This window comes from Varanus komodoensis, unplaced genomic scaffold (genome assembly GCF_004798865.1).
Source record: "Varanus komodoensis strain SLA01 unplaced genomic scaffold, ASM479886v1 scaffold60, whole genome shotgun sequence".
Taxonomy (NCBI): Eukaryota; Metazoa; Chordata; class Lepidosauria; order Squamata; family Varanidae; genus Varanus; species Varanus komodoensis.
In genome coordinates, this window is record NW_025336223.1 from 3,911,460 (window position 1) to 3,981,746 (window position 70,287).

A 70,287-nucleotide genomic window follows, 5' to 3' on the forward strand; every position below is an offset into this window, starting at 1 on the left:
ACCACTGTCAAATGTAACAGATGCCTATTTTGCTGGGCATACATGCCATGGGAACTCACCACCACTTGAGGCTATTTGTGGCAAAATAGACGTGTGCACATTTGTAACAGGTGACAGTGAACACGCCGTTTCTCATGGAAGTGGTATCTGTTTAGAACCCTTGTCGTATGTGCAAGGTCTCTGTATGTCTTTTCTCTCTCCTGCCTCTTGTGCACTGTATGATATATTTTTGTAGGATTCTCCTATCCTTGTGGTGAAATTCTTAAATTCTTGTGGGATGTTTAAGTTTCAACATTTTACGAATAAAACTTTGCAAAATACCAAAGGCAAAAGGCTGGTGTTTAGTGTCCCAGGCTCTACTGTCAGGTCACTGCGACTAGTCTTATTAACGATGGCTTCACCTTAAATCTACGGCAAGAGTTCAAGATAAATAATGTAACATTCACGCTTGCTAGTGGTGACCAGTGGGTCTCTCACTGGCAGCGAAAGGTTAAAAAACAGTTTCTTGACTTAGAGATCTCTCTGGTTGGGAAAGCCACCAGTCGGAGGAAGGTGGCAGCCTTCCTTCTAGTGGGGGAGGCAGGTGTGCAGTGTGCAAACAAATAAGCACCTGTAGGAGAGGCTGAGCAGAGAGTTTGTGGAAAGCTGGAAACACTGGGGGGTGCAAGGTGCCTCTCTCTGGAGCTGGGGGCAAATCTGCTCCCTCTGGTAGGTGCATGTCTGCTGTGTGCTTCCACTGATGCTCTGCCTGTGTATCTGTGAATAAACCAGACATTGTGACAAACCCAGAAGCCTCCCATGCTCTCTCCTTCAAAGGAAGCCCAACGGGGGTAATGCAGCCCACGGAACTGCTCGCCTTTTGGGGCAGGGAGGATTGTTACCATCCATGGTTTCTTCACAGAGAGGCATCTCACAAGGGTTTTAATACATTGCCAAATATGCATTAGTGCTTACCTGGCTTAGGCCACACTGGATGCAGTTTGGATAACATCTAAGTGGACACGTGCAGGAAGTCCTCTTCATGTCTGTTTGCATCTCTTCGCTTTCTCTTCCAGTGCATATGGGCAGTTTGTCACATAGAGCCACATGACTGGCCCAAAACAATTTGGTACCTGGAGTGGAAAATCTAAACCATCTTTTTGCCTGCGGTATGCAAATACTGCAAAACAAACAAACAAATAAATTAATAACAGGAAGCAGCCCTTGGGGAATTTCACAGAAGAACCCCTGGTGGGGGATGCTGCAAAATTTGGAATTGACTGTCTCCTACTCATGATACCTTTATTAGCATCCCACATTTGCCACCTGAAGGACTGCCTGGCTCTGAATCTCCACGCTCACTCTTATAATTGCAGCTTTGCCTGTAACATACAATTTCCCAAGCAAAAACCTTGGATTTTGTAACATTTTAATTTCAGGCTGCAGCAGGGAGGGAGGAGGGAGGACAGAAATAACTGAAAGAAAAGGAAGAGCAAGGCAGGAGCAGAATGCTCGCTTGCTCCATTCTCCACGGCTGCCTCCACACTTTCTATTTCAGGCTCCTCTTCAACTCCTCTTCTGCCCATGCTGTTGCCAGAGTTCCAGGTTTCCTCTGCAGAGGTGCACCCTGTTTGGCTGGAGATGCAGTTTGCTCAAGCTTCATCAGCTCTGAAAGCCAGGGATGGGGAAAGAAGGGAGAGTTTGGATCTGGGGAAAGCACTGGAGTGATGTACTTCAGGCCTCAGCTCTCCAGAGGATTCTGTTGCTGTGGCCGGGGGGGGGGGGGGGGTCAATCAACTCATTTGGGTTGCAATTCAGAGCTCTACCCAAAGACATACAAAAGGCTTTCCAAGCATTTTCACAGATGAGTTATCCCTACCCTGAACAAGCTAGTTCAAAGGGAGGCACTACAGTTCACATTTATTTTCAGATCCAACACTGTCAGGACCCAGCAGAATGCCAATCAGTGGGGTATTTGGTCAATGTTCTCATCATATATAAATGGGGAGGTTCTGCATCTGCTGGGAGAAGGTGGTTAACAAGAACAAGTGAACAGCAAGCTTCATGTACCCCATGGCTGGGTTCAGACATGATAACCCCCACGCAGGGTTTGGATATGGGTGGAGTGTGGATTGTTATTGAACCATGAGTTCTTGTGTAAACAGGGGTCATCAGTTCTTGTTTAAACAGGGGTTATCATGTTGTCTAAACCCAGCTGCAAATACAACCACAAACAATCTTTGAAGAGAAACCATGGTTTATTGTTGGGTTGTGAGCTTTGAATTGCTCATCGTTAACAAACTATGGCTTGTTATTAAGGCTGGGTTCAACAACACAACTCAACCCATAACAACCCACACTTAATCCATCCTTAACCCTTGAGTGTGAGTTACTCTGTTATCTAACCCAGTCAATGACTGGGTTTACTCACCATGACAAGCCATCCTGAGTTGCTACCCATGATGGTTTGTTAGATTGTGCAAACCGAACCTGATTCTTGAGAGTGGTCATAAAGGGAGGCTAATCCAAATGATTGTTTGAGGACAACAATCCAGAACCCATGACTTATTTTAGTGCCTAGTGTTCTCTCAGTGGGTTGTCCCATTGTCTGAACCCAGGTCACCAACTCCCTCCTGGGTGCAGGGAATTGGTTGCTGACTTACTGGGCAAGAACAGCCAAAAATGCTTTTCATGATCCATGTTTTGACAGTGGCCAACTAGTCCTTCAACATTCCCTAAGGGTACCTTAGAGGGTCTATCCATGGTTGTCAAACTCCTTTTTTAATTAGTCCCCCTCTAATATTTGCCATTTTTATTTTTGTTTTGTACTTGCAATTGTGGAACTGCAAAAATTGGAAGGCTCCAGTGGTCAGTATGTGTGTGGGGGGTGCCTGCTGGCAAGATTGAACACATCCCCACACTGAGCATTGTCAGGCAGAGACAAGTTTAGTTTCCCCTGTGGTTCCATTTGACAGCTATCAAAAGGCAAGCTGTCAAATGTACCCAAAGGTGCAAGTGATCCTAGTTAGGAAAAGCTGGCTGATCCCCGTTCATAGCAAGATGCTCATGTTGGGGTTTGGGGTTTTTTGGATGCATGTGTCCCAGAGGCGTCCTCACTTTTGCACTTGTTCTTCAGAGTCTACCACCTCAAAACATGCAAGAGTTCATTTTACAAAAGTAGGTACTTTTGACAGCATTCAAATGTAAGGCTCCTTTTTAAAAATGGGATTTAGAGTTTTTTTTTTAAAAAAGACCAGGACATTATACAAGTGAATAAACTGTATGCATTTGTAGAGCTTCCTAGTGAACTTGTTTTCTCCAAGCCCCTTACCATGTTTATCTGATTGAAAACTTTTCTGGGCAATTGGAAAGGGGGAGAAGGCTTCATTCCAGATATAAGGAAGTAACAAGCCAATCAGCAGTGTGCACAGCCCTTTCTGAGAAAGAATGGTGGTGGAACACCTCCTTACGACCTATGGAAGGGTTAGCCACTCTCAGTGCTGTGCAGATGTCACTTCTGCCAAGAACCAGAACAACAGACATCCCTGGAGCTGGGTCTTCAGGAGAAGACTGCCCATCTGTCCCAAATGTGGTGTGTCCACTTCCACTACAAGCTCATTATAAAACGATATATACAGTCCCCATCTGGCTGGGGTGCAAGCCCACATCAGGGACTGCCCTGCCCCCGCACTGGCTGGGCTATGCTGACTGTGCAGAATGAAACCATACCTGTGTCACATGGATGCTTGTCCCGCCTCTCCTCAGCTCAGGACGCGCCGTTGTTCTCACCTCCTCACAGGCATTCTGACCATGAGAGAAACGTTGCACAGCGCTCTTGCTAAGCACTCCCTCCTCTACTCGCTGGCATCCCTTTCCCTTGGCAGCCTTCCTCTTCCCTGGCTCCCTGTCCCTCCTAGACACCTGGGGTGTGAGATGCTCTCTCTGCAACAGTTCAATCGTCTGATGGGACCTAGCAGAAGGCAGGGAAACACGGGGCAAGCGGGATCTACCTTGCCGATTTACTCAAAGCCTGAGGTCCACTGACCAGGACCAGGTGCAACACAGAGGCGAAGGAAGGGTGTTGGAGGCCTTCTCTTAGAACGAAGAAACAAGGGGCCTCTGGGGACATGCTTAGCCCTGGGAAATTTTTGTTCCAGTAGCTGAATGAAACTCTAGGTAGAAGTGGAGGAAAAACCTTTCTGGTGCCGTAAAAAACCCCTACTTCTTGAGGTAGCTCAGTGCACCCTCCTAGAACATCTGATGAGCCCACACTGGGTTGTGTGACCTGAACAGGCTTGTCACACTGTCTTGTCCCCCACATGCAACCAAAACCATGCACATGCACTCGTTTTTTGCATAGGCTGACCGACCGACCTACCAATGGCACGATACAGGTGTGAGTCTACTTGGGCTACCGAAATGTGAGTTTATCATTGTTAAGAAGATGACTCCAACCACTAAGTAACTTTCTGAGCTGCTGGCTAACTACCAGCGTAAAAGACATAGACTGTCATGTTATTTGATGAGACAGCTATCCCTTGCTGCTAAGGGGATGGCTTTGACTGAGCTGGGACCCCTTAGCTCACTCTTGAGAGCTTTCACAACCAGCATTTAACATCATCTCAGAGCAGGCCAAGATGATCTCTCTCAGACTGTCTTCAATTCCCTTTTTTCCATATGATGAGCATTTGGCTTAGTATTGTAAAAGGGAAATCTCACCTTAGTCTTTCCCACATGAAAGACCAAATTACAAAGCTATTTCTTGTGCTTTTAGAAAATTTTAAAAGGAGTTTGTTCTGTGTTTCTTGGCTTTGGGAAATACAGTCCAGAGCACCTCTCTTTTCTTTTGAAGAAAGACATCCTTAGCAATCGAGCTCATAAATTCCAGAAACAGTTGCATCGACAGATAGCTTCAGGCATGTCAGAAGGTTGGTCCTGAGTGGGGGGTAACTATTAGAAATTATTTTTGCGGAGTAACCATTGTAAAGAAGGGATCTACTGGGAGAAAAGTCATAATCCCTCGCAGTCCAGAATATCAATGGCATTATACATGTGTGAGTCTACTACAAATCATCCAGAGAAGAATGGATCCTCATCTACCTTCTGCCCGTTCCTTTGTTAGAACCTCTTACAGGCTGGGCTCTGGACAGAGGAAATAATACCATTCCCAATTTGTATGTCCCTAAAGACAGGCTACGATTCTAGATGCTGCTCAGGTTGTTTGTTAAAACTGAAGGCATGAATTTATGAAGTTGCATGATGGGCTTTTTAAAAAGTACCGCTAGTTTTGGTTTGTGCTCAAAATACAACCTGGCGTCCACAACGTTCATATAGCAGATGGAATAGAAGCCTAATGGAGCACAGCACCAAAAGTTAATGGTGCCTCAAATGTTCAGTGACCTCCAATTCATCAGAAGGTGGGTTTAAATGTGTCATTGGGGAATATTTGTAATATATGAAGCAGCTTTTTTGTTGTTCCATAGGCTTCAAGTTCAAAAAAACATTGAAAATATTTATAAATTATAATATAGTGAAAGAAGAGTCAAGCCGGAGAAAAGCAGTCCAAGATTTTGATCTATGTTTGTCAACATTTCTCAAAATGTTGTTGTGGGAAATAATGAATAGATTAATTAATCTATGTCACTTTTGATCTCTGTTGGCCTAAATGCTGGTATGTTGCTGTTCTAAAATCCGAACGCCCACACAGAAGAGTGCGTGCTACATTATCCCGTAACCAACTACAGCCTGGAATTTTGCAGCCTTTCTTAATATTAGGATTGTTTCTGGTTCAGAAGGGTTGACGCACATTACCAGGACACGCATACGATTACATTTGGCAGATTCAACAACCATGTTGAGCAGACAAAGGAAGTTGTGGGTGGCTCACAATAGACTGAATTAGCAGCCTTGTAACATACTGTATGCTCTTTGAATCGCAAGGAAGAACAAGCCGATGTAGGAGGACATTGTTCATCTTGGGTTTGCAGATTATCATATAGAAACCAGGGCACTTCACCTACCTGTGAGCGGATTTTTGATTTCTGGATCAAGCATATAAATCTGTCAAGTTCTTCAGTCAGGGCAACAAATGAGTGCTGGGTACTTTTCCCCAAACTTGTTAAAACCCGCACAATTTTGGCGTTGTGTTCCAAGAATTCACTGACACGGGCTGCCTCCCTCTTGGTGCAAAGCTTCCACTAACAATTCATCCAGTGATTGCATCACTGACATTCCCCCCTCCTTGTTGAATCCCACATGCTTAGGCCCATGGGTACGTGTCACTTTTATATTTCTTCTGTTAACGGTGGCACCCCTCTTGAAGCAATGCTTCGGGTATAGTTAAACCACCCCAAATTTATCATCTCTGTCTGGGGATTGAATGACAACTTCAGCACCCGTATCAATCATCCTTGCAGGAGAAGGCTTTTGATAGTTGTGCCTGTGCATACCACAAGTTTCAAGGGATAATTGTTTGGACCTGGTCATCACTTGCTAGCCAGATATTCAGACAGTTTTGCCATTAGTATGCACTTGCGGTTCTTTCAAGGAAAAGTGATGTATTCAATGTTTTCTCCGAAATGCTACAGTGTATTCCTTTCTCTGCACCTCATTTCATCAGCAGCTTTCCCTTCACAGAATATCGAAACAAATGTCAGCCTAATTTCATCGTAAGTTATGCCTTTTGACCTTTTCATTTCATTTATTTATTTATTTTATTGAGAAATATGAAGTTGTTGCAAATTAGTATTTCGGATATTGTTCTACATCAAGGCTTGACATCAGCACTTTGCATGTTACATGTCAGCTTATTCCTTTTGGGTTACATTCCCAATCACATATCCAGCTCAGCAGGTCCATTTGCACGTAATGGCAGCAAATTCTGACTTATATGCTGCATGAAAACCGTTTCCAATTGAATATGTAACTGCTGATCGGCCTGCTGATCGGTTGCTTTGTGACATGTGAACGCTGACACTATGGGTTATTCGTATGTTGAACAACATGCAGTTAACCAAAGTAGTAATCATAGTTTAAGTCTGAGTTGCTTACCCTGTGAACAACCCAAATGATCTGGGGTTGGTCCAGCTGTATGGTGTCACAGCCACCCTACAGCTGGACCATGGGAACTGAATATTCCTACTGGAAGTGGCTTGTGTACAGCATACAATCTGCATGTAAAATGTGGATTAATTAACCCATGATTTGCCACCATCATGTGTGCACTGTGTATGTATAGTCATTTGCTGCCCCCAGTCTGTAATTTTTATGAAGTATGTTCATTTATTCTATTTGTATTTTGTTTGAATATTTTCATGTCTATTGTGCACCATCTTGGAATCCATTGGATAAAGGACAGTTTAGAATACTTTACATAAATTAATAAAAATCAATTGTGCCATGCTTCCCTGTGGCTTCTAATATTTTGTTTATTTGATTTATATTCTGCCTTTCTTTTGAAAGAACTTAAAGCAACTTACACCATTCACCTCCTGCTGCTCTCAATCTTATCCCTACAACAACAGCCCTGTGAGGTAGGTTGGGCTTACAGTCTGTGACTGGCCCAGAGTCACCCATGGCTGAGCAGGGGCTAAAACCCCAATCACCTGAGTCCCAGTCCCATGCTCTTAAGCACTACACCACACTGGTACTTTGGTTTTGCTAAAAGAGCAATGCATAGGAGGCCCATAAAGGCTGAGAAATTATGTCAGGTGTATACCCCCTGGTGCATCCTTTTAGATGACATTCAGAATAGGTTCTTGCTACAAGAATAGTTTCAGCAGTCTTGGGGCACAACCCTAGGGCTAGTAGTCTGGCTGGACCCAGTAAAAGGCAGAATCCCCAACATGACCTCAGAAAAGTCTCGTCCCCTCCCTCTTGCCCCCCTCCCAGTTGGCATAGTGCTTTCTGCGTGGGCTAAGCCGCCAAACAGGAAGGGGGCAAGAGCACTAGTTTTCACCAAACCCAGGAGGTATTCAGTCTCTCCTCCTCCCAGAGAATGGGAAAGCATTAAGATGCCCCAAATTGGCCGTTTAAAGGTTTTCGAGGGTGAGGGGAGTGTGGAAGCAATCCTGGCTTCCGACTTCCTCCTGTCCTTGATTGGATTCCTGAAATTTTCTGCATTTGCATAGATTTGCATCCTTATTCTTATATTATGCAATGATCTCAGTGCCTACAGAGATGGCCCTTTAAGCATTTGCTTGCATGAGTGTCTCCGGCTTCACTCATGTGTTGTGATCTACATATAAACAATCCCTGAAGACATTTTCAAGAAATGCCTGCCACAAGCTAACACAATTTAGAATGTCATTTGTTGCTTTTTCAAGCATTGCTTATTTAGTCAGCAGCACATTGCGTACGTTTGCTGTGGTGTCTGTGTGCCATGTACGACAACAGCATCTTTCGTATTTGCAACATTGCACATGGTCCTTTGGAACATGCTCCCTTGCAGTGTCATTCTATTGACTTCTTGCAGTACTGCAGGTACACTGCATGTTCCTCAGGTCATAGGACTAGGAAGGACAACTCAGGTGCCATTGAAAACGACCCCTCAAGGGTTTTGCCATTCTTTCCCTCCCACAATCTCCCCAAGCATCTTCAGTTTCTAATTTACATCTTCTCTGAAAAACATCAGATGACCACATTGTGAAAAATAGTGTTTCGTTAGCAATAACATTTCAATCCAGAAATTCTTGCCAGACTGTTTGATTTTCTCCCCCTGGGTGCTATACGAAAATCAAATACAATGGCAGCAAGTGAGCACCATTGTGAAGATTGTGTGCAGATAAATACTTCATGACAATATCCGTGCTTGCCAGCTGGGTTTCTATTTTCTCTTATTGTGGAAAGTCTATAGAAGCGTCTCAGCTGTAATGAAGTGATCAGCAGACAGGCCTTTGGGCAAGTCCCCCCCCGCCCCGCACCCGGTGCACTCCTGATTATTGGACAGCAACACATCTGCTTGGAGAGGATTGCAATGGTAGTCCAACACATCTGGGGGGCACCTGCTTGGAAAAGGCCACTGCAGGACACAGGTTGGCCTGGCACACGATGCCGTTTGGTCTAACAAGCCATGCAGTGCAGCCGCTTTGCAGGGGAGTTTGACAGACAGTAGGCTTCCCCTGGGCTTGTAGTTTCCCCATGTAAGGTCTGGGGTGTGGGTGGCAGGCAGCGATGGCTGGGATGCTGCGACTAGGGCACTGGCGCAGGGTGGAGTCCTGCCGTGGGTTTGGAGGGCCAGAGGCAAGGACCCGCTTGTTGAATGGTCCTGAGTCAAAACCAAAAAGACAGCAGAGGCAAGGCTGCACAACCCAAGTCCAAAGGCCACATTCTGGCAAGACAGTCATGCTCTAGAGCAAGGTTAGGCCAGGGAGGATGGGGGCAGATACCTGAGAAGCCAGGGAGACAAGGGTGCAAACCGGAACAGGCTGGAACAGGCAGGAACTGGGCAGGAGACAGGCGAGGCGATGCGGGAGGCCAGGCATCGGGGAGCCCCAGCACAGCTTGTGTTGCTGTGGCAAAGAGCAGCGGTGCAGGGAAGCCTCTGATGCTGCTCTCCAGGGCCTGCAGCTGCACTGAGGAATTGCTCCTCGGCTGTTCCCTGCAAGACTGGCAAGGGCGCTCCTGGTTCTGCAGGCGCTTGCAAGGTCGCTCAGGCCCTGATCCGGACACCCCACTCCCACCCTCAGACCGCCAGCGCATAGCAGCATGTATCCAAACATCACCAGCTTTTCCCTCCTTGGTCTGTTGCAGCGACATTGCTTGCATTTTCCCCATGGCTCCACCCTGCAGCCAGAGCATGTTTATGCTCCCTCCCAGTTTCCCTCCCGCTCACCATTTCCTGCCAGCCAGTCCCTGCAACCCAGGCTCCACATAACCCTCCTTACAAGCAACTGTCTCTCGCTCTGCTCAGTCCTCTCACTCACAGCTTCCGCTCGCTCAGGTGTGGGCTGCAGCCAGGCCCCGCCAAAGCCACTCAGTTCCCTCCCCTGGGCCCTTCCCTTCCCATCTCCACTTCCGCGGAAGCAGTACTCAAGAAGCCCCAGACCTCACTGGAGCAACGGAACGTTTTTGTATTCTTTCTCCGGGCCCTATTGCCCTCCCTTGCAGGCCACCCGCCTGCCCCTCCTTTCCTGTTTGCAGCCTCCTCCCCACCAGCAAAGTGCTGCTCTAAGAAACACACGCTAATGGATCAAAAGAGCCGTCAGACTGCATCTCCCAGGCAGCCTGATTTCAAGGGCATCACTAGGGGTAGGGTGTGGAGGAACAGGCTATCACTGGGAAGGACTACTGTGGGCCTTGGAAATGGTGTGAAAATGCGGCAGCGCCCACACAAGGACGCATGGGAGGAAGGTTCCTATGCGTGGCAAAGGCGGCAGCGTTGCTACTGAGTCCTTGCAGGGAGGGGGGGCTGCAGGCAGTGGGGGAGCCCAGCAAGCTGTCAGGACAACACAGAGCGCGCCCAGTGCTCATTTGCATGGCGGTAGCAGCACAGCACACAGGGCTGCTGCTCAAAAGGGCGCCCCGGCAGGGCTTCAGAGTGGGGGGGGGGGAGATGGAGAGCGATGGACCGGCGGAGGTACAAGGAGAAAGGGGAGGCCAGAGCCGATTAGGGGCACTCCTGCCTTCTCCCTCGAGTTGAGCCCACCCACTGGCAGGTGCTGCACAGGTGGAAGCACACCTTTTGAGCTCTGGCTGGTGACCTGAACGCTCGAACACTCTCCATGTGCTTATTCCATGCCCCTCTTCCCAGAAGTTGGAGCCAGTGCTATCCCCCTCCACACACACATCATCCAGGCATCCCGGGTTGCAGCTGCTTCCTGTTAGCATCCTGGAAAACACACCTGGCAAAGCATCTCCAACTCTAATTTCACTAACAAGGGAAGAGAAACCTTCCAGTAGGGACAGGCAGCAAATGCTGAGAAAAGGTGGGTGGTTCGTTTAGCTTATTTTGATGCCGCCTAATAGCCAGGATAGAGCAGGGCACTTCATCAGCACTGGCACCATTCTCAGCTGAGCTCCCTGGTGGGGGGGGGGGGCTGCAGCAGGCCACACTGGGCACCAGCTGGATCCTTCTCCGGAGTCTGCTGCAGACTAGGCCCTGGCGTGCCAACTGAGTCCTGAAAGTGCAGCTCAAAGCAGAGTGGTCGCATGAGAGGAGGCCCAGTGTGGGTGAAAGGGCAAGTTGGTGCTGCAGTGGCACATGGGCACAGGGCAGGTATGGAAGCATGGCCTGATGCCCATGAAGTGCTGGTTGCAGGGTCAGGCTCAATCTTCCAAGCATGCCTTTCTGCCTGCCAGTGGTGGCGGTGTGGGTATTGTAAGGGAATCCCAATTTCTCAGCTCACAAGAATGTATGCTCGGATCCACTGGGAGATGCACATTTCTAGAACATATACAGAGTGTTTTATAGGTTTCTAGTCACATCTCACAGGAGATCAACCCTGACTGCTCTTTAGAAGGCCAGATCTTGAAGATGAAACTCAAATACTTTGGCCACCTAATGAGAAGGAAGGACTCCCTGGAGAAGAGCCTAATGCTGGGAACAATAGATGGCAAAAGAAGGGGACGGCAGAGGATGAGGTGGCTGGATGGAGTCACTGAAGCAGTTGGTGTGAGCTTAGGTGGACTCCGGGGGATGGTGGAAGACAGGAAGGCCTGGAGGAATGTGGTCCATGGGGTTGCGATGGGTCAGACATGACTTCGTAACTAACAACAACAATATGGTATTTGAATAGAACTGCATTAAAGGGAGTCCCTGATGTAACAACATTCATTTCTGCTTTACCTGGATGGGTCAGACACAACTTCGCAACTAGCAAGCAACCAATCAGTCACACACACAGCAACAGACCAGATGATGAGGAAAGAATAGGTACATACCAACAGATAATAGAAACATAGAAAAAAATCGAGTCAGAAGGGGTCTCCCAGGCCATCTAGTCTGACCCCCCCAGCTCCAGCCAGCTCTACTCACTTAATTTCCAGTATATATGAACACACTGAATATAGAATATATTAGTGAACAAAACAATATGAAGAAACTGCAGAGGAGTCATGACATAATGGTACAGTAAATATCAGTGAATAGAGTATTGATGTGGCAAAGAGAAAGGCATACAAGAGAACTAGCCTGCTGCAGCCCGGCAGGTAACAGAATAAAAGACTTAATGCAGTGAAATGCGGAAGCTAACAATGTAACAAGTTTACCTGTGCCACAACCTTGCTTCCATATCACACAGGAGGAGGTCCGCAGTGACATGCACATTTTATCCGCCTTTGTAACTTGTGCTGTAAGTTAACAACACAATGCAGACAGTACAGAGTTCTTGCAGTTACAGTTAAGCATATACACGCAGAGTATGAGGTTGGTAGGCACCATCTCAGAATTCAGAAATATAGCACCATGTCTGAAAGTTAACTATTTATTTCATTCTCTAAAAAGTACTTTTTTGCTATTCAACCTGAGTGGGACAACTACCATTTAGCAATCCGACCTATATTATTTTGTGGGTGCAATTAAGCCCTTGTTTGAGTTCCTTTCCCAACTGAAGCAAACAGTGCGGCAAAGAACAAGCAGCTGTGGTGTGGCACTTCTTGGGGCATTTTTGGACCCCATTAGGCAGCTGGCAAAACAGTCCTTTCCAGAAGAGTGCTTGCAACCTCGGGTGGGGGGGTATTTCTGTGGGAAGGGGCAAATATATTTCTGTGGCAGGGAAATGAGTCATACAGCAAGGTTCAAATGTCTCTTCTTTATGATTAAATAGCGAAAAACATTTGGGTGTGAATGAGAGTATTTGATAATGTAAGTTGACTTCTTTATACCTCATCATAAATAGGGTTCTTAATAGCACGTTCTTGATGGATATTCACCTATGATTTGAAACATCAACTGCTTTGGCATGAATACAGCAGACCAAAGAGGTTAAGCGACCCACCAGGGGCTGCAGTGTGGTGCAAACCGGGTCGATATCATCCAAATACCTGTCTAGGTGTTCACACTATTAACAACGCAAAGGGACGAGGCGAGACTCGTTGCGAAGGGCCAAAGAGGCAGCGCCTCATCTAACCTGCCCTGCCTAACCTTGCCTGCTGCCCAGACCTTATTTTCTTCTTAGGATGCAGGGCGGCGGCGGCAATACAGCACTCCGTTCTTCGCGCATCTCTGCTTGCGCTAGAGGAAACCTTGCACAGCGGTGAATCTTGCCCCGGGCAACACGTTTCGTTCGGTGCAAACGCGTTCTGGGGAGGCGCCAGACCGGCCCGTCCCTTCCTCCCGCCAAAAGCCTGGGCGCCTCAGGAGCGCCCCCTGGCCGTAGACCAGAAGGCAAAGACACGCCAGGGGCTCTAGCCGCCTTGCTCCAGCTCAGGGCTGCAGGGCGGGGAGGGGGCGCTGCACTCAGCCAGCCAGGGCGCCTCAGTCTCGCCCCGCGGCGCGCCTGGCGCCGGGGCAGTGCGAGGGGAGCGGGACTGCGGCCGGTCGCGGGGAGCAGCGGCTTCTGGGTGGCCTCACGGTGAGAGGAGGAGGAGAGAAGGGTGAAAAAGACGCGCTTGGCGTGGTGATGCCGCAGGTGGCTTCTAGCGTCCACGGCGCTCCCCCAGGCCCCGCTGCGGCGACGCTGGAAGGCCCGTGGCTGCCGCTTCCCTTGGAACCCCTTCCATGGCTCCAGATGTGTCCCCCAGGCGCTCCTGTTGCCTAGAAGGGAGAAATCCTCGCCTGGCCCTTTCTGCGTGCCGCCTCGGTGCTGTTCCGTTGTGGTTGTTGCCACGTGCTCCTGCTGGGCTGGGCGTCTTGCTCTGAAAGGAGCTTAGCAGGGAGGGGAGCAAGTCACTCGCGACCGGATCACAATAAAATGCTGCTTGTGTGAGACGGTGCACAATCTGTTTGCTGGGCACCGCTACCGCTCACCTCAGATTCAAGCACCGCCCAGAATGGTCTTTACGTGTCATTACTTTCCATTCTTCTCCTTTTGTGGCTGCTTCCAGTTGCACCGTGCAATCCCAGACATGTCTACTCAGAAGTAAGCTGCATTGACTTCAGTAGGGCTTACTCCCAGGTATGTAGGTAGAGGGTTGAAGTATTAAAAATGGATACAGGATGGAAGTTAAAATAAGCCATCGTTTCAGGCTTGTAATGCTTCCACATTTTTTTCTGCACTAAAAATGCTGGAAACAAAAATTAATGTTTTTAGTGGGTGTGTTTGATGTGGCATGTAACTGTGTGAAGCATATTCGGTGAGGCACAATTAAATTAAAACAGTTCACTCTTAATTTCAGCATTCTCAGTGGAATACTTAAGAATGTGCTGAAATAGGCATGCTGGGGCTCACCAAGCTTGCTTCTGGTTGCTGTTGCATCTTTTCCCATTTTCGTTTTCTTTATTACAAAGTCTGGAAGCAGCCAGCAGGGCATGTAGATGGTTATAGACACTCGCCTTTCTAAATATTTGTTAAAACTTTTATTTAGTTAGTTAGTTAATGCAGAGTATTTTGATCATACTCCTTAGCCAGAAAGACTCTTAGAACAGCTTATAAGTACTCCATAAAGGAAGACACTCCTTGTCCCCAAGCTTACAATCTAAGCAAACAGAATACACAGGAAAAAGGAGTAGGGGTGGATGAGGAAACAGTTAAAGATGCAGTCTTGGGGTCTGCAAGGGGGAAAAGTTGTGTGCAAACAATGGTTATTCCCCGTGACCTCCCGCTCCACCCAGCTCTGCCTTTGCTGACCTCCTGACTTCCCCACAAGTAGAATTGCCCATGAGCTGCTACGGACTAGTAACTAACCTTGGAAGTGACTGATCAGGGCCCTCAAGCCTGTACTTGGAATTGCCCGTGGTACAAAACGGCAAAGTCTTCATAACACTTCTGGAATGTATGAGGGTACAGGACACAGTGACTTTCTTAATTAACACATTGTTCAAGCCCAGCACTGTTCCAAAGGGGTAGTTTAGCAACCACCTCAGTTGCCCATGGCTTGTTTTAGGGGGTAATTGAACCCCTGTGGGTTGACATGTCATCCAAATCTGGTCAAGCTGAAAACCACGTGCCAGGCGAACCCACAGCCAAGTTAAAAAAAACACATCCCTTGGCCAAAGGAGAAAAACAGTGTTACAGCCACAGAAGGGGGCTCTGCCAGCTCCATCCCTTTCACCCAGGCTCCTGCTGATGCAGAGACCCGCCGGGTTGCACGGCATGCTGCTTCCTTAGGTTCCATGCAGGGTTTCGGGGGTGGGAGCAGCAGAAGAACCAGCCACTTGGGAGTGCTTCTTCTCAGGGAAGTGAGGCCAAGCGGCTGGACCCTGCCTGCAGCCCCCAGCACTGCGGCAGTGGCGGTGGCACAGCGGGAGGAAGGAGGTGGAGCGGTTGGGCATGGGGAATGGGGCCAGAGGTGGGCCCTCCTGACCAGGATTTCAGAAGGGGTGCAAAGCATCAGCAGCCCCTTTGCCCCCAGGTGGTGCAGCACCCACAGGCACCAAGGCCTCTGAGGGCAAAGGGGGTGGGGAACTGGACCACAGCAGTGTGGGCGGGCAGGCCTCCATTCAGGCAGACCTAGCCAAACATGACCCCTGTGACTTGCCAGTTTGTCAGCCGTGGCACATGGGCAAGGGGCACAGGTGGCCTCCGTGCAGCTCAGCTCCGTGCAGCTCAGCTTGAGGCCCTTTCCTTCTTGCTCCCCACTCCAGGTTCACTACCCAGGGCCCCTACTGATGCCAGCAAAGCAGAACTGCTCACGAGTTATCCATATCTGCCAGCACAGGTAGGAGCACTGGTTGGGGGAGCAGATGACATTGGCTGATAATTCCAACTTGGGCTGCTGTTACCCTGCTTTTCCCGGTGGTCCTGCAGTGCCCCCTCGGAGGGTGAAGGATGGGAAGAGGGGGAAAAGAGGAACGCAACCCTCCACTGAGCCTGATCATCTGTCAAGCATGGGGGAAATTTACTCATAGCACATGGGTACAATTCCCAGGGAGGTTAATGTGTTGGGTGAACCCAGCCAGTATTAGAGATGCTAAATACAGCTGCACAGAAATGAAATACGTTAAATAAGCTAATATGGACACACTTCATAATTTGAACAACAGGCTAGCTATGGAAATCAATTTCATTACAAATTGCATTTAAGGGAAAAATTAAAAGACCATCATGCTTAAAGAATATGAAAGCTGTGAAGTCAAACACTCACAGGTTTGCAATTATAACAACTGAAGCTGTTTGTTCAACCTTACTTCTGCCCCATTTGGCACTTGGTAGGCTCTTTAATTATATTATCACCTTCTATTTCTGCAAAGAACCCAACCTCATTTAGAGCTAAAGGTGGAAGGAGCTGAATGAATAGATAGCTCTTCAGTTTTCTCTCCCACACTCTAAATTGTATACTTGGCCCCAGGCCTTATTTATCATACACCATGAAATGAGTGCACTGAATTCAAATAAATCATCGCCTCATATTCTTTTATGTACCAACCTCTGATGTGCTCATGCTTTTCACTGAGGCATCTTAGATCATAACAGTGTTTGGGGAAATGGCCTGGAGGGGGACCCTAATCTTGCTAAAATGTTTTTGTCCTCTCTCAGATCCCCATCATTTTACCATCAGGGGTCATTGAAGGGAGATACTTGTTTCTTCTCATAACCAAGGGGTCTCTCGTGGATTTTGAAGGGCCAAGTCTCTTCAACTGATTCAGAGCTCACTCCCTCTCCCTCCGCCCCAGCATGTATTCATACGTCTAGGTCCCTCAGGGAAAAATTGGTGTGTCTGTTATTAGGAAGTTACTAGTATTTATGTGTCACTGAACTTTGCATACCTAACATTAGACACTGGATCTTGCCAATGAGACAAAAGAGACTGAGAAACTTTAAATGTGGATACTTCGTGCTCCTCAGTAGATCTTGTAAATTGGCACAACGCTTAGGTGCCTACGCAGATTTCCTTTTCTTCCCAGATATGCATCCAGCGTTAAGTTCCTATAAATAATAAGCTATGTAATTCAACCAGCTGCTTCTTGAAATGTATGTTCAAGCTTATTATAAAGGTGGGTCCCACTAATGTTCTGATTTGCTTGCTAAAATAGTAATACCAGAATTAAGGGTATCAAACAATTGCTGTATATTCCCTTAAACAATACCAGAAAACTTGATTTTACGTGAACGTGTTTATGAGTAAGAATGTGGAATTGAGGAACATACTGAAAGTCGGCATGGTGTGATTGGTTTGGGAAACCAGGAGGTCCAGATTCTAGTCCCCACTCAGCTACAAAGCTCACTGGGCCAGTCACTGACTCTCAGCCCAACCTATTTCACAGGGTTGTCGTTGTTTATGGATGCAATGGAGCTATGTGAGCCACCTGGGGTACCTCACAAGAGGAAAAAAGGCGGGATATAAATGCAATATAATAATAATACTTTTCCATAAATATGGAACATTAATATAACTTTACCTTTGGGTTGTCTTCTCTTGATTGCTACATTGGAGGCATGGAAAAATAGGGGTTGCAATTAATACCATATTTTCAGCCTAGTAACTTTTTGGAGTCATTGTTTAATTTTTAATTACGATAAGCATGCACAGTTTTAGGGAGATAAGACACAGGGCTTGTGCACAGTGAAACGTCTGTTCAGTCACTTAGAACCGAAAAGTAGATTTCAGTTAAAAGAACAATTATGGGTAATTAAAACCAGCTGGTTCCAGTTGGCCCAAAATACATATTTTACCTCAGTTCCTGAAGTGACTGTGCAGAATCTATGGCTTCTAACTAAGTCTGAATCCTTCTGATAGTAATTAATCCCAACCCAAGAGGACTGGGCTCACAAATATACAAAGTGTTTACAGAAATATAAACAGTCAGTCCTAGTCAGCATAGCAAATGGCAAGGGTTCACTGGTTCACTTGTGGCTTTTAAGTTATTAAGATATTAAGTTGTCACCCCAATCTAATTAGAGGTCAAAATGGGGAGCCCTGCTTGGGCCATGATCTGCTAAGTGTCTGCAGTCAAAGTGTGAATCAGTTTGTGTTTTTCACTTTGCACTCTTTTGACAGCTGTCAAAAGGGAAGCTGTCAAAAGAAAGCAAAGACACAAGCAATCTTTGCTTGTGAAAGAGGATGGCAAGTACAGTAACCCTTTTCACAACAAGATCCTCTAGTTTGCTTGCTTGTTTTCTTTCAAGTTTGACCTGACTGTTTGAAATGTCCTGCATCTTTTCCATCTTTTCTAGAGAATCTTGTTTGAGCCACTTGACAATAAACCTTGCTTAACTCTGTCCAGAAGCCTATTCTAAGAAGAAGCCTGAACTTTGACAGCTTCTGTCAAAATGGATCGCTCCTTTAAATGAGATAGCTCTCACTTTTTCACCTTTCCAAGCCGCTAGAGTCTCAGGAAAGAATGGAGGAACCTGAGAACAGTCCAGTGCAACTAAAAAGCTAGAGGATCTCATCACAAATCATTCCCTTTAGTGAACAAAGATAATTTGAGTCTTTGCCTTTCCTTTAACAGCTCACTTATTGCACTTACATTTTTTTAAAGGTGTCATAGCAGTGACAGCCCTCTAATGTGCTGTTGAGAACAGTAGGGGGGCTGTCACCTTGGAGATTGAAAAAAGTGATCTTCAAAAAATGTGGGGGGAACCTTAGGAAAAAATGGCTTGCAACTGCAGTTGGGGACACCAAGCATGTTGCTTAGGCACTGGTGAGGCAGCTGTTACTGGCAATGGCCTGGGGAAACCCAAACAGCTTGCTCACCATGTCCCTATATCCATGAAGTGGTCAGTCACTTGGGTTTGAATGATACCAGAACCCATTGTAGAAACAACAATCTCAAGAAAAAGCCATGGTTTGTTCGGGTGGCTTGCCACCCACAAGCAAGCCACTTTGTAAAAAGTGGTCTGGGTTTGCATGACACAACCACCAAGGTTTGTGAGCCATAATGGGTTGTTCTGTCATGTGAATCCAGTCCAAAGGTACAGTTTTAACCAATAAGATCTTGAGGAGCTGGTCATTCAGTGGCCCACCTTTTATATTAAAGAACTTCAGGATAGCTCATATTGCTTCAATGAGAATCTCAGCAGTGAGTCTTCCAAGAGGAAACGGCTTGCAAAAACATCCATGGATTAATAATGATCTAACCTGTTGAATGGACTACTTATATTATGGAAATTTGTGGATATACAGATGAATCAACAGATACAATGTTCATTCAGATTACCAGTCAGAGGTAGCCTTTTTAGAGCAGTCGGGCCATGCAGCATGTCTTTCCTCTGATAGTCCAAAAGTCCTTACTAATTTCTATGGTCAAGTTCAGGGTTAGGGGAAAAAATGTTACCACTGGTAGAAGGACAAATCTAGCAATGCAAAATAATTTTAGGGGGGGGAATCAATTCAGACAGAAGTTACATGGAGGAAGGATCGGTTTTCCCCATAACTCATAAGTGCTTTTAAGGGGAAAAATGGCTCTTTAGTTTGCTTTATCAACACACCAACACCCCAAAATGGTATTTTCAGAAAACAGTTTTGGACTAGCTTGAAGCATTAGTCATGGGCTCACCATAGGCAACCAAATACACAAGACCTGAAGTGACTTCCAGTAGAAGAGAAACCAAAGTTGAATGTTGGAACTTGAACTGAGACAGTCAATTGCAAGTCAAGGTAAGCAAACTAACTGGGAGGTATAGAAATGAAGTTCATTGTTATCACTGGGACAGCAAATACTAGGAAAAACAAGCCCCAAGCTCAGTCACAGGCCAGATTGTCACTGGGGTCACAATCCTAGTAGCAACTGCCATCAAGAAGACAGCCACAGCCTGGGTTAAAGAGAGCCAAATGAACAGACGACTGTGGGAGGGAAGGAGATGGACAGAACACAGGTTGGCAAACTGTCTGAGCTGGTGCCTGTACAGTCAAGCCTAAGGAGGGCTGGGAAAAGGAGGAAAGGGTAAAGGCAAGCCTAAAGACAAGTATCTTTTTTGCTCAGACAAGCAGGGGAATTGCACTTGCTTAGACCAGGACCTTGACTTAACCTTGAATTATATATAGGCAGGCCAAATCAGAGCAGATGGAGCCAAGGAGCTACCTGGGCAGTGCCCTATTGGACACTGGCAGAACAATACTCTTCTTCAAGCAACTATCCCCCAGGGACATCAATGCACATATCACAGGGTACTCAATTTGAATATTCATCCATCCTGACAATACTCAGTGCTGAGGGCCTGCCTTTGATTTCTTCAGTTGCATTCCTTCTTTTCCCATGAAACGCAGATGCAGCCACATAATTAGAAGGAGAGAATGGTCATAAGTCCAGCACTGGAAGAAACCAGAAAGGCTTCAGTCATCCTCTCTGCAGCAGTGGAGTCATCAGATTAGCTTCATACTTGGTTTCTGCTGCCTCTTCTGCTGTGTCCTGATGCTGGAAAAGAAATGTCACCTCCAAGGTTGAGCTATCAAGTACAGGAATAAATTACAGTAGATGAAGAGTGGGAAAGTGATGAGAGGTCATGAATATTCAGAAGGTTATTCAACCAACTCCAATTAACAAGGATATTAATTATTAGAGTGATTGAGGCTGCTAGTTCCTTTTATTTAAATGCATCAACAATTGTGTCCACGTGATCCATTTCACTGGGGGAAGGAGATGATGCAGGAGAAATGAAGTCCCATAACCCCTTGTCTGTGGGAACAGACAGAGGGTGTATAATGACTGCACCAGCTACACAGGGTGAGGTCATCTGCAGCAAATTTGGCCTCGCCGTTAGAGATGCAACAGGTAAATAATTCAATGTGAAACTGTATTTTTGCCACCATGGTGGGGCTTTCTGCCTCAGCATGAGCACGTTTTGGGCTTGCTCTGGTCCGATCTCTCAAGCTATGCTAAGCTGTGTTCTCTCATTAGACCATTTCATGGACGGCCACGCTCTCAAATAGCTACTGGGCGTGTTAACTACATCCTACACAGGATCAAGGCAACATATCCCCAAATACCAGTCTCTGAATCAACAGGAGGAGAGAGCTACCACCCTTGTGTCTTGCTTGAGGGCTTCCCATGGATGTCTGACTGGCCACCGTGGACAGAAGAAAGCTGGCCAAGATAGAGCTCTGGTCCAAACTGGTGCGTGTTTCTTATCATCTTACTTGTCCCACCATGGGACAGGTCACAGATCCACCTAGCGCCAATGAGGTCATCCTTTCAGGGCCATATTAAGGCATTCTCCTCCTAAGCATTTAATGGTATGTCAGGCCATATGATGGGGATGGGGGAATTTATGCCATCTGGATTTTTCATATATCTAGTATTGAATTTTTCAGCTTTCTACGGTTTTAAATTTGGTATATTATTATTTATTAAATTTGTATAAAAGCCACCCCATTAGCATTATTTTCTCTGGGTGGCTATAACAATAAAATCAATAATAACAATAAATTAATACAGTTTAAAGCTAATAAACACAAGGCACAATATATACAATCCACAAAATGTAAATTAATAAAATTAAAACTGAAATCAGTGCTGTCAATAAATGGATATATGATACAGTAGTTTATTATTTGCATTTGTGCTTTGCAACTTTTATGAATTTTTGAGCTTCAGTTAACTACTCAGAACTTCAGTTATTACAGGATACAGAAATGAAACTAATGTGGAGAAGGAAAACTATGTACGGGGTGTAGTGGCGCCTTACAGTTGTTATACAGTTATACAGAGAATTATACTAAATTATAGAGAATTACATCTATAATATATTTGTATCTTTAGTCAACTAGGCTAATTTTATATAAAATTTATTTCCGCCTTTTTTCTTTTCAAGGAAATCAAGGTTTCTTAGATAATTCTCTTCCTCCTCTCAGTCTTAACCTCACAACTACCTAACATGTGAGGTATGTTTGGCTGAGAGTCTGTGACTGCCCAAATTCACCCAGTTGGCTTCATGACTGGGGATTAGATTTCAAGTCACTGGAATCCCATTCCTGCCCTCTTATCCACAAAAACATACTGTTATTTACACAAAATGGAATACAAATATATGCAACATGAAGAGAGATTTAAAATACCAAATTTGAGTTTAATTTTGTATTTTAATTTCTTTAAAGAGAACAAAAAAAGCCAGATTACATAATTAAATGTATAATTCCAGAATTGGCCCAAAATGGAGGATTTCTGGAAAAAACTATTTTGTGTAATTTTTCTTAATCTTTATTATTACTACATTGTATTTTTATCTCCTTAAATCTTTATTGATACTTAATATCAGTTTAGCTGATACTATGTTTCTCCAATTGTATGAAATTGATATTTTGGCCTTTGATTGTAAATTAGTTTGAAATTCAGTATTGGCAAGTATGTCTCTGAATTGCCATGTGAAGGTGGAGGGAAGGAGTCAGGCTTAGTTTACACTGGAAAAATGCTTTTGAGATAACATCACTATGCACGCAAAAATTATGAGAGAAAAGGCCATTGGATTGAAACTTCACTTTGTAAGATCAATCTCTTTTTTCAACAAAAATGTTTGATCTAAAAGTTGAGAACCATTAATGACAGCATCATTTTTAATATTACTACCATCATAGATTGGATACAGATTTAAGGCTGGCTGAAGTGGACTTTCTTCCTTCCAGCATCCTGAAAATGCTAGATAAAAGTTGGTTTGTTATGTGCAGAGAGAAATCCCCCAAACTTTAGGAGGCACCTTTGTGAATGGAGTTACTTTATCTGTTGAAGGCAGATCTTGGATCCAACCCATTAGCAGAAGAGATGAAACAACATTGTGTTTGTATACAAAATGAGGGGGAAATATTGCTTTAGTCAATCGCATTCAGTTTGCCCTCTATTAGGAAAAATAGGAAACGCATTCATTTTTTATTACCTTCCCATTATGAAACACCGGTCAGGCAGCCTAGCCCTTTAGACAGATTCCCAGTATTTGGGACAATTTAGCTTAGGAAAAAATACAACTCTAATAGGATGTGAGTAGGTATAAAACTGTGAATGGTGTGGACATCAGTTTTTTTCATCTTTATAATATTAGATCACAGGCCTATGAAGAAGATGGAACCCCAAGAATGAACATTCCTGAACTGAGTGCTTAAAGTCAGGCCTTTTGGAGAATGAGAGGCCCTCCCTGTATGTTAAATGAAGAAATAGAAAAATGGTTACAAAAATGATTTGTTTTCATTTAAGAAATTAAAGCTTTTAATCCAACATGATACAAAAATTTGTAATGACTATTCCCTTTAACATATGCATTTTTCTGTACTGATCCACTAACTATGCTAACGATAGCCCTGTTTATAGCACTAATATCTGAGAGAAAGGGCGGTGGAACGCAGTAGTGCAGGAAGCGGCTATGGTTGGAACCCTCCTCACCTGGAGGCATCCGAAGGAATTTTGACATCAGTTCCAGCTGCTCATAAACCCCGACTGAAGGGCAAACTTACACCCACAGATAGATTTATTACACCTTCTTCTCCAGTACCACGGCTTAGGAATGGGATGATTCTCCGTATAACATCACACTTCCGTTTCTAGGTTCCTCTGGATGGAGCCACAACAAGATATAAAACAAATTATCAATTTGTAGTGCAGATATGCCCCCAAGTGGTTTTTGTTCAAAAAAGATATAATGAAAGTGACATTGTCCTTGCTTTACACAGATCTTTTCTGAAAGAAGGTCACACAGATGAGTAATGTGACCCATTTTTAAAAGTACAGTCTTCCATGAGAAGAATTTCAAACTTAATCAGCGGGATTAAAATTGTATATTGATCGGTTGTGTCATCTCAGGACGTATATACATGTGTAGGGCAGCTCCATGTCATAAATTTCCATAATCTCATACACAAATGATGAAGAAAGAGAAAACTGCATCAAGATGTCAGCTGTATTGGAGTAGGTTACTGCATAAGATGTGGTTCTATGTGTCACCTATTAGCTTCCATTAGCCAGGCTAGCCCTTTAGGAGTTGGAATTTCTCCTTCCCCTTTGTCTCTGGGTCATGTTCTGCCCTATTTCACCCTGCTGGAGGGTTTTCTTTCAGTCTTCCTCAGCCTGCACTCAGAATATTCCGCTGAGCCTCTCTCCACCTCTGTCTGCTAGTGTGGGCCTGGCTAGCTTCCACCTCTGTGCACCCTAAGGCCTTCTCTCTCCAGCTCCCCCTCTGCTCTCTCAACTCCTCCCCTTCCTCCATTTACTTCCAGATAGACTTTCTCCTTCCCTGGGCTATGCTATTCTTTTTCGGCTTCCGAGTCCACTGGCCCTGCCTCTCTCTTAGACCTTCAGACTCGTCTCTTGCAAGAGTTGCAAGCCAGGGCTGACTCTTCCATGGGGTGGGATGAAGCCCGACATTGCCGCACTCCACCCTCCTCCAATTGCTCTGGAAAACCCTGCCAGCTATTCTCCCACTTTTGCTGCAGTGGAAGAGAATGCCGTCTGCAGGGCTCTCCAGAGTGACAAATCTCTTCAGCAGCATGCATGGCTGCCCTGCGGAACCCCCCACCACCACCCCAATATGGCAAAGGCCGGCCTGCACACCCACAGCACAAGCTCGACAGACCATCTCCTGGGACATTCCATGCCTGGCACTGAGAAAGCCTCAGAGCAGCCATGTTGGCCTGGCTAGCTCTCTGCAGGGCCTGTCTGCCCCCCAGTGTGGGGAAATACAGCACCAGGAAGGGAGAGGGTGCAATGTGGTGCCAGGAAGAGGGTAGGGCACGAGGTGCAGGCACTGGGCTCCAGAAGCAGAACAATTGCTTTCCTACTTCAGGGGGTGGGAAAGCATACGCTGAGTGTTGCTAGCCTCCTACAGCTCTTCCTGTTCCGGGTCATCTTCCTCTCCACAGACTCATTCCCACGTCTCTCACAGGCCTGGTGATACATGAAATTAACAATACAGGTGGAGGCTGCCGTTGCATTTGCTGCTGTTAGTATCCTAATAATTCTCCTAGCACTTCTCCCTCTGCTTTCAATTGTCAGAATCCCGGAATCTCAATTTGAAAAGAGGAAATAAAACTCGGGTTCGTGGGAAAGATCAAGCGTCCAGACCATCTGTGGCTTTATTGCATTACCCAGGTTCCCCGCAGGTCCGTACTCACAATAATGCATTACCGGTCAGGCAGAGGTAAACTCTGCTGCAAAGCTTCAATACCATTACAGGGCATTTATACCTCCCAGGTACAGGGCAATTGATGACAGAATGCAGACATTACAATAAGGTTCTGAGGTCATCACATACAGAACAGATAAAGGAATGTCAGTCAATCATACAGAGACAATGAGATTACAATATTTCTAATTGCAGTGTACTGACACTTTAGTTGAGAAACTTGAACCCATCTCCAGGTCTGCTTACACATGTAAATTCAAGCTACTGAGAAACTATTCATGATAAGCTCAGACCCTTATCTAGACTCTAGACATTCTGAATGACCAGGGCACATGAAGCCCTCTGGGCTAAGAAGATACTTCCTGGTAAACTGACTTCCAATGCCATTTTAAACAGTGACTTAGCCTGGTTTTGAGAAGGAGTACGGGATTTGATCCCACAATGCAAAAGCACAGAGAAGTAATGCTTTTCAGACAGGATTTATCCAAATTTTCCCAACACAGTAGAGGAATCCTATACTCACATTATGCTGAAACTGAAAATACACTACCATTGGGCAAATCCCAACTGGTTCACTTGGGGAAGGTTCTTTTGCTCATTACTAAGAGACTGCTCTGCTTAATTTTGCAAGATCCGCAGCTAACCAGTAACATTTTTCTTTGCTTCTTCTGCTCCTCCATCTCACCCTACAACTAATTAATTTATTCCTCTTCCACTTTCTTCCCCCAGTGCCTCTCTCACTCACCCCCATCCCCATAAATCTCCTCTAGCAGCCCTGATCATAGCAGTCATCCCACTGCTAGTACAAACAAGAGGGTAAAGCTAGCAAGATTTTAATAAGAAGGAGAACCACTGCAGAGACAGAGTGAGTGAATGAGAACTGGAGTGTTGCAGCTGAAGCAATTGCAGCCACCGGTGGCCCTTGAGCCTGGCAGAGAAAAGCACTGCCCTTCACAACTTGGGTCTATGCTGTTTGAAGAAGTGCAGTCTACCATATGAACCTGTTCAGGTTTTAAGTTCTTTGGAGCGCTTCTCTTGCCATCAGAGGTATAACTATCAGGAAAGTGAGCGGTCTTCTCAGTGGTTGCTCCCAGCCAAGTGATGACGAGTTAGCACCATTTTTACTGTCCTTCTGTCAGCAGACAATGGCATTTGTATTCTGACAAGGTTTTGGTTTTTAAACCAATTTGTTTGCTGACATTGGTTTTAACCAGTGTATACCTTTTTTTAATGTTGCTAATATATTTTTACTATGTTGTTGTTTTACAATTAGTATTTTTTGTATTTTACTGTTCTTAGCTGCCCTGAGCAAAATTTAATGGAAAGACAGGATAAAGATTCATTACATAAATAAATAACATATGCATGCATGTGTGTGTTTGTCTAAGGGGAAGTTGAGGTATTCTTCCCCATGTTCAGCATGGAACCATTCAAGAGCAGCACTTAAGAGTACCCAGCAGCAGCAGCAGCAGCAATATCTTTGTTTTATTAAGTCTTGCTGCCTTTTAAACAAATCTTGTTTATTATTATGTATCAATTTCCACTTACAGTCAACCACCTAGGAAGCCTTTAGTCAGGAAAGCAAAACAGGTTAGCTACACAACGCTTAAACCAGGAGTGCACCACTGGCAGGCTGTATGCAGTTCTGGGCCCACAGAAACCCTGCCCACATTTCTCTGCAGAATCGAAAGCTATTTGCCCATGCAGACAGCAACTCCAGAACAGTGATCTCAATCAGGATTGGTGGGCCAGAGAGGAAGCTTCATCCTCCCCCTCCTCATTAACCCCAAAGCAGTTAGATTGCTGCCTTCCTGAAGTTAATGGCAGCAGGGAAGCAGAAACCGCAGCTGGCATTACTGGGGGCGAGAGGAAACTGTAGCCTCATTGAACTTGAAGCAGCCTCTCTCCACTCTAGCAAACTCCTGCAGAGTTTCTGCAGTGCAAGTCAGGTTAAAGCATCCCCAGTAATCCTGAGCGGGATCACTGTGATCAAGGTGAGAAGGATACACAGACATACTTACATATGCCCTGTGGCAAAAATGTCATTTTTTTGTAGAAATGACTAAATGATTTTTGTACGTTAAAATATGCTTATGTTAAATCGGGATGGTTGTCTTTTTTGGCCCAAGGGGCGATAATGCCTTGTGGGTAACCTTCCGGGGACTGAATCCTAGAAATGGGCAGGGCTGCCAGAAAAAGTGTTTGCACGCTCCTAGCAAGAAAAGTTGTGATGAGGAAGTGTGAAACAGCCAGAATGTAGATATAAATGCGAAGAATATTTAATTGCATTCAACACCAGCAACGTCTTTTTAAAGTGTCCTCGAATTGTTACTAGTGGAAGGTAGGATTTCATTTGCTTCTTACTGAGCAACTAGGCAGAAGTGTTACCAGCACGTTTTTCCTCACATCTACGATTGACAGTCGCTAAACTGACAGCAGAACACTCGCGGGAGAGCCTTAAAGGTCTCTGAGAAAGAGAGAGCTCAGTGAAGCCGCTACAGCTGCAGCCCAGCTCTGAGGAAGCATCCCGCAGGACACAACGTTATGAGCAAGGATTTCGTGAAGCAGCTGGAGAGGCCCCGGGAAGAGGCGGCTCTTTCCGTCTGATCCGCCTTTAGGGGCACGGCAGTGTCAGCTGCGCGTCTTCCTCAGTTGTGGCCGCTGCGGCGCGCCGTCAGCGGCCTCTCGTTTCGCGCGCTCAGCTCAGCTCGCTCAGCTTTCGAAATCCTATTTTTGGCCGCCAATCACATCGCTTCCTATCTGAGCACAAGCTCCCTTTCGACTGCCACCAGCCTGGCGCCCCGGAAGTGTTAACTCAAACCCCGCCTCTTGAACCCAGAAGTGACTTCCCGTTCCTTTTTCCGGTGAGGAGGAGGCTGCCGTTACCGCCACTTGGGCCAGAGCCGGGGGGCTGTCTCCGGGGGTCGGGAGGGGCTGGGTAATGGGCAGCGGGCGGGAGAACATGAGTGGCTTTCCCCGACAAGGAGCACTTCCGGGGTTAAGTCACCCGGAAGCGGAAGACAAGGGTTGTCTGCTGTCCGCCTGGCTGTCCGGGGGAGCGGCGGCGGGAGGCGGAGGCGGGAGCAGCAACAGTACCAGCAGCAACAGTACCAGCAGCAACAGTACCAGCAGCAGCAACAGTGGCGGCGGCGGCACTGGCGGCGGCTCTGGGTCTGCTTCATCTCAGCTGGTGGCCCGTGTGCCGCTGGATTCCGCGTCGGTTCGGCCGCTGTTTCCTGCCTCGGCCCGGGCGGGCCGGAGAGTGAGGGGCCGCGGGCGGGGTCAGTGCCAATAAAAGCACGTGGTGTTCCTACGAAGGGGGGGGTGGGTGGAGTTGGGGACCCCTAAGTATGGCCCAGTCAGGAAGCAAGGGATGGCCCTGGCTTCCCTTCCTTCTGATTTTCATGTCTCTGTTAATTTAGATGTGGTTCCTCGAAAGCAGGGCTTGGGGTGTTCAACTTCATAAAACTGGTTGGCAGGTGGTTTAGGATTGAAAAGAAAAAGAAGTCGTTCTTTCCATAAAGCAGGGTTAATTTATAGACTTTACAGTGTGTGGTGGTATACGTTAGTATAGGTGGGTTGAAGAGCACCTTCATGGAGGATAAGACTAGCAGTAACAATTGGCTGTGGCAGGTACATGAAACTTGCCTGTTCTAAGGCAGCACTTCTGGATACTGGAGGAAAACAGAATAGGACTGGTGCCTTCATGATCTTTTTGTGGGGTTCCTTGGAACATCTGGCTAGACTATGTGGAGCCATGCTCTGATACAGTTGAGCTTCTCTGAGTGCTAAATTCTTCGCCCCATAGTATATTCTCCCCTCCACATGCACACTAAATTATACCTGCTTTTAGTATATTGTTTTTATGCTAGGCAGCATTGTGGGCTACATTGGGGATGGTGATCAGACCTTGTTTGACTTTCTTCCTCAAAGCACAAGCTTTGTAACTGATGAGGGCCCATAGATTGGGGTTTGGGGATACATGGAAGGTTGAACATAGCATTCCGGAAAAAGAGAGAATCTTGCAACAGGGAGACCTGTGTAAGTTTTCAGAGATCATCTGCTTCTTATTATCTGAATCACTAGCAGAATGTTTGGTGCATTTCTATCATCAGCTTGACAACTTTATCCTGGCATGTACTTAAAAATACTTTACACCAGGCTTTTTAAGTTTTCTAGGGTTTTGATCCTAGTTCAAAAGCTGTACTCTCATGTATTTAGCTAGTTCTTATTTACTGAAATATGGTTCATGCACTTGATACTGTATCGAATCCAGTTTTGGAAATAAGGTACTGTTCCTTCTTGGTGGGTTGTTGCATTGCCTTGGATACTTCATGTTCAAACCTCAAGCATGCTTTAATATATTTGTGTTTGCGTGAACATATTAGTGCAACTAAGAATGCTTATTTTTTTTAATGGTTACATTACTTTCTATTTATCTTTAGGCAGAAATCAGGTTCCTTGTGAGCTTTATCAAGAGCTAGTGATTAATGAAATTTAAATATGTGACAGTAATTTGTATATTCTCGTTTTTTTCCTTGTGTATTTGGTATTGGATGTAGTTCCTTACTGGCATCCATATTGCATCTAGGTTGAATCAGATTTGTAGCCCCTTGAAATGCAAAATTTGAAATGGGAAATATTCATTATTTGGTACAACTATTTGGTAAGTGCATAGGGGTTGTGGTATGGAAGTTGTTCTTTTTAAAGCTGCAGAAGTTTCTTGATAATTGACCTGATGTGAGAAGAACATTTTTTGGTTTTTCAGTAGAATGTTAAGTGTTCTCAAGATGAAGACATCCCATGCTTGGTATAGTCCTTCCTAACCATGCATGCTTGGAGGTGACTGCTACTGAGCCTACTACCAAGAAAGTATGAATGAAATTACAGCCATTATTTTTTACAAGTTATTGGGAGGCTTGAATTAAAATTTCCATTGTGGAAGTCATGAATGAGAACTAGCACAGCAGTTAGTGTTGGATTGGGACTGAGAAAATCTTAGTTCTGGTCCCCCCCACCCACACCCCCAGCCATGATGCTCACTGTGTGGTATTGGACCGATCATGGATTCTCAGTATAACTTACAGCACAGGGTTGTTGTGAGGATAAAATGGAAAGGAGGAGAACCTTATTAGCTGTCTTGGTTTCCTTGCAAAAGGAAGAAAGGCAAGGTATAAATGTAATATAATGATTTAATACCTCATCTGTTCTCCATGTTTTTTGGGAATATTCTGTAAAGTGGGTTGGCAGAAAGTAGATCTCCAACTGTTTTAGAACTTACTTTCAAGCTTGAAGACCATTGACTATGTAGGCAGGGGCTTCTGGAACTTCAAGTATAAAACATCTGGAAATCTGCCAATGCCTGCTGTAAAACACTGCCCTTTCTTAGCTGTAGTCCCTATTTGGTATGAAGGCCAGCTGGCTTTTCCAGGGAAAATCTTCATTAGCGTGTGTTTTAGTCAGATGATGGTGAATTATTGTAGATGGACATGGTTTTTTGATAGAAATGTTACTGATATTTCTGTTGTGCTTTATAAAGGCTGTAACATGGAACATGAGGTGTTCTCAGCCTTGTAGCATGCTTTCCTACCCAAAAGACTATGGGTTAAAGTAATGTTGCATAAAAATTTTCCCTTGCACCATTGATATTAGAGTTTCTTTGAGTTCTTCTCTGCCAATGGGAAGACATTTTGAGCTTTTCTAAAAAGTTTACTCAGACTGAAAAATAGATACTGCATGGCACTAATCGATACAGGTTTAGAGAGGTATGTGTGGATCTTGACTGAAGGGAGGCTGGATCAGTACTGTGGCAATCTGTTGTCACATTTGGAAGGGGAGAAAGATATATGTCATATTGAGCATAAGGAGGATCAGAACTTAAAGAAGTTTGATTTGGGCTGGACAAGCTTTCAGCAAATCATTTGAGCCATGCATGGTACCACCTCATTGCATCTCATTGAGTTGAAGCAAATGCAAACTCTGTATTCAGCAATCATTAATAGACCAGAATGACTAAATCTAGGGTTCTGGGCTGTTAAAGGATTGCTATGCAGCCACATCAGAAAGTTCTGCACCAATGAAGGTGCAACTCCTTATTTTATTTAAATGGAGATTTAACACTAGTAACTTTGTGCAGTTGCATGCATTTTTGCAAGATCCTCTTCAATATTTTGTTTGGCATTGTTTCAAGAAGAGAGAGAGCATGGGGTTCCTTGTGTTCCTGCTATCTTTGATTTGAATTATGAAGGATTGTTGACTTTCTGTAAATCTCAAAACCCAGTTCTTATATAGCAGCAAATATGGGTTAATTAACCAATAATTTACTGGGCACAAGAAGTTTCTTGGTTTAATACTGAGTTGTTTAACTCCTAAACAATGTGAAGTGCCCTGGTGTGGATGTCACAACAGCAAGCTACAATTGAGATGCTTGCAAGTGGTGTAATGGAAGTGGCAAGCACACCAAAGGCAGCATGCTCACTGGCTCCTGTTTGTGCTTGGCAAATTGTGGTTTACTGGTACATGCAGTGCCTCTCCTTTTCTAGAGAATGGCCAAGAAATTTTGTGACATCTTAGGCTTCTGAAGTTTTGAAACATGTTCAACAGGTTGATGGAATAATAATAATAATATCATCACCATCATCAAAGTAATTTGGTCTGACATCAAGCCTTATCTCTTTGCCCTTCAGCTAGAATGGAAGAATCTCACTTCAACTCCACCCCATATTTCTGGCCAGCAGTGCCCACAGTCTCAGGACAGGTAAGGAATATTTAAGCTATAACATAGTTTATGCAACCCTCTGTCCACAGCTATTTAAAAAATTCTCTTCCGCTTTCCTCCTCTCACTCTAGATTGACAACAGTATGTTCATTAACAAGATGAAGGAGCAACTGTTGCCCTCAGAGAAAGGCTGTACTCTGGCTCCCCCTCACTATCCTACCTTACTGAGTGTACCCACCTCTGTGGCCCTTCCCACCAACATTTCTATGGATTCTGACACCAAGCCAGAGCAGCTGACCCCTCACAGCCAAGCTTCCGTGACACAGAACATCACCGTAGTACCTGTGCAGTCTGCTGGCCTCATGACAACAGGTGAGAAGATGTGGAGTGTGCTGTGGGTGTTGCCCGTGGTGCAGCATAGCTGCTGGAACAGTTCGATCTGTTCTTGGGAAAGGGGTGTGGTTCGTTGTCTTAGATATGGGGAAAAGATTTTAGCCAGATGCCCAGTATTTCCTGAATGCTGCTGCACCATAAAACTACCTACCTTCCTAGTGAGCCGGTTCATGCACAAGTGGGAGTGAGCAAGGGTGCTGCCTCCTGTGTGCTCCTCACTCCTTTTAATCATCAGCCTGCCATTGATGGATTATGAGCATGATGTGGGAACTCAGAGCACTTGTTTGTTTAGGGGTTAAACAGCTTGGCACGTGCTTCATGGTTTATTGTTGAGTAAACACTGGGCAGTTTAGCCCTTAAACAACCTAGTGCTCTGTGTTTGGACCTCATATCCACAACCTATGATCTGGCTGATTATAGGTTGTTGGCTAAAAGAGGAAACAAGGAATGTATGAGGGGTGATGTGCTTGGACAGCAAATGATGGTTAATCACTGTCTAAATTAGAGGTGTGCAGCTTAAGATTTCCTGGATGTTTCATAGTACAACTCTTATCAGCAAGAGAAGGTAAGAGCTGGACCAAAAGATCTAGAGGGCAACAGGTTGCCAATTCCTGATTTAGACAAATATGTCAGATATTTCAGTTTGGTAGATTCAAATGTCTGTATATACTTAGTTATTAGATTTTTATCCAGCCTCATTAGCCATGTGGCTCTTTCATTCTATACTAAGGACTTCAGAGTTGCGTATATGCAGGGATATTAAATTTTTAGTAAGTTTTGCTGTCCAAGCCAAAAACTTGTTGCCAAACTCTCTCACATCATCCTCATTCTCATCATTAACATTGATACCTACATTTCTTGCCTGGTCCTCTTCTCCATTTTATTCTCACAGCTACCCTGTGGAATAGATTAGGCTCAAAGTCACCCAGTGAGTTTCTTGGCTGCGTGGGGACTAGAACCCACATCGCTTGAATTGGAGTGTAATGGTTAGGATCCAATCACTAAAACACACTGCTTCTTGTTCCCCTCAAGGAGGTTTGGAAAGGGAACATGTGTTATGGTGTGCTGTCGTTTAACAGGATCGACTCTGTTTTTAGGCAGCTGCAACTATCATTCCTCCAACCTTGCCCAGGCTGACAAGTACATGTGGAGCATGCACTGTATGCCTTTGCATGGTAGTGTTAAACATATTCACTCCTGCTGTGAAGCAGCAAAGGCCTGCAGGGGTCGGGTCTGTCGGTTTGATCCTTTGTAGCCAAGGCTCTGGACATGCAGCTGCTTGAACACTCCTAAGCCTTCCTCCCAGTTTTAGACTTACTTTGACATGGGCAAAGTATTCTGCCCACCTCTGCTCTGCAACTTGGAGTGGAAGGTTGGCTGCTCATTATGCTCACCAGAGGGTGGCACCACACTTGCCATGCTGGATAATTTTTTTGACATGGCTATTCCTCCCTTCCATTTTATTCTCACAATAATTCTGTGAGATGAGCTAGACTGAGAGATTGGCCCAAAGTGAGGTTCATGCCTGGAGCCTCAAATCTGAGTAAATACTAATTACATGCAATTTAAGGGACAATTTTTCCTTCCTCCTATATCTTGAAAGATAAAGACTCCTTATGGGGTTAATATCTGCCTCTGCTTTTTATTTTCACTGTAGGGCCTGGTCTGGTGATCACATCTCCCTCAGGGTCTCTGGTGACCACAGCATCTTCCGTGCAAACCTTTCCCATCTCGGCACCCATGATTGTCTCGGCACTTCCCCCTGGTTCTCAGGCGGCTCTCCAACTAGTCCCTGACCTCTCCAAAAAGGGGGCTACCACTCTCTCAGACAGTGGAGCTGTCAGTGGTGCTGGAGGTATAGCCCCCAAAGCTCCTCGTGGTCGTAAAAAGAAGAGGCTGCAGGAATCCGGCCTGCCAGAGATGAGTGATCCTTTTGTATTACCAAATGAGGATGACGAAGAACAGCACAAGGATGGCAAGACGTACAGGTGGGAATATAGGATTTGAAACTATATATGCACAGCTACTACTTGCTTTGAATTGCAGGCAAACTGTTTTCTTCCACTGTATGGTATTCTTACTCACTGGCCTTGGATTCTGGTTTAATCGTGATCTGGGCAGGAGGAAGCCTACAGTTGTGTTAGACCTTGGTTAGAGATATTAAAGAGAGCCCCTGGCTGTTTAGGCTTGAGTTTGACATAGCACTGTTGACTCTAGAAGAAGGTGGAGTCAAAGCACTAACTTGTGTAACATTATGATTTCTCACTAAATTGCTAGCATTGCCGGTTGTAGAGTTATGTAACTGCAGCAAAGTTTGCCCCAGCTGTACAGGGTGCATTATTATCCCTTCCAGAAGAATTGGAATTTCTCTAAGCATGGTTCTGTGACCATAACCCTGCAATGCTAGATTGGTCTTCTCTTTGCCAGCCAAGGTGCCAGGACAAGCTTCTCATTTCCTGTTTCCAAGAATTTGTTCTAGTGTTAATTCCTTTTTTGGTGAGTGCATTAGACTTCTGAGAAACTGGTGAAGGGTCATAGATGGTTAAATGCTATACTCTCATGCTGATAATAATTTTGTGTTTGCTGGATGTCGGGTAGATGTACTGGAGATTGGATCATCATACTTTCCATATAGCATGGTGGATTCTAGATCTTTGATGTCCAAAGTTTCAAGATATGCCTTTTTTCTGTAATTTTGAAGAATGTATGTCTTAAATGACAACTCTAGTGGTTCTCTGTGCTGAGCTTGGTAGTATTTGATGTGGCTGAACTGGTTGGACTTGCAAGGGTCCCCTTGCTGCAATATTCTTCTCCACTTTAGCAGAACTATCTCAGCCAAAAGTAGCCTGAAACAGTTTATCCAAATCTATTGTCTTTTCGTGCAAGCCAGTTACTTTACCTTGATCTGGTGATTTTGCACTTATGGTGATAAAATGTCATGATTCATTTGAAATATCCATGTCCTTTCCCTGTGATTAGATTTGAAACAAGTTTTTTTTTCTGCCAGCCCACTTTCCCAGATTGGTTCTGCTTAGTTTAGGTATGGAGTGGTGGTACTGCTTGGATTCTGCATGTGTATTTTTCCTGGTTTGTGAGGTTGTCCCTGTCTCTTATATTGTTGTGTCTCATGCTTTTGCATTTTGGGCTCCGACCCCACCTGCTTTGTATTCAGTTTTTTAGCCAGTTATTTCTTTGAGCTTTGTTAGTTTGCCTTCTGTGAAATGGGTACTGTAGCAGAACACTGTGAGCTCAAGATCAGTTTTATGTTTCAGAGCTCAGACCTCATCCTGGTATAGAATCATAGAATAGTTGATTTGGAAGGGGCCATGAAGGCCATTGGGTCCTTGCTGTTGAAGGACACCAATTTGCACCATCCCACTCGGATGGCTGTCCAGTTTCCCCTTGAATGTCTCTAGTGTGGGAGAGCCCACCACCTCTCTAGGCAGCTGGTTCCACTGTCATTGCTCTGACAGCGAGGAAGCTTTTCCTGATGTCCAGCCTGAATCTGGGTTGTCACAGCTTCATTTGGTTAAAAGTGAATAACTGAATGCATTAAAGTGTCTTTACTCTGCTGCATTTTGTCTCGTCCCCAGCTGTTTGAGATTCATTGGTTGGAGGAAGGAATGGGGTCAAAGTAATTATTCATATTTGTTTGGAACACACTTCCAGGCACCACTGAATGCTGGTATGTGATCTCTATGGGCTCCAATACTATTTAATGAAGGTGACCTAGGCACCTGTTAACATTTTTGGCTATTGGCATTAATGCTACAGTAAGTTTGACATATATGAAGCTGCCTTAACTTGGATTGAACACTGATTCTCTTGACTGGTGTTGACTCTCTAAACTTTTAAGCAGAGATCATTCTCAGCCCTGCTTGTAGTTGAACTTGAGACTTTCTGCATGTAATGCATTTATTTACTTGTGTTAGCATTTTCAGAGGGAGGTGTGTCTTTGAGTGTTTCAGTCCAAATGACCTATGGATTTAACTGACCTATGTTTTAACTTGTATAACACAGATTTATTCCTTGAAGTTTTCAAACCCTGCTGCTCCTCAATTTTGTATGTGCAACCAGGGCATCTAAAGGATTGTTTTATTTATTCACTCATTTTGTATGTATATGCTTCTCTTCAATCCGGTAACTTCCATGACAGTTCATAAACAGATGAAATAAGATGTAGGGATTGGGCCTGCTTCTCCCAAAATTCAGCATTCCTAGTTAGAGATTTCAGACTCTGAATCTGAACTAGAAGAAGAGATGGGGGTGGGGTCAGTGTCCTTAGCTGAAATACCAAGGCCAACATGCTGTGAGATAAGCCAAGTACTTGGTGAGAAATAGACCACCTCTGGTTCAGGGAGGACACTATGGAAAAGGGAGGTCAGAGGAGGAGGGGTGTGACTTTCTCAGGCCTGTGGTTCAATGTCAAGTCTAACAAGTGGACCAATTAAGTAATGTCCAGGCGTTCCTGTCTTCTGGCCCATAAGCTTCACAATCCTCCCTGAGAGTGGAGCCAGCTCCATTTGGTGAGGAAGGGAGGAAGAGAATTCAGTTTGGAATCAACTCCTGTTATCATCAAGGACTAACTGAACAATTGGAGGGTTTTAACTCGGTAGATGCCAATTGCTAAAAATCTATATGTTACTCCCTTTGTATCACAAGTTAGTCCTGACTGGCCAGCTTTAACATAATAAAAACTGTAGTTAGAAGCCTCATCATGATTCACAACAAAGGGGCAAGAGGAGAGAGTGAGAGAGGCCACCCCACAACAGTAAAATCAAGAATGGTTTGAAAATCATGCGATACAAAATTGTAGAAGTTGAATCCTGCCCATCTTGTTTTTGTGGCTGCAAGCTTTAATTGGATACGAAATACCTTTTCCCAATATACATTTGGAGAATGAGTAGGTTTATTGTTGCTATCTTTCTTACATCAAGGAGTTGAAAATGCAGTTAGATACCTGGAAAAGTCTCTCTCTGTCCCTGAGTAACCTGCAAGAAGTCTATGGTGATGCTTCATGCTTTACCTTTCTCTTGCATCAAGCCTTATTGCTGCCACTGAGTTCAACCAGTGTCAGACCAGCCCACTTGAGTGTTCTGAGTACATCTGCACTTTCTATTTTGCTTGCCAGATTGTATGAATAAGGTTCGCAGAGGGGGGTTCAAATGGAGATACATTCATTAAGGAATGTGGGTTGCAGAATATAGAGCTATAGAAGAACATATGAGTTATGTTCAATCAGACCAAGGGCCCATCTATTCCAGCATTCTGTTCCCACAATAGCGAGCCAGATGTGCCAAAGTGAGGCCCACTTTGCATGAGTCGCTATACTTTCTGTACTAGAGTTGAAGCATGTTCCTTAAATCCAAACAAGTGCATGTAGTAATGCATTGGATTACATCTGTAGGATGAAATGCTTTTCTTTTGTTCCTTGATAATTGGCTTCTATACAGCCTGAAGTGCCTGTCCTGCCTAATATTGGAAGTGAAGCAGGGTTGGGCCAGATTGAAGTCTGGATGGGTTTGAGTCCTGCATTGAACAGGCAGTTGGAATTGATGGCCTGCTAGACCCCTTCTAACTGTATGATTTTATTGCCTAATTGCCTAAGAAACACTTTAATTTTATAAGATAACCTTTCCATGACTCTTATAGTGGATCTTTTTTCTTCCAGTTTTAATGTGGATACAGTGACTGGGATTTGTTCACTTCACTTAAGAATCTAGGGTGACAGTTGTTTTCAGAAAACCATTTAGAGAACTGCACAAAGCATTATAAATGGTGAAGGAAGAAAACTGGAGTTTGAAAAATCAGTTTTATTTAGTGAAGTGGTGACTTCAGACAAAATCCCTAGTTCTGGTCTATAAGCTTGTCCACATCTTGAATAATCCCTGTACAAAATTACATCCATACCAGTTTATTTTAGCTGCTCCTTAGGGTTCGAAGAGGGGAAATATGTTTGCAGCTTAGTTACAACAAGAATTCTCCATAGAAAATCCAGTTTTAAAATCTTTGCACTCAAATCTGCATTTCAAATAGTTTTTCATGTGAGTGTAGAGTCTCTCTTGTCTCTCTCCCTCTGCTTAATCAGAACTAGCTCTTGATTTTACTGGATACCACAGAGAGAATGTTTATTCTACATACTCAAACCTAGCTTAGCCTTCTGTGCTGGTGACAGTTGTATTTGGGGCATGGAGGCAATTACAGACATCCTTGTGTGTGTGGGCAGCTCTGCTTTAATTACCCGGGAAGGGCAAAATATGTCAGAAGATGTTAAAGTATTTCAGCTATGTAAAAGACAAGAAGTACATACAGTTGGCAGAGTAAAATAAAGCATTTTATTAATTCCATATGCCCATACTTTGAATACACTGCCATTTCAATTGTATCCTCTTAAATTATCTGGAAGAAGGGTATATTATATATGCCTACTAACTCAATGGTACCATAACATTGTATTTAACACAAGAGAAAATGATTAAATATTTAGACAGGAAATATGCAGCTGGTATGGAAAAATAAACAAAGCTGGGAAATGCATGAAACTTTAAAAATGAATTGTAACCGTGTGTAGTCCATGTTTCAAAAAATCAAGTTCTTCAGTATGAAAATTGTTTTCAGTATAGGCTTGCTTCAGCGTTTTAACACCCCGATTCAGCTACCTCTTTGCTTCTGAAGCTTTAGTTGCTATTGGCCACATACTTCAGAACCGGGGTCCTCAAACTTTTCCACCAGGGGGCCAGGTGAAAGCTGCCGGTGCTGGGTGCGGGCCGGAGAGGTGGTGCTGGCGGTGCACACGGGCTGGGATGGGGTTGCTGTGTGCGGGCACGTGCGCTGAGGCGGGGGTGGAGCGCGTGGCGGGACAAGGTGAGGCGAGGCGCAGGCGGGTGCACGCAGCGGCTTGCTCCTTTGGAGATCGTTTTCTCTGAGCAAGCAACCCGCTGCCTACCTGTGCGCGGGGCGAGGTGGGTGGCGGGCGTGCACATGGGTGTGGGCGTCCGCACGGTGGGTTCAAATGGGCATGGTGGGCTGGATCCGGCCTCCGGGCCATAGTTAGAGGACCCTGCTTCAGAGTATTCTAGGCCAGGGCACTGACAGGGCATTCACAGACACATTAGTTAGAACTTAACTTGGACTGAGAATAGAGGAACACAGGGACCCACTGAGCCGCAAGGATTGATGGTTGGGGTGGAGACTCAAGCACATTTTTTTTCTACAAAGGCAGGTGTTCTCTCCAATCTCTATTTTTAATTTGATGTCACAACAGTATATAGATTCTGATGACCAAAATTTCCTTGATTTGCCTTGTTTTAGCCTTTCTGTTAAGCAGAGCATTTTACTCCTGCATTCACCCCCCCCCACACACACACACACAAACACTGGCTTTGCTATCAGCCTCTCATATCACATGTTCACCTCTTCACATGTTATTAGGCCAGAGAAAAAAGTGTAAAGATGAAATTAGTAAGCAGACTGAAGGACACAGCTTGCTGAGGAGAAATTTTCATAGTTTCCACAAAGGTCTCACTAATCTTTCAGAGTTCCTTGGGAATGTCAATAAACATCTAGGCAGGTGTTACTCAATAGACAGTCCTTACTTGGTCTTTCAAAGGGCTTACTGAGCAAACTTAGCAGTCATGGAATAAGAGGAGAGGTCTCCTATGGATCAGTAACTGGTAAAAGAACAGAAAGCAAGGAATGGGAAAAATGATAAAATCTCTTCATGGAGAGATGTAAACTGTGGAGTATCTGTATTGAGACCATTGCTTTTCCACTTATTCATAAACTGGCATTATGAGCGAATAGTTTGCCAAGTTTTCTGATGTCAGAAATTGTTTATGATAGTTAAAACAAAAAGATGGTGATGACATCCAAAAGGATATTTACAAACTGGGAGAAATGGAATCAACTGGCAAATGTAGTTCAGTGTAAACAAATGTAAAGTAATGCATGTTGGGACAGAAAAATCCCAACTTCAAGTATAAGCTGATTGGATCTGAACTAGCAGTGAAGGACCAAGAAAAGGGATCTTCGTGTGGACAGCTCAGTGAAAATGACAGTCCACTGTGTGACTGCTGTGTACTACAAATTCAGTGTGAGGCATAATTAGGAAAAGAACCGAAAATAAAACTGCCAAGATCACATACTACCCTTATACAAATCTGTACTGCAGCTACATTTAGAATACTCTGTGCAGTTTGGGTCAGCATACTTTAAAGGGATATTGTAGAGTTGGAAGAAGAGCAGAAAAGGGCAATTAAAATGATCAAGGGCCTGCAGCAACTCTCCTACAATGAAGAGTTACAAACTCTGGGAATGTTAGCTTACAAGAAAGGTTAATAAGTGGAGACAGAATTATGAATAATGTGGAAAAAGTGGATAGGAAGCCATATCTCCCTCTCATAATGCTAAAGCATGGCATCATCCTGTGAAACTGATTGATTTGAATTCAGGACAGAAAAAAACTCCACACAGGACATACTTAAAGTATGGAATTCACTTCTTTAAGAACACCAATTTAGTAACAAACCCCAATTTGGGGGGCCTTTAAAAAGGGGTGGGGTACATTCATGGAGGAGAAGCCTGTCAGTGACTACTAGTTCTGTGGGCTACTCTAGTGTGGGGGCAGTATGTCTGTGTGCACCAGTGGCTGGGGAACATGAGCAGGAAGGTGCTGTTGGGATCATATCCTGGTCTTGAGTTTCTTGTGGCCACCTGGTTGGCCACTGTGTGAACAGAATGATGGTCAGGATGGACCCTTGCCTGGTACAGCGTGATTCTTAGGTCCCTCTGCACATTTTAAATGTCTGCATACACAGTAGCCTAGTCAGTTTCAATGAGAAAACGAAAACCAAAGTTAAAGTTTTCTTCTTCCAATGACTAGAAATTGCTTGTTGATCTAGCTTGCATCCATGGTAGGAGCTTCACTCACTGTAACGTGACATGCCTGCATTGTGCTAACAAGGTAGCTTTCTGATAACTTGCAGATGTACTATAATTATACAATAAGACATGTTTAAAAAAATGACACAGGTGCTTCCTACTGGATTTGCAGTCTGATTTAAACAGAAGTTTTAAATAATGGAGTAGAAGGCCAAAACTGTGGATGTTGTTTAATTGGAGTAAAGTGAGTTTTAAAGCATTTTTAAAAGAAAGAGAATCTGATGAAGAGTTCAATACATCAACAGCCATAAAGGAGAAAAATACAAAGTTGAGAAGTATCAAAAAAGAAAGAAAAACTGGGAATGAGAGAAATAAAAGGAGTGTGACCAGGAGAGTGTAATTAATACATTAGGAAGTTGTAATTGTTACTTGTTATCTCCAACTTATGGTGACCTTATGAATGAATGCCCTCCAAATGACCTGTCTTTGACCCTGCTTAACTCTTAGAAACTCAAGGCTGCGGCTTCCTTTATACAATAATCCATGGGTCCTCAACTACGGGCCGGGGGTCGGATCCGGTCCACCATGCCCATTTGGGCCTGCCACGCCCACACACATGCCCGCCACTGCCCGCCTCACCCCGCATGCGGGGAGGCAGCGGTTTGCTCGGTTTGTTTGCTCAGAGAAAACTCTCTCCAAGTGAGCAAGCTGCTGCCTCGTGTGCCCACCTCGCGGCGTGTGCCCGCACGTGCTGCCCCCGCCCCCTTGCCAGCCCACGCATGCCGCCAGCACCACCTTTCCGGCCTCTTCCCAGAACCAGCACCTTTCAACTGACTCCTTGGTTAAAAAGTTGGAGGACCCCTGCAATAATCCATTTCACAGTCGGTCTTTCTCATGTGCTCTCTACTTTCCCTAGTATTACTGCCTGCACAGAGAACCTTGCCTTTTCGTGTTGTGTCCAAAGTATGACAGCCTCTGTGTTGCCATTTTTTTGCTTCTAGGGAAAGTTCTAATTGATTTGATCTAGAACTGACTTGTTTGTCTTTTTGTCAGTCCCGGGTTTTCACAGACCTCTCCTCCAGCATCACGGTTGGAACGCATCGGTTTTCTTTCTGTCAGCTTGCTTCACTGTCTACTTTTCACTTTTATACATAGTGAATGGAAACACAGTTGTGTGGATGATCTTGGCCTCAGTCCCCAGTGTAACATCTTTATACTTGGTGATCTTTTCTAGTTTGTTCATTGTTGCTCCTCCAAGTCTCAGTCCTCTAATTTCTTGGTTGTAAACTGTGTGTGAATTGATGATTGAGCCAAGGTATGCAGAATCTTTTACAATTTCAGTTTCTTCATTGTTGGTGGTATGGTTGTGCAGTGCTTCTATTGCTTTACTCTTTCTGGTTTGTCTTGATTCATATTTCTCTCATTCCATCTTCCAGTTGTATGTGTCGTGCAGCACTGGACTTTCCTTGTGCCTTTGTGCATGTCAATCACGAAACTTCCTTTTAGCTTTGATCAAGTTATATCATTAGCAACAGCACTATCTGTGCACGACCTCTGCTCTTCCCCAGTAGCTGGTTGAGTGACCTAATGTTTCATTTTGGATTGTTGCATCACAGGGCTTTCAAGTTGAGGCGATTCAGAAGTGGCTTACCATTGCCTCCTTCTGTGCAATACTCACCAGAGTTAGTTTGAGTGTCACTGCTGTTGTCTGTGAAGGATCCTCCTCCACCAGTGCCATCTTCAACAACTGCAGCTGCCTTCAGGAGTTTCTCCACCCCTTCACTGTTAGAGATATCCATTTTGTACTGATGATGTGACTGTTACTCCTGAAGAGTAACATCCTAGTCTAGTGTCTCAGCTTTGACCATCTGCCTTGGGTCACCCTGCTAGAGAAGACCAGTGAGAGAATTTGGCTTTCTGGCAGCACTGCTCTTGGCTTCGCTGACATTTTCAAACCCCTTCACCACATTAAGGCATGTACCCAAGAGGGAAGCATATCAAAGTACCAACTGAAAGTTAATGTGAAAAAGTTTCCAATGCTAAATTGCTATAACTCTCAAACTGCTCTAATGTTCACATTCCTGTTTTGTTACCACTGGTAAAGTGTTACAGTAAAAGAAGATCTAGAGTAAGGGTGACCAAAAGGAACTCTCCAGAAGCCCCTTGTAGCATATATAGCAGTCAGGTATACAGCGGTACCTTGGCTCACAAACTTAATCTGTTCTAGGACTCTGGTCATGGCCCAAACTGGTCATGAGACAAGTCAAATTTCCCCATAAGGGTCAATGTAAATTAGGTTAATCTGTTCTGTAACCGTTTTTTTAATCAGAACAATTTGAAGCAAAGTGACAAAGAAAAACAAAGATCGCGGCCATCTCCACCCCCCACCCTGAGCACGGTTGCGGCCATAGACGGGTGCGCTCGCAGGCATGCTGAGAGGGGGAGATGGGTGCAGTCATGCTGGGGGAGGGGGAGATGGCCAAGATCGCGGTTGCGCTCATGCAGGAAAGATGGGCATGATCATGGGTGGGTAAGACGGGTGCGATCTCGGCCATCTCCCCCCCCCCCACACACACACACACAATCGCGATCACCTCTGTCTTTCCTGCACGAGTGCAACCACAATCATGGCCATCTCCCCACTCAAGGTGGGGAGACAGCTGTGATTGCAGTCACCACCCAATGCAGAGTTTGCGACTTGAGTCAAAATTTTTATGAAATTTTTGTTCGTGACCCAATTTGGTCGTGAACTGAGGCATTCGTGAGCCAAGGTACCACTGTACTGGGAACTGTGAAGTCCAAAAATCCGGAGATCTCTTTTATGCCTACCCCTGCTCTACAGGTTCCTATTTAAAAGTGGAACGTTTTATACTAGACCTGAAATCATATATATGATCACTGTCAGATAAGGTGTGCTTGAGATCCCAAATCCACTCTGTTTTTCCTATAGAAAGCAAAATAGGAAGTAAATTCTTGCTTGCACTACTTCACTGCACATGACACATCTGTGAGGAATAGATACTTACAAATAAAGTGTATTTTTGCCTTCTTGTAGTAGCATCCCTTGTTTGACTCTTGCCTTTAGCTCACTGCGTGAATTTAGTTAATCCATTATCTTAGCCTCCAGCCCTTATCTACAGTATTGGGGTTACATTGATTTGCCTTGCAGGTTTTTGTTGCAGTTATCCAGGAGGGTCATTATACTCTGAACACACTTATACACATCACCATATAAATGTGAAGATATGACATGCCTAATTCATGCCTTTGTTCATGCCAGTGTAAACTAGTGAAATTGCTGCAGACGTATATAAGGTTAGAGTACACATAAATCTTACATTATGAATAACAATGAATAGCATGCTTATTGCCTAGTGCTATAGTGTGCTGCTTTTAAAGCAAGCATGGATTCAATCTATGGGGCTCCCATGGCTTCCACGACCTCACGACCTCCTCCCAGATAGTGAAAGGGCCCTTATTTCTTAGCCACAGTTGACTGGAGAGGAGACCTTTCAACCCCATCTTTGCATATTGGGTTTAAACTTTCCCATCCAGTGATGAAGCTGAAAATGACCTCTCTTTAGCTGATCCTACATCAGTTGAGTTTAGGACTAGCTTACATATAGAGCATCATCAGATGTTACAGCTTTTTGTAGGGTGTACAGATTCAGCGTGCAAGTTGGGGTTGTATGCATGATTGAATGCTTCACCACTAAGGAAAAAACCTATAATGTAATGGAGAAGGATCAGGCCTGGCCTTCTCTCTGACACACCATATTTTCATGTATAGGAAGTTTCATTCTGTGACAGTCCAGTCCAATATCACATGCAGTATCAAGTGTCTGATCACATGCTTTCTTCATTAGCTAGCTCTTGATTGAGGTCAGTTGTACACTTCATAAAGACTACCATTATATTCACAACTCCATTTCCCTTAAGCATCTCTGTTATATGGGAGACGCGGTATGGGAAAAAGGATTGTTTCCCCATTTATTCTCTCTGATTTTAATAGTATTAATGCTGGAACTCACAAATACAAATTTCCAGATTCTCTTATTGACAGTACATCTTTCCTCTACCCTTTATCCCTGCAGTTCTAGCTGCTATTAGTAAATGAATGAATTTTTCCTGATCTTGCTTCCTCCATTACAAATCCAAAAAGAATAGATCATGTCAGATTATATGCTATCGTATTCCAGTAACCTTTTCCAAAAGATTTTAATATTTGGACAGTACTAGATGTGTGATAGCTAGCTACATAATCACTTGCAATTTGAGCATATGTCCTTTGTACAATATCTAGGGACCACAGTATTGTTAGGATCTCCAGCACTGTGGCTGGGAAATTGCTCCAGCCTCAGAGCTGGGTATCAATGTTCAGACCTCTTCTTCCCCACTGTTGCAGCTGTCACAGGAAGAACTGTGCCAGCTGTTTCTCCAGGTTTGTGCAATAGCCTCAGAGAAGGAGTTTAATGGGATTTCTGGGTGGTAGGGGGAAAGGAGACAAGCGCCACCAAGGTATGATGTATGCATGGGTCATCTCAGCCTCCTTTCCTCCCATTCTGAATTTCTGCAGTTAGTAGCTGAAATTGCCTGTCTACCTGTTTTGCAGGGTGGGAGAGGCATGCAGGCTTCTATGTTTCTCCCTTCACAAGATTGTTGTGAAGATTGGCAGGTTATGGATATCCCCATAGAATTGTGCCATAAGTCTCTCTTGTTTTTATTCCAATGATGATAAACTTTTCCCAAGGAACTCTGACTTCATTTAGCTGGAATGAATTTCTTGAATTCATAATACTTAGAGGTCCATGCCTGATCTAGAAATAGGTCAGGTAGTAAGATAAGATAGCTTGTAAAATAAGATAGCTTGTATCTCCCCATCACTATAGAAATATTCTGCCTTTATTATTCCATTTTGAACCATATCCTCAGTTCTGTTAATAACTCTGCCTTTCCACATCTCAGTGTTGCTCATAGGTTATCTGTTCTGTATCTCTTTCTTATAAAATATTGCAGTCATTTGTGAGAAGCCTGGTGATCATTTTCTTTTACTGTCTGGTCATATTGTATACAGATTCTGTATAATGGGATTATACTTCTTTTTCTTATTTTTATACTGCTATATCATATTTTGCGATGAGATATTTATTTCCTGTTATTCTAATAGTAGCTCTTTATCCTGCATAGACCAAGCATTCAGATGAGTTAATGTGCCTGCATGATGATAATTTTTTTCATATGGGGAAAGCCCAATCCACTTGTTTGATTGTACTGTATTAGCAGCTTTACATGGTTTTTTCCTGACCATAAAAGACAAGCAGGAACTTCTGCTAGGTACTGAACTTTGTCAAAGAAACAAGCAAAAAGGAATATTTAAGAAAAGAAGGAATTGTAATTTTTTTGGCTAAGTTTTTTTTTAAATTGGGCGATCTCACTAATTCCCTTTTCACAAGATAAGCAGTTATGATTCACTTTTACTAATTTTCACATTGTATTAATAATGTTAATCCCTATTTGATATGACTCCGTTCAAGATAGCAAGTATTTCTTTGATATTTGATCTTTAAACTTTCTTCTATGGCAAAAACCGTTTTTTGTAAGTTCAACAAATGAAGGGAGCAATGCCACAACACCCTGGGCCAGTGGGGCCAGTCTGTGGCATGCATGCCACAGTGGGCATGGAGAGCCCTCTCTGTCGGCACGCGAGCAAAGTCGCCCCAGCAGCCGAGCAACAGATAACAGTGCACATAGGGGCCATGCGCATGCTTGGAAAGGAGTGGTGCCAGGCGATGATGTCACAGGTCGTGACTCATTAGCCACGACTTGTCCAAACTTTCACATGGCCAGTCAGTCCGGCGGGCAGGGGTGTATGTATGCATGCTTGGACTGGCTGTGAAGTGTTTTTTTTCTCCTAATCTCAAACCTCATTTTTCATGTTTTATTGTAGTGTTGGCACTTTGCGATAAATAAGTGGGTTTTGGTTGCAGTTTGGGCACTTGGTCTCTAAAAGGTTCACCATCACTGGGTTTGGGTTCGAAAAACAAGGTGTCCTGGAATGATATTGATGATTAGAATGTGTTTAGAATGGGCAGAAATGTTGAGCTGAGCAGAAAAAGCTGCTCAAGAAAGTCTTTTTCAAAATCACCCTCTTTTCAGTGGAACTTTATCCCTATATAAGGGTTAGGGGTGTGTACCAAGGCAGGGTTAGAGTTTGGAAAACGAGGTGTCCTGGTATGATTTTGATCGTTGGAATGTGTTTAGAATGGGCAGAAATGTTGAGCTGTGCAGAAATAGCTACTCGAGGAAGGCTTTTTCAAAATTGCCCTCTTTTCAGAGAAACATTCGCCCTATATTAGGGTTAGAGGATTGCACCAAGGTATGGTTAGGCCAGTTGTGGCGAGCATATGGCACATGGTCCACAGCGGGCATGCAGGGCCCTCTCTGTCTGCATGTGAGCCAAGTCACCCAGCAGCCAACGCATCAGATAACAGTGCACATAGGGGCCATGCCCATGTTCGGAAAGGAGTCGCGGCACCAGGCAATGATGTCACAGGCTGCGACTCATTAGCCGCGACTCGTCCGACCTTTTACATGGCCTGTCAGTGCGCTGCCAAGGATATAGATACATTTGCTCGGACTGACTTCGAGGCGTTTTGTCTAAACTAAAACCTCAGTTACCAGGTTTTATTGTAGTGTTGGCACTTTGCAATAAATAAGTGGGTTTTGGGTGCAGTTTGGGCACTTGGTCTCTAAAAGGTTCGCCATCGTTGCTCTAGCATCATCTGAGGAGCCATAAGATATTGGGGATTCCCTCCGTGAAGTCCAGCTTCAGAAGGGGGCATCAGAGATCTGGGCCTTGCTCCCTCACAGCCAACATAGACAGAACTTCACCACTGGGTTCAAAAACTGAGCTAAGGGAGAGTGAGAAAAGTAATTCTTGTATGCGGGCAGACCAGAGAAGCCAGGATATGAGCCTCTTCGAACTTCCTACCTTCCCCTCTGAGGTGCTGAGGGGCAAAAACCCATCTAACCCCCCTCCAAAAAAGTGATAGAGGATGGGGGAGACAAAGATCAGTTCTACTCCCTTTTCTTTCCTGCTGGCTTCAGTTCAGTGACTTCTGCGTCAGGAGGGCACAACCTGCAGGACTACCTTAAACTTGTATCCTGGAACTATATCCAATTCTTTTAATATTATTCAGTCTTTTGGACATAAAGCAACACCATTGCTCTATAGGCTGCCATTAACTGGTTGTCTCCTTCCTCAATTATTTTAATTCTATTTTAACTCAATGTTTGTGCAGTTAGTTCAGAAGGCAAAGCAAAAATCAATGGTGTTAAGGACCAACTTTGCGACTGCATAAAATTAAACTGAGTGCCATGTACTGAAATAATTTATGTAGGTTGCTTGAAAATTATCTCTCCAGTTGCAAAGTTATTCTAACATTTTAGGCTTTAGTACTGAAAATAATTCTGCTTACTTATTGTTAACATATATGTGCCCCCTCATCTGCAAAAAAAAAAAAGTGGTGTACAAGAATTTCAAATCATAAAACAAGAATGTTAAAGATGGCAAGAAACATTAAGGTCACAATTCTGTGACGTCTCCCCATTGTCCAGGGAGCATAGAATTTTTCCTTGATGGGACATGGGAGACAGAGCCACCATCCCACTCCACTTTGAGCCAGCATGGAAAGAGCAATACTGGCTGCCTCTCTGGGAATGCAAATGTGCCTTGAAGAGACAGAAAAGGTGTGTGCTGGGGGAAGAGGGGATGAGGAGATTGGGGCTGAGTCTCCACACTCACTTGCATTGGTGCCCCAGGTGCTTTCATTTCCCTTCCCAGGCATTTTGTCTAGACATTGTCATCACCACATTGCTAAAGTAATTGGATGCATACAAACCTCTGAGTTCATCACATTGTGCTCTAACTATACAGTTTAAAAGGCTCAGTTGAAAAGATGTGTCTTATACCCTTTCAACAAGCCAAGAGATTGGGGGCCAATCATAGTTCTTGAGGGAACCTATTCCATAGGTTGGAGCAATAAAAAGAATGCCTGACAGATGAATTTCTGCTGATAATGGCACACCCTAAAGGCCCTCTCTTGCAAATCTTAATACCCAGAGATCATGGAATGGGTAATCCCTTAGACAGTCAGGCCCACCTGACTAGGCTTTGAAGTTTAAAACTAATACAATGAGTTGAGCCCAGAAAGCAATTGGTAACAAGTGCAGGGCTTTCCAGACAGGTGTCAGATGATCCTGATGCCACGCACTAGCTATCACCCTTTCACTCTACTGCTGACACTCTTCAGGGTCACCCCAGGAGAGCACATTGCAATTGCAGTCAGGCTGCGCTAAACCATTGAACACATGTTATATGTTTAAGAATAAGACAGCAGTTAGAATTTTAGTTCTGTTTCTATAATATTATATATGTTCATAGACCGTTTCCTTGATTTAATAAAATAAGATTGGCCTGATGATGCATAATTTCCTGTAATCGATTGGCAATGTGTTTTAAAGATCATCACTTGTGTACATCTCCCTTTTATCTGGGGGTGAGGGAATCTGCAAGCATCTTTCTGTGGTATTGTGCATAATAGCTATCCATTCAGTTTTGTTCACTTTTATTTTAATTGGTTGCTCCACAAATTTAGTCAGTTTTAATTGGCATTTGCTGACACCATCCTGAGAACGAAATAGAGTGGCTGCAAGCAAACATTATCCTTCAACAGAAGGGGAAATTTAGTAATTGTGCAATATGCTAAAACCCGGTACCAGACAAGACTGCCAACTTTTGAAGGTTGCATCTATTCTTTTTCCCAGTATGATTTTGTGCATCATTTGCTCTTGTATATTTGGTACAATTTAATCCAGTTAGCCTGCAAAAGGGCTTCTTGCCTATTGCAAGCGAGGCTTGTCCTCTCCTCTCCTCTCTTCCCTCTGCTCTGTTTTCTTATTAACATAGAGTTGGAGGAGGAGTAAGATTCCTGTGAAATGCAGATTTGTCACACACCACATATATACTGTGCCCTATCTCTTCAGAAACAGCAGCCATCTAGGAACACTGAAGTTCCAAAAGCATTATCTGCATTTAGGCTGCAGTCCTATACATGCTTACCTGGAAGCAAGACCCATTGGAGTGAGTGGCTCTTATTTCTGAGCAGACGTGCATAGGTCACACTATTAAATATTCGTGGCCAAGCACATGGGAGTAGAAAAGGAACAGTTTGCAAAACTGAATTGCAATTTTTCTCTTCGTTTTAAAATTATGACTATTTCCTTCTGAAAAAGAGTGGAGGACTGGGCAGGTGATAGCAGTCTTCAGATACTGATAATCTGAAATGCTTGTACAATGTTGGAAATAGAATACAGAGGAGTTCCTTAGCTGGGAAATAGGTAGATGCCCTTACTTCTTGTAGGCGAGCCTTCCTAAAACAAGTGTTCTCCAAGTATGTTGACCCTTGGGTTGATGGAAAGTGTAGTCCCATGCATATTGGGGAAAGCTGCTTAAGGGTGTCAGGGTTTTTTGCTTATAACCAGTCTACATTGTGGTGGAATTATAGCTGTTCTCGGCCTCTTTTTTGCTGTATGCCTCATCGGAACTTGTGCAGAAAATCGAGGGTGTGAATTCCCTCGATCAGCTGTGGATGATACTGGGAACTTTGGTCGTTTGGCCACTGTTGTGTGATGCTGTCTCTTTCCCCCTCATCCTGGTCTCAGGTGCCGGATGTGTTCCCTGACATTTTACTCCAAGTCGGAGATGCAGATCCACTCCAAGTCCCACACTGAGGCCAAGCCACACAAGTGCCCTCACTGCTCCAAGAGCTTCGCCAACAGCTCCTACCTGGCCCAGCACATACGCATCCATTCGGGGGCCAAGCCCTACACCTGCAGCTATTGCCAGAAGGCCTTCCGCCAGCTCTCCCACCTACAGCAGCACACACGGTAAGGGCCAAGGAGGCTGTGGTGGGGAGGCACCCATGATGCATGCTGCCAGCATCTTAGCATGATGCGAGTGCCCTTGGGGAGTCTGCTCAGGGCGGCGCTGCCATGTACTGCCAGCGGCTCCACATTTTGATCATGCACTAAGCAAAGGTGCCCCTCTGTGTGCGCTATCTGGTCCTCTGCGGAAGGACAATCTGTGATGACGAACTGTTTAGCCACCGGGGATTCGTATTATCTGCGGGAGACTGAAGTCTGTAGATGCAGGACTGATAGCCTCCCTACACTGCCAGAACCTTTGCTGAGCTCTCCCTCTCCACCCCCACCCCTCCATTTCTTCAGCCCTCCGCTTGTCACACACACATACACTTCTGCCCCCGCAAATCCATCTCTCTGGCCTCCTGGTGTAGCTAGTCTTGGTCTTTCACTCCCTCTGGTGGAGTTCAGGGCAAGATTTCCACTTGGTTTTCCTCCACTGTAGCCAGACAGCATGGTGCCATTCCTCATGTTGTCATTGCTAGCCAGCTGACGGTCATGTCCAACTGCTGCCCCTGCTCCTCCTCTTCGGCAGGATCCACTCCAAGCTCCACACGGCGATTGTCAAGCCGCACAAGTGCCCTCACTGCTCCAAGAGCTTCGCCAACACGTCCTACCTGGCCCAGCACCTCCGCATCCATTCGGGGGTCAAACCCTACACGTGCCGTTACTGCCAGAAGGCGTTCCACCAGCTCTCCCACCTACAGCAGCACACACGGTAAGGGCCAAGGAGGCTGGGGGCCCAGCCTGGCCCCCCGTACTGTCAGCATGCACCTTTTTGGAGCACACATGCCCAGCATGTAGGGGGTGGGTTGGGGATGTGACCAGTCATGTTGATTGGAAAACCATGGTCCACCAGAGAGGATGGAGTGGGGGCTGCAGAGGAGACACTGACCGTGCCAGGGTAAAGGTTGGGGGGCATGTTCTGGCCCTGGAGAAATCGTTTTTCACACCCCTTCCCACCCAGGGCTCACACAGAGAACGAGAAAGAGAGGTGGGGGCAGACATAGGCTGGGATCCCAATCTACAGGGAAATAGAAGGGTTGTGAAATTTGGAAATGGAGTGTGTGGAAGTCACCTTTGGTGTTCCAGGGGATATAAAAGTACACAATTTTCTCAAGTAAGTTTGGCTAGGCATTTTGTATGTGTGTGCTTTGAGGAGGGAAGGCAGATTAATGGATCTGTAGAATCATCCTTTGGCACTGCAGAGGGCAGAATAAAGGACCTGTGGACTTCAGTTGGGAGAACAGTCTTGCTCTCTAGTCCTTTGCCCTGGCACTGCCACAGGTGACTGCAGTAACCGTGAGTTTGCCTTTCGCCTGTGAGCTGCTTGTCTCTCTCCTTTTGTTCTTGCATGATCTTGCGCGCTTCCCTTTCTCACTTGCCTAAGTTGGGCTAGAAAGAAGGTGGCAAATAAATTAATAACTATGCCCAGTGGAGGGTGGTGCATGTCTTGGTTTTCTAGAGTGAATCTTCAGACCATCTGGGAGTGGGGCTCTGTTTGATGTTTCTCCTGCTAATCTTTCTTTTGTGCTGTTCCTTTTTGTGGTAGGATCCATACTGGAGACCGGCCCTATAAATGTGCTCATCCTGGGTGCGAGAAGGCTTTCACACAGCTTTCCAACCTGCAGGTAAGGCTGTCCATTTGCCCCACAATGACCTCTGAAATAGGGAAATGATACGTTCCCTCACCTCTTCCCCAGAGCAGATTGATAGAAAAGGGTCATGATTGAAGAGTACCAGCAGCCTAATATTGGTGTTACCACCAGCCTAATATTTAAGGCACAGCTGGTAGCCACTTCTGTTAATTCAGAGTGGCAAAGGTGCCCTGCACAGGCCGCTCTGTCACCTCCAGTTAGGCTAGTGACGTTTTTATTGTTGTTGCCCTGTTTTGTGCAAGCTAGTGATTTTTACAGGCTTGTTTACAAGGCTGTGTTAACAGAGGGTGGCATGCCTTGCTACTCATCACCCAATGCACAAGCAGTATCACTGTGTCCTTTGGATCATAGTTTGGCCTGTTGGCAGGAATAGAATTGAGTTCTGCACATAAATAACCAGAATTGTGTGGAGACACTTGGATGCACAAGGAATTGCAATGAACCTGTTCACACATAGCAGTGGCAGACTGTAGTTAATCCACAGCTTGTGTGGTGTGAGCAACCTGTTTCAGACTTGAATACACAGCTGCCAGTTAGCCTGAACATAGGTTGCCTTGTGACATGTCATCCAACCCAGAGACTGTGGGTTATTCATGGATTAAGTACATCAAATTTAACCTAAAAATAAATCATAGGCCAACTTTCGGTTTGTTTAACGCACAAATAACGCATCATGCCTGGATTCATACATCAAGCTGAACAGGAGATACATACTGAAATCAGAAGCAGCTTACAACCTAGCAGATGCAAGGTAATTCACCCACAGCTTGCCACCGTTACGTGCAAACTGAGTCATTGCGTTAGGATAAGCTGATCAGGGTTTAATGGCTAATTGCATAGTAAAGATCTAACTGTAAGTAAGTTCCGCCCCAAATTATTCCAGTTGCAAATAGTTCAGGTCAGTATTCAATATTAACTGTCTAAAATCTAGAACCAGCAAAGTGGGCCTAAAAAAGCACTTGTTTATTTTTCATAAAATGCTTGAATGAAAATCATATATGAATTGCCTATATCATAAGAAAAGGTGTTCACCATGAAACCTCAAGCTGTCTACTTTGCATCTAATATCTGGTTGCACCAAAATATAGGCAGATGTAGGTGTTCGGTTGATATGATCAATTATACATATGGTGAAAGTCATAAGTGCTAATATGCAAATTGTGACATCTAAGCAACATCAGATACATTTTGTTTTTCACTCTCAACATTATTGTTTAATCCTGTTCTTCATTGCTTAGAATTGTTAATCCATCTTTGCAGTTGCTGCTACTACTGTACTTACAAACCACAGCACAAGCAAGATCATAAAGTCAGCATGCACATCCTCTACTGCAAGTTCTGTCAACTGATTTGGCAAATCAGTTCAGCAAATCAGGTCCAGCAAATTGTCTTCATTAATTTATAGATGCTGGTTCTTTATTTCATGTGGCTGTTGGCTGAAGAGATCCATGTAAACCTTGCCATCACTATTGTTCTGGGAACACATTGTAAGCTCCAAGTGTTTTCCATATAGAGCACTCAAAATTAACCGTGTGCGTATGGCAGTCAGCACCATCAACACTTGCAGGGATCTATGCAATATCAGGTTTTCTAGAAGGAGTTTTTAAACTTACTTCACTACATGCTTCATAGGATTTGTTGACTTTCCATCATCTCCCCCGTTCAATGTCAGCTCTACTTGGGCTTTTGATGATTGCATGAGCATTTGTCCTATGATCGTATCAGTCCATATCCCAGCCCACATCGTGTTTTGGCACCTTAATACGAACCTACTTTTCTGGAATGTCTGTCTATTTCTACACACGAGTTCTGTTGTCTGCAGACTAATTTAAATTAAATTTCAGTAATTTAAAAGCAGCATCAATAATGTGGAATTTCTTGGTCTCTGGATCATCTGGTTTTCCAAGCATAGTATAATTAAACAGGATTTCAGGGACTGATTTTCCAAGCAGATGCATCGGTATGAAGGTGTTCCATGCATCTCCTCTTGTGTGCATTTCTTTGAGTATTTCTCCAGTTTACATGATTCTGACTGTAGTACAGATGCACTCCTCTTTTTTTCTCTTTTGTCCATCAGAACATAATCTCAGACCAATCAGCTGTTCTTTTTAATTAAACCAAGTTACTTCTGAGTATCCCCATGTGCACATGATCATTTTTTCCAAGAAATGTGTGCCATTTTTGTTGGTGTGGGTATATAGCATGCTCTGTGATGTTTCATAAGTCTCTCAAGCATATTGCCACTTCTCTCCTGATGTCTCGCATGCCTCTTTGCTAAATAACCACACAGCTGTAACTATCTGCACATAATACAAACAATGCTCAACATCTATCATTGTCACATTTATTGAAATGAGAAAGCAGAACTGATAGCTACATTAGTTCACAGTCAGCATTTTGTGACTTAAATTAAAACATATATTGCATGTAGAAATAGCAGAATTTATATAAATGCAAAAAAGATAGCATCAGGAGAACAGGAAAGCACTAGATTTGTTTTAATTTTGGTGTTTGCTCAAATAGTGTCGAGAAAGGAAAAGATGTTTGGAGTAGAGTTTTTTGCAGTCAACAACTAAAAGGTTAAATTCCTTGGAACTGGAAAAATGAAACCTTAGGCTAAACATAGACTAACTTTATTTAGTTCTCACTGATTTCAGTGGGGCGGATGTTCAACTGCTAATTTAGTCTGGATCCAGCCTAATATTCTAATTAGCAATAACTCAGCATAAATATTCATTGTTGATAATGTGTTTACTTGATATTGTACTTTACAGAAAATAGATCAGTCTTGTTTCAGGCTTGTTATAGTACAAAATAAGTAGCTTAAAAGACCCACCACAGAAAACTGGAAGTTGGTATAGTTGCTGCAGGACAAAGGAAGAGTGCTTGTTTATGTGGGCGGTGTATAGTTACTAAGGTGTAGCTTCAGTGGTTGTTCACTATTATTACTGCCACTATTACTATTTTATTACAGCTTGTAGGTATCTCTACCTTCTGCAAAGAATAAGAAATAGCCAAATGCCTAGAAAAATTAGTTTGTCTTCATGGGGCATCAAAAAATGGAAGAATGGCTGGTGTGGGACACATATGTTGCCTTTAACTTAGAGTCTGTGTATCTCACAAATGTAAATATAAGCATTGGTTTTACATTGGCTTTGGGTGCCTTCAGTACAAAGGCAATTAAATGTGAGACCTGTCTCTTTGTTACAAAGTCTATTGTCATAAGTCTGTTCACTACCAATTCAGTATGTGAAACCAAGGGCAAAATAGCAAATGTATGTGCTTTTAGACACCTTTCACAGTATGAGAGTAGGGGTTGAAGGGAAATCTTTAGGCCTAAATTGAATTCACTCCCCTTCTTTCTTACCCTTCCACCTCTGTAGTCCCACAGACGGCAGCACAACAAAGACAAACCATTCAAGTGCCACAATTGCCACCGTGCGTACACGGATGCCACCTCGTTAGAGGTTCATCTGGCCACCCATACAGTGAAGCATGCCAAAATCTACAACTGTTCCATGTGCAATCGGGCCTACACCTCGGTAAGCACGAGCCTTGGGTGGGTGAGAGGCAGCCAGAGGGCCAGGTGCACACGGCCAAGTTACTGCAACGCCCCGAAACAGCTTCCTCTGCTCCTGCTCACCCCATTTGCTGGAATACAGACAGCCTGTCTGTCGGTCCCTGTTCTTCTGATTGTATTTTTTCCTCTCTGTTCCACTACAGGAGACCTACCTGATGAAACATATGCGGAAACACAACATCCCTGACTCACAACAGCAGGTGGCCGTTGTCCAGGCTCAAGTGCAAGCCCAAGTCCAGGCTCAAACACAAGCATCACAGCAGCAGCAGCAGCACTTCCAGTCCCAGGGTGGTGGGGCAGCAGGGGGCCCATCCGGAGACAACCCTTCAAACCCCCCACCCCAGTGTTCTTTTGACCTTACACCTTACAAGTCTTCAGAGCATCACAAGGACATCTGTCTCACGGTTAGCACCAGCACGATCCAAGTGGAGCATCTTTCTAGCTCCTAGAGACCTTGAGGAAGGGGAGTGGAAAACTTCTCATGCCTAATCTGTGCCCCAGGGCATTTCTTGTGTGGTGGCCTCTCCTCATGCAGCAGCCTCTGGCCTCTTCTACTACAGCTTCCCTTTGGGGAGGGGAAAGGGGGTTATATCTTTGTAACGGCCACTACTTGGCTTCACCATGCGTGCCTCCGGAGGCACAGCATCATGTTCTAATGGGGAGAAGCGCTCCCTTCTCGTGGGAGGGGCCTCCCCCTTCTGCAAGCACCATTGGTTTACCAAGGGAACGCCCCCATTTCTGTCTCATTTTGTATGGTGCAAGGAACACCCTCTGGTGCCTAGCAAGCCAATGGGAAATGAGGAGATGCTCGTGGGTGACGGGGCTTCAGATCTACAGGGAGCACACAGTGAGGAGGTTTCCCTTTGTGTGGAGGGTGGAGAATTTGCGCTCTCTGCCTCCCTCCCTGATCCTGTGTGTTGGGGAGGAAGAATGGTTGCCCTAACGTTCAGCATCGTACATGCAACCATGGGGTGTTGCTGGGGCTCGACTTGCACCAACCCAATCCAATGTGATAGATGGCTGTGTGAGGGCTTGCTCCTGTTCTGTCAGCCAAACGGCAGGAGGAAGTGGGGAGCAGGCTGGGTGGGGGCTGCAGCTCACAGCCTTTTCAGCGCGTAACCTCCGCCACCACGATCGTGGCCTGCTGCAGGCAGAAATAGGAAGTCTGAACCAAAAAAGCCGCTAGTGGGAAGAGTGCCAAAATAAAAGTGTTCCCCCTCACCCAGAGAGTGGGGCGGAGAAGGCAGTCCTTCCATCTTGCTCACCCTGAAAGCACAGGCGACGACCCCAGATGAAGAGGAGACCTTTTCGAGGGGCCAGTGGGAAAGGGAACTGTCGAGCTGCTGTTCTCTGCACATCATCTGGATGCTCTTTTCACGCTCTTCATTGCCAAGGCAGACTGGAATGAGGTGGCTGTGGTGGTGCTACTTGGAGAGCAAGAATCAGAGGAATCTTCCAGAGGGGGGACAAAGGAGAAGATAGGGTGGAGCCAACCACCCCTGCACAGAGTGACCAATGAGAAGGGAGAAATCCCCAGGAATAGACTCAAGCCACCTCCCCCATTGAATTTATATATAAATATAAATAAATAAATATATATAAATATATATATATACAGATAGATAGATATATCTATTCACAACCCAACCCCCATCCAGCCTGCTCTGTCCTTGCTGTAACTGTTTCTGTGTTTATAAAATGCATTATCCTTGCACACTTCTATTTTCAATCTTTGGTTTTTACCCCTCTTATTCAATTGCATTCTTCATTTTCAAATTATTTCTCCATTTACTTCTTCCCCCTTTCCCTTCTCTCTAATCTTGTGGCTTCCTATGCCTTCATTTCAATGTTCTGGTTGTCACTGGGATCACAGGCAGAAAAGGAGGCACAAAAAACGCTAATTGAGATTTTCGTGATAAAACGATCCCTCGCGGCCATGCAGATTTTTCAGGAAGGTTGGATGGGTGGGGGTTTGCAAGGACTGGCTTTTTAAAATGCTGGTGCATACAAATAAATTGGTTCAGATGCCTTTCTATACAAATGAAAGTACTGGCAGTTATTGGCAGTCGTTCTGTGTCCAGGGCAAGGACATAAGGATTGCATGTTCTTCCCTTGTTCCTGAGAAAGCCATTCCAGGAGGAATATTGCAGGCCACATTGTTTGCTAACACTTCTACTTCCCTAAGTTCGGAAAACAACTGTTGCGTGAAGACAAACTCAAGAGTGGCCTGATAATCCTGCCCACTTGGGACGGATCAGGACTGATGGACATTTCCTTCCTCTCCCCACCCCACCCCCCCCGCCGCTGCCCCTGCACCACACACAGCTCCAGTAAAATCAGATAGAATCTCAAGGTGGTGGTTTGGCTCCAGGGACTGTGGTAAATTTGAGAGCAAGTGTGCTGTTTCTGTGTCAGGCATGAGTATGAACTTCGTGTGTGCATGTGTCCCTGCATTTCATGCATGCCAGTCTGGCAGAATCCTGCACTTCTCTCCCCTCAGGGTGTGAATATTTGGGCCTGGTAATACATGTGTTACACGTGTAATCATTGTTGCAAGTATTGTAAAAACAGGAGTTGTATTTGCCTTTTCTTTGCACCAGGCTGAAATGGAACAATAGAGAGTGACTTTCTTGAGAATTGTGTACCAAGCATCATGTCCCAAACACAATTTTGAGTGTTAACTCAACTTGTCATAATTTTAATGTCAATTTGGCCTGTTGTATATTTCCAGTGCCTCCCACTTGTATACATAGAGCAGCAGGTGCTCATGTCCATGAGAGCCACCAGTTTGGGGTGGGGTGGGAGGCACTTGCCAGATTCAAGACCAAAGACCTCCCTTTCCTGTTGCAAGATGGATCGATTATTTGATGAACCATACAGAATGCAGTGGTGGTGGTCTTTTCCTAGCAGGTTAGTGCAGTCTAAGGTGTGTACAAGTGGTAGCTATGTCATAAACCTGGAAGTGTTTTGTGAGAATACAGCTGATGCCTTTGGTACATAAGGCCCCACTCCTAATTCTGTTGAGCCTGCCTTTTATGCCTTGTGTTTCTTCTGTTTCTGTCTATTTATGGCCTACAGACAAGTTTCTGAATGTGCAGAAGATGTTTGACCACAGAGGGGCAGGAAAGAATATGTACTGGCATTTGGTGTCAGTGGGGCTTGCATTAATGCCTCTCGGGTCTCTGAAGATGTGCTGTTTATGTACTGTTTCAGTATTTCAGTATGGGTGCGCAAGCTGTGGTGTGTGGGCCACATGTGGTCCCCCGGGTCTAATTTTGGCCTCCTATGAGAACAGCAGTCTTCCTGACTCCAAACTCTCTCCCAGCAATTCTGATGTGAATCAAGATTCCATGTGTATGTGTGTGCATGTGTGCCTGGATATCCCATACAACTGTTGTGACTGAGAATGGCACACCCCTGATGCAGAGATTAGTAAAAGTGTACACTGTGACTTGGGGATGGGCAACAGGAGAGTAAGGAGATGTGAGAATGCAAACTCTTATATGTTCTAAGCCTTAAGGAGCTGGGTGGAACTGCGAGCTCCCTGCCTCTCACTGGGATGAAACATAAGCAGCTGCATTGGGTATAAGTTGAGGAATTTGTGCTTCAGGCAGACACATTCAAGTCTGCCATATGTGGCGCAGGCCAGTTGGCTTAGGTGCTGTGGCCTCGTTGTGCTTAACGGGGTTGAGAGCCACCTGTGGCCCTAAACATTGAACCCTGAAGGGAAATACAGGAATTACATCTGCCTGTTAGCACTTGAAGTTGGAATGTAGGAGTGCTACAGTCCATCAGGCTGAACAGGTGTGGAATATAGAAACAATTTGTCTCTGTACAAAGCATCTCCCTTTGCTGACACCTCTTCTGCCATTCCCTGCCTTGCCTGAAATAAGCATCCTTGCCTCTGAGTTACGTTAGAGAGAGGAGAGATTGTGGAAAATGGATTGTGGGAACTGAGGTGAAAGAACGTAAGATTCTTTATGTTGAATGTAGAGCACTTCTCCACAGATGCAGTGCTAAAGTAGCCAATGAAAACACAACAAGCCAGGAAAGCATTAAGGCACTGCTCAGTGTTTGTGCTTTACTTGAATTTTTTCCATCTTCAGTGCAGAGAAGAGCACCAGGTTATTGAATATTAAGAGGACTGTTTCCTATTTGTTCATACCTTTTTAAATTACCACATCAGTTCAGTGTGGGTAACTTTCAGCTAAGAGCCTTTCATATTGCATTTCCCAGAGGGAGAGGGGTATTTTAAATTTCCAACATTAATATTGCATTAGAACTTTTTGTATTTAATTTCATTACTTTTTAAAAAAAAGAATAAATTCCAAAAGCCCTCTTAACCTTCATGGAACTGCGTTTTTGTGTGGTTAAATTTTCTTTGACAACTGAGCATGGCTGGATGGGTGTTACAATCAAAGCATCCTCTTGCTTTAGTACAGACCAAAAGGCACAAGAAGAATCAAGTGCTTTTGAAATTATGCTGTTCAGGTCCACATGTGTTCCTGAACATTAGATTGGCAGGGTGCTCATACATATTCCTGGCCACCTCTAGGTTGTCATACTACTCCATGTCAGATGAACATAGCAGGGCTCCCTCTACCATCTGTCATCTGCATTATGCTGTTGCCATGTATGGATACTTGATAAAAACCAGGTCTTCCAGTCTCTCTCCTGCAAGGGCGTATGTCTTGATGCTTTTCTTCCCTTTTTAATGGAAATCTTTTGCACAGACACCAAAGCAGTAATTATTGGGTCTGTTGCTGGTTTCATAGGGATTTGCATCTTGTTAAGAAGTATTCAAGTTTGTGTGTGTTCCATGTGGTAGGTAGCATTCTATGCCTGGGCAACCTAAACATTGCAGAGAATAGTTCAATTCATTTTTTTAAATATACTTGACTAATTGATTTAGCCCCTTCTGGGATGCACTCCTTAATGTGATGAGGGGGTTTGAGAGTGTTAGATAAGCTGAGGGCAATGCTGCCAGTCGGCCAGACTGTCTCACTGGGCTCATCTAGCGGGGTCACCCAAGGCTGCATGGTCAAGCTGAGGCACCAGGCGGAGAGGCATCCACCCTCTTCAGGGAGAACAGCCGCTTCAGCAGAAGAGAATCGAGATCTCTAATGGTGGTGGGGGCAGCGACTGGGCAGCACTGGTAGCTGAAGGTGGAGGATCCTTCACAGACGGTGGTGGTGATGCTCAGAAGAAGGCAATGGTAGACCACTTCTGAGTCCTTTGGCCTTGAAAACCCTGGGATGAAACAATCCAGATTGGAAGGCACTCAAGAAGCTCCTGGGGAAGAGCAGAGGACAAGTGCGAAGACCACAGTTGCTTGCCACTCGGCTAGATCAAAGCTGAAAGGAAGTCTAGTGGCTGACATGCACCAAGGTGAAAGGAAAGGTCCTTTGCTGCACAACATACACTATTGGAACATGAAACGTATGAACCAAAGCAAATCGGAAGCCATAAAACAGGAAATAGAAAGCTTAAACATTGCAGCACTCCGTGTGATAGAACTGAAGTGAACGTCGGGCGCACACAGCATGCCAGGTTGCATGAGAGCTCAAGCTCGGTGGAGATGAGATTGTTGTGGAATCCCAGCATGTCCAAGCAGTAAACCAAGGTTAGGGTGTTTCTGGGAAGATGTGGGGAGGAATTGACAGTTTGGCCTGATGGGAGTCCAGGTCAATCCACCTATGGGAATGGGGAAATAGGGGAAGAGGAAGAAGGACTGACCGTTCCAGCTGATGGGACCCCCGTTACCAGTCTGTGCAGAAGAGGTAGAGCGTGGGCATGTCTCACAGCAGGGGAGAGGGGATAAAGAGTTCAGTAGTTTGTGGGACACAGAAGTCCCTCCTGAAGAGGTGGTACCAGTTGCCAAGCAACAGCACCAGTGGGTGGTTCAACTGGGTGAGAAATGGGAAGAGCGCAGGGAGCATGATTTCACCGGGCTCTGCCCTCAGGAGCAAGAGGCTGAAGGGGTTATAAAGAAGCAAGGGAATGATGGATTTCAAAGAGGGAACAACATTTTACTCTGGGTGAACTCAAAGGCATGTAACAATAACGTTTATTGGAAAAGGAGTTCTGGAGAAGCATGTTTACTCAGGAGGAAACCATAGCTCATGACAGTGGACTGGAAAATGGGACAATTTCGATCAGACACACACCAAGTGTTTTACTCTGGAAATGACAAACTCAGAAGAAACAGTGGTTCTAATACTAGGACAAGACATAGCACAGGCTTACAAAATCCAACTGAATAATACCACTCAAAATTTGCAGAAAACCTATCAACATATAACCATCATTCAAGTATATGCTGCAACAACAGAGGCTGAAGAAATAAAAAAGTTTACATAGGTGTTACAAGAGTTGCACAAGACATGATGGTGATCCTATTGAAGGGAATGCAAAAGTATGAAACAATCAAATGTAGGGCAATTTGGCCTAAGGGTAAGAGACAAAGCAGGAGAATAATTCGTAGAATTCTATGAAGCCAATAATCTGTTTCTACTAAATGCATACTTCAGTCGGTCAGCTGGACAACTTTATGCATGGATGTCACCAAATGGTCAATACAGTAATAAAATAGACAATGTAAGTGGAAACAGGAGATGGAAAGGCTGTATTCTCACTGCCAAAACAAGGCCAGGACCAGATTGCATTACTGACCATGAACTCTTAATATCAAAAATCATGTTTGATATAAAGTAAAGCTGAAAAAGATCACCAAAAGAAATATAATGCCAAAATACAACTTAAATAAAATTCCTGAGAAATTTAAAGTCCACATAAATAATAGATTTGCATGATTCAGCTTAACTGACCATGTGCAAGAACAGCTGTGAACTGATACCAGAGAGAGTATTAGGAAAGAATGCCAAAATACAATTCCTGTAGCAAAATGAAAGAGAAGGTCTAGATCAGTGATGGCGAACCTTTTAGAGACCGAGTGCCCAGATGGCAACCCAGAACCCATTTATTACAAAGTGTCAACACTGCAATAAAACCTGAATACTGAGGTTTTAGTTTAGAAAAAACTCTTTTTGTCATAAAAGGAAAACACAAAACCAGAAGGAGCCATGTTCACGTTCAGCGCCTCCAAGTCGGGGGACGCTGGACCTGCTTGCCCCTGGGGGCGCGCAATCCCTCCCTTCATCCTTCCTCACCCCCAAACCAGCCACTGGGAATGGCGCAGAAGCTTCAGTGGTGCTTGAAAGTTTACCGAAGGGACGGAATGGGGGGAGAGAGACCTAAACTAAAGGTGAGGAGAAGCTATCGCTGATCCCTTCCATACTTCCACTGGGATCTTCCTTGAGGTGCCCCCACGGCGCTGCCAAGCCTTGGCGAGTGGGGTCGGGTGGGGAGGGGCGTCCCTGCCACGCACCCACTCCTCTCGCTTCGCTGCAGTTCCAGCCTCCACTTTTCCTCGTTTTGGGCTCCTCTCCCCAGGAAGCGCTGTATCTATCCCTGGTGCTTTCTCTCTCCTCCTCCTCGCTCCAGCTGCTGCTGCTGCTGCTCTGCCGCCTCGACTCCGTTGCAGGCAGGCAGGCAGGCAGGCGCTTGGCTGCCTGGCTGCACCTGTGGCGACCGAGTCGGCAGGATTCCACCACTGCACCAGCAGGGCGGCTTGGGCGGCCGCTCACATGCTGCGGACTGCGAGGAGGAGGAGGCAGGAGGAGGGTGCCGCTGCCAGCACTCGGCATGCCCCCTTGCTGCTCGCCTGCTCCCTTCCTGGCACACCCACCGCGGCTGTTGCACCCGCCTCTGGCCACCTGTCTGGCACTGCCTCTTGCGGCGAGTTGCGGCTAATGAGTGGCGTCTTGCCTGGTGCTGTTACTCTTTTCCGAATATGTGCATGGCTGCTGGGGCGACTTGGTTCACGTGCCAACAGAGAGGGCTGTGTGTGCTGGCTGTGGCACACGTGCCATAGGTTTGCCACCACTGGTCTAGATGGATGACATTACACCCGCAATTGCTAAGGACAGGTGGGTAGCAAAAGGTGGCAGAAATTGGGCCAAAATCCTGAATGCAACTTTGCAATGATTATCTTGTAGGAACAAAATGTACTATTAAAATGACCAGTGCAAAGAAATGGAGCTGAACAGCAAAAGAAGAAAAAAATCCATGTAATCAAAGGGAAATTCAAACCTAGACTAAGAATGCTGAAAGACCAACAGAAGTATGTACTATCTGACCAGCAGAAAATAAAGATAAGATTGAAAGAATGTACAGAAGAACAGTACAGAAGAAATGAAAGGAAACAGACTTCTTGAAAGAGGAATTCTATGAAAAGAGCCTGCAATATTAGAAAGAAGAATGAAAGCAAATAAAGGCAGATGTTTCCCTAGAAGCAAAAATGGCAAAACTGTGGCTGTCATACTTGGCGCATATCATGAGAAGGCAAGATGCACAGAAGAAGGCAATTGTGTTATAGAAAGTCAAAGGGAGAGGGAGAAAAGGATCTGATGTGAAATGGATTGAATCCATAATGGAAATCATAGCCATGAACTTAGAAGAGCTGAGCAGGGTTGTCCTGCACGTGACATTTTGGAAGGCTTTCATGCATAGGGTCGCCAAGGTACAAAGTCCTACAACTCCCATCATTGCCCAGCCAGCATATAGGACTGAAATTTGTAGGACTATCTTCTGCCTAAACATGCATAGGATTGCAGCCATATTAAACTTGTATCTCCCCATTTCACACAAAGTGGGGCTCAAGCCAGCTAATAGTAATAATGTACAGATGAAAATAAAATATTGGTTAAAATAACATAAAATCAAATCAATTAAGCACAACAAGGTATGGCAGTAGAATAATCCATAGAATAGACCAAAAGAAATACAGCTGAGCTGATCTAATTCCAAGTCACAAGAATAAGGTTCTCCCCAAGTTACATAGCAATTGGTAACTTCTGATGCTGATTTGCTGCTTCGTCTGAACAGGCAACAGGTTGTGCAACACAAAAGAAAACCCTGAGAGAGAGAGAAGGGAATGCATAAACACAGAAGTCCATGGTGCTTTTTCTCATAATGACAAACTATGGTTTGGTTTTATTTTAATGAACCCATAGATATCATGGAATTCATTGCCACAGTTGATGCAGCCAAAAACCCTCTCCTATACCCTAGCATCCTAACTTCAGTGGGATACTTCTGCATCAAGTACTTCTAAGTTCAGGGACAGTATACCTCTGCATTTAAATTACTGGATGTATACAATGGAGGAGTGCCACGTAAGGTAAGCCTGAGATCAGTGGAGAGTGTTTCAAAGGCAGGTGTCACAACTGAAAAGGGCGTCTCCTTGGTTGCTCTCTGCCTAACCTCAGGAGGTGGGCCCACCTTAATAAAGTCTTCTGAAATGCTATCTGTATACCAGAAAGTTCATACAAGGAAAAATACTTTTTCAGGTCCCAAACCGTCCTAAATGGTGATGTTGACTTGGGAGCTGGTTTCACAGAAAACTGCAAACCCATTATCATCATCGGGTTCCAACAAGCCCCTTTGAACACCCTGCAGCTCCCAAGCAGTCTTCAAAGGCAGCTTGTTGGTGGCATGAGCATGGATGACTCTTACAGTGTGGAGAACTGCTGGAAACCACTTCATGCCACATACAAAGCTCAAGCTTTGTCTCAGGAGGCCCATTAGGATCCCCAAGCTGTGGGCCGGGTTGCTTAAAGCTAGGGTGGGGAATGTGTGGTCTTCCAGATGTAGCTGGATTGCAAATCCTATCAACCTTCTCCACTGGTCATGCTAGCTAGGCTGATGAGACTTGTAGTCCAAGCCTGTTTGGAGGGCCATGTTGCTTGTGGCAGTCTGCAGCCATATTCAGGTTGAGCACATCCCAGGCAGGCTTTTGTCAGAACTGAGCTTCAGTTTATTGACCTCCCTTCCGTCTTTTACCATACACTGATTCAGCACTTCTCCTCCTCCCTTGAATCTGATGAAAAAGAGAGGGCTATCGGTGCAGGGATGGCGTCATGCAAATGATCTCCTTGAAAAGTTTCATATTAGATACTAAGTCATGAGACCCACGGAAATAAGTCCACAGGACACAGTGCTAATCTCCCAAAGAAATGGCAGTTCAGCTCACAGCGGAACCGCTCGACTGCAGTGCCCCAAATTTCTAGCTATTGTGAGCAGTGGCATTGAAAGCTGCCAAGAGCTCCAGGAGAATCAAAGTCATTCTTCTGCTTTGTCAGACCAGCTAATGGAAGCTATTTTAAGGCCACAGCCCGCCCTCCATGTCTTCAGGCAGGGGTTTGGCCAGCCCTCCCTGGAAACACTGGGAACTGGATGTAGGACCTTCTGTGTGCAGAAATAGGTGCTTTTCCATTGAACAGCATCCTAGCCTCCTCAGATAGTGCTTGGGGGCAACAGGCTCAAAAATATTGCCCCCGGAGGGGGAAACCTGCCCCTGGCTGATGATGGCTGTTGTGGGAAGGGTCCTTGAGATGTGGCCTTAGAACTGCCTCTTTCAAGGAGCTGGGACAACATACTCACACAAAACATTGTTTCCTGGGCCTATCCACTTGGGTTTATTTGCAAAAAACCACAGGCCACCCAAAGGGCACAGGTTCATCACATTCAAAGATACATTCTGGGACTAAGGATCCCGTACATTGGACCCTGTTTTATATCATTCATATTTAATCTGTTGGGCTGCAAGAGCAAACACAGAGGCCTAATGTGTAATATTTGACCCTATCACCAAACAGGTGACAGATCCTTTTCCTTAAGGATCAAGAAAGGAGGCGTCTCAAGCTTCTCTTTCAGAAACCTATTTCTAAGGTAACTGGACAGATAACAATGGGACAACATGCATGATGGAGCACAATCTTTCACCTCTTTCTTGGTACCAAAGTATACACGATAGTTTACTGGTGTTCCACATACATGCCCTCAATTCCTCTGAATTTGGGAACCCATTGCTCCCTTGCTCGTCCTGATGACCCATGCCATCATCTTGACCTTCTTTCCCTTCTTTCTCATCCTCTCTTCGTGCATACACTTTCTGAGCCTCTCTCAACAAAACTTCCAACATCCTTGCTTCCCATCCATCTAACTTCTGCCATTTCTGCCTAATATCCTCCCATGCCTTCCCTGCAAACTGATCCTTCAGCAATATCAGATGGCCTGGACTTCCTTAATTCAGATGCCCATTTTTCTGCATCTGCACCTTCAGTCCCTCCACACACTCAGATGGAGCTTCATCTTTCTTTTGATCCAAACACAGTCTTGTGTGCATTAAGAGACGGAGGTACTGCTTCTTTAATTCCCTTGACCATATACTGGCGATACACTCTAATAATTCCTAAATAATTCTGACTAGAGTGTATTTTGGCCATACAAATACACAGGAGTGCACCATTTCCTCCTTTTCCAGTCCCCTCCCCGGGGAAGACTATCCCAGAACCTGAACACTCTCCCCAGAGGAGTCCGATCTGGGATGTCAGGGACTTTCCCTCGCTCCTTGCCTGTAGGGGCATCCGTCCCCCTTTTCAGACCCTCTGTTCCCCATCACTTCCCTTGAGTGTTCGGCTCCAGTCCTAGCCGGTGTTCCTGAGGCGTCACTCTGTGGGAGTTGTGGGTCTCCGATTGCTCCCACCCCTAACAGACAGCCTCCCTCTGGGCCCACCAAAATCGGCAGGGTGCGCACTCCCTCAGTAGGCTGCCGGATGAGTCGACGGCGGATCTGTCACAAGCCCCCGGACAAGCCCCCACGGCTGTTATGCAGAAAAGTGCAAAAGAACTGCCCCCAATTTAAATGACTGAGACTGCCAACAGAGTGGGGTAATCCCTTCGCATATTGGAACAGACGGGGAGAGCCCACTCTATCGGAACCTCTCTGAAGTGCAAGCACACAAAGCAGCTCCTTTTACTCCATCAGCCACCACAGCCCTCCCACTTTCCATCACTGGGTGAGGAACTAGGAAGCTCCCATCTCTCCATCCGCCTACTACATATTTCCCCTCTCATCCCACTCAATAAAACTACATACATTACATGTGCACTATCATTAGCCCATTGTCTATTCAAGGTGTGTGAGTTAATATTCATCAACCTAGCGTGCTTATGCTCATAACCAGAGGTTCACTAGCTCACTCCTCTCTAGCTTCACCTTGCCCTATGACCCCCACCTCCTAAAACTACTGGGAGGGTGAGATAGGTAGTTGCACACCTTCTCTCAAGCCAAGTATCTCTTTCACCCCTCCACATTCCTTCATGACTTGGTTATTGTCTTCTCTGCTTCTCAGGCACTGTGTTGCTTCCTTCGCTAGCAGCCCTCGCTATTCTCCGTTCGTTTCCTGCTTTACTTTCCTGATGCTGTCCCTGCAACTGCTTGCTGCACTCTGTTCAGACTCTTCCTCCATGGCCTGGCTCTGCTTCCACTTCCTGTCCATGGTCTGGTTTTCTTCCGGGCTGCCACGCAATTCTCTGTGGGGCCACGTGGGCTTCCTCTCTTGCCTGCCACGCTCTGAAACGTGCCTGGATGGTCATGCCTGCTGGAGTTCTCTGAATAGCCACAGACCCCCCATTTTGCACACGAGGCGAGGCTGCCGTGAGCCCCCTCTTGGGGCCCACACTTGGCAGGAGCGGCTTGGCAGGCACACTGAGGGCGCTGCCCATCCCAGTCCGCGGGCAGCATGTGGGGCTGCTGCTCCTGGGTCTCCACTCCATGCCCCCAGACGTGCATCAAAGATCCTCTTCTTAGTCACAGCATTCTGGCCGCTTTGCCTTGCAGTGCTCCAAAATGGCCGCCTTGCAGCACACACACCCCTGGTCACTGACCCAGGCAGGCTGCAAAGAGCTTTCTTGTACTGGGGTTGTTCGGCTTTGTTATCCCACCTTCTGAGGATATCTCCTCTTCTGAGGAATGACAATGGCTTACATATTTCCTTGGATCCTAACAACAACCCTGTGAGGTAGGCACAGCCAAGAGTGAGCTGTGGCTGAAAGTCACCCGGTGAGCCGTGAAGGGACATGCGGGAGAGAAAAGGATCCAGCGAGCACAAGGAGGGGAGACTGAAAAGAAAGTGGCAGAAAGAGGAGCCAGAGGGAGGGAGGGAGAAGGAAAGGCAATGAACTGGGGAATTTGTTGTGTGTGTGTGGTGTCTTAAGACTGGAGATCACCACCCTTCCAAATGTTTTAAAGAGCCCTCCTGCTTCCCTTCCCTAGAAGCCATCTTCCCTTCCCATGACAGGCCTGATCCTCTTTCGGGATCTACCATCTAAAGCAAAACCGGCTTCTATAAAACGACATTCCAACGTTTGCCATTCAAATTTTACAACCACTTGTAAAATACATACAACTTTCCAATAAGGTAAGGTAAAGCTTGGGGCCTGTTAAGCAGCCAACAAAGCTCCGCTAAACGAATGCAACGTCCCCTGGTAGGGAAAGGGCCTCAGAGATAGAGGCCGGAGGGACAGAGAGGTTGGCAAGGGGGTCTTGCTGGGGTGCCCATTCCAGGACTGGGGGGCCACCACTGAGCAGGACTTCAGAACGGGGCATGTGCCACCCGAGCGGAATGCAAGGGGGCGCAACCCCTCCAAGTCCTCTGTGGGTTTGCAAAGCACCTCTGGGCCCCACGTTGCCAGGAGCTCCTTGCAGGAAGGCTGAATGGCACTTGTTGCTGTGGCAGCTGCTTGCCCGGGCCAGGTTCTGGCCGGCTAATTGTGGCCACTGGTGCGGGTGCGAGCGGAGGCCGGCTGCCTCTGCTCGAGGACATTGCAGACTTTCAGTGGAGTTGAAGCCATGCCCGGTGTCATGATCCGAGACTCTTGGCCCTAGTGGAGTTTCTCACCTCCACAGTGATAATCAGGCAGCGGGAAGTTCTCCTTCTTTCTCTTTCTCTTCTCTTCCCCGTCCAGGCCTGCACTCAAGAGCACCCTCATGTGGGGAGGCGCCTGGCCAGCTCCCCAGCCCCCCACTCACCCCTCTGTCCTGCAGTTTGGGAAGCAGCCTTCCCCTTGGACAAGAGGATGTGTGGGCGGCCTGCAGCACTGCCCTGCTGC

At 45.2% G+C, this 70,287-nt stretch overlaps 1 protein-coding gene across 6 annotated transcripts; it reads left to right on the top strand.

Moving 5' to 3' along the window:
- Positions 1–28,009: 28,009 nt before the first annotated feature.
- ZNF384 (zinc finger protein 384) lies at positions 28,010–60,614 on the top strand. Of its 6 annotated transcripts, none has more exons than XM_044449665.1 (10): positions 28,251–28,342; positions 29,624–29,727; positions 31,748–31,818; positions 31,911–32,151; positions 33,830–34,160; positions 50,776–51,000; positions 51,569–51,751; positions 52,586–52,664; positions 56,075–56,233; positions 56,415–60,614. In XM_044449665.1, exons 2-10 carry the CDS (start codon positions 29,694–29,696, stop codon positions 56,718–56,720), a joined length of 1,629 nt encoding a protein of 542 aa, XP_044305600.1. In that variant the 5' UTR covers positions 28,251–28,342; positions 29,624–29,693; the 3' UTR covers positions 56,721–60,614. The 6 variants fall into 6 exon arrangements, with proteins under 6 accessions (XP_044305598.1, XP_044305599.1, XP_044305600.1 ...); XM_044449669.1 differs by lacking the exon at positions 29,624–29,727 and adding an exon at positions 29,830–29,933 and having other exon boundaries at positions 28,327–28,342; XM_044449666.1 differs by lacking the exon at positions 28,251–28,342 and adding an exon at positions 29,830–29,933.
- Positions 60,615–70,287: the final 9,673 nt, after the last annotated feature.

What these genes read in the sequence shown, in the direction of transcription:
- ZNF384 (XM_044449663.1), top strand. Translation starts at nt 28,024, where the DNA reads ATGAGTGGCTTTCCCCGACAAGGAGCACTTCCGGGGTTAAGTCACCCG. An exon ending in AAGGATGGCAAGACGTACAG is followed by an intron (nt 34,161 to 50,775) that starts GTGGGAATATAG and finishes TCCTGGTCTCAG; the next exon opens with GTGCCGGATGTGTTCCCTGA. An exon ending in GCAATCGGGCCTACACCTCG is followed by an intron (nt 56,234 to 56,414) that starts GTAAGCACGAGC and finishes GTTCCACTACAG; the next exon opens with GAGACCTACCTGATGAAACA.